At 39.8% G+C, this 72089-nt stretch overlaps 3 protein-coding genes and 1 long non-coding RNA gene across 8 annotated transcripts in view; 3 read left to right on the top strand and 1 right to left on the bottom strand.

Moving 5' to 3' along the window:
• Window positions 1-5101, top strand: part of sti (sticky) — a 22821-nt gene extending 17720 nt beyond the window's left edge. Inside the window, exon 7 of the mRNA XM_067787293.1 lies at window positions 3212-5101. Coding sequence (XP_067643394.1) covers window positions 3212-4884 — 1673 coding nt within the window. The 3' untranslated portion in view covers window positions 4885-5101. The remainder of the gene's footprint in view (window positions 1-3211) is intronic.
• A 13584-nt stretch (window positions 5102-18685) lies between these two features.
• On the top strand, window positions 18686-33967 carry tral (trailer hitch). Of its 3 annotated transcripts, none has more exons than XM_067787292.1 (7): window positions 18686-19262; window positions 26868-27326; window positions 29028-29518; window positions 29589-29741; window positions 31780-32009; window positions 32075-32409; window positions 32482-33967. In XM_067787292.1, the coding sequence occupies exons 1-7, from the start codon at window positions 19142-19144 to the stop codon at window positions 32487-32489; spliced, it is 1797 nt and encodes a 598-aa protein (XP_067643393.1). In that variant the 5' UTR covers window positions 18686-19141; the 3' UTR covers window positions 32490-33967. The 3 variants fall into 3 exon arrangements, with proteins under 3 accessions (XP_067643393.1, XP_067643392.1, XP_067643391.1); XM_067787290.1 differs by having other exon boundaries at window positions 18689-19262; window positions 29589-29768; XM_067787291.1 differs by lacking the exon at window positions 32482-33967 and having other exon boundaries at window positions 18688-19262; window positions 29589-29768; window positions 32075-32417.
• Window positions 33968-37968: 4001 nt separating this feature from the next.
• Fbp2 (Fat body protein 2) lies at window positions 37969-54350 on the bottom strand. Of its 3 annotated transcripts, none has more exons than XM_067787286.1 (5): window positions 54059-54350; window positions 40958-41232; window positions 40658-40885; window positions 38477-38650; window positions 37969-38366 (listed from the first exon to the last, which is right to left on the bottom strand). In XM_067787286.1, the coding sequence occupies exons 2-5, from the start codon at window positions 41051-41053 to the stop codon at window positions 38085-38087; spliced, it is 780 nt and encodes a 259-aa protein (XP_067643387.1). In that variant the 5' UTR covers window positions 41054-41232; window positions 54059-54350; the 3' UTR covers window positions 37969-38084. The 3 variants fall into 3 exon arrangements, with proteins under 3 accessions (XP_067643387.1, XP_067643388.1, XP_067643386.1); XM_067787287.1 differs by lacking the exon at window positions 54059-54350 and having other exon boundaries at window positions 40958-41079; window positions 41147-41662; XM_067787285.1 differs by lacking the exon at window positions 54059-54350 and having other exon boundaries at window positions 40958-41658.
• A 3334-nt stretch (window positions 54351-57684) lies between these two features.
• On the top strand, window positions 57685-59183 carry LOC137254433 (uncharacterized). The gene is made up of 2 exons (XR_010953990.1): window positions 57685-58911; window positions 58966-59183. It is a non-coding gene; the product is annotated as an uncharacterized lncRNA (long non-coding RNA).
• The last annotated feature ends 12906 nt before the right edge of the window (window positions 59184-72089 follow it).

Here is a 72089-nt window from a genome sequence, read left to right as displayed (position 1 = left end):
CAACAATCTTTCAAAGTCGTTTGATGTAACTTCTGGCGTGCCCCAGGGTAGCCATTTGGGTCCATTACTCTTTAACCTGTTCATTAACGACTTACCAAAGGTTATATTACATTCTAGAGTTTTTATGTATGCAGATGATGTAAAACTTTGTTACACATATCTGCCTTCGAACTTGTTCTGTTTTAATCAGCTTCAGGCCGATCTGGACTCATTTCAAAGCTGGTGTACTGCAAATTTACTTTTTTTGAATTACTCTAAATGTAAGCAAATGACTTTTCACCGTGTGAAGCCGGTCCTATCATCTTATACACTTAACGGCGACCCCTTGGAGCGGATATCTATTGTTACTGATCTAGGAGTTATTTTTGATCCGAAATTAAGTTTTACCACACATATTTCAACCGCTATAAACAAAGCAACTGGTGTATTAGGTTTTATCAAACGTTGGGCTAAAGAGTTTGATGACCCTTATTTCACAAAGATCCTTTATACCTCGCTGGTACGTCCTATTCTCGAGTACTGTTCATGTGTCTGGTCTCCGATCTATCAAATCCATGTTGATCGGATTGAGTCGGTCCAGAGACGGTTTTTAATTTTTGCATTACGAGGTCTCAACTGGGAATCAAGTACTCATCTTCCACCATACAGGAATAGACTTCTTCTAATTAATTTGCCATCTCTAGAGAATCGTAGAGTATTACTTGGCGTTATGTTCATTCACAAGCTCATCATTGGTGTGATTGACTCCCCTGACCTAATCAGTCAACTAAATTTTGCGGTTCCTGCTAGGGCGTCCAGGCATTTTGTGCCTTTTCATTTACCTCTATGCCGGCAAAATTTTGCTAGAAACAGTCCCCTGCGCCATTGGTGCTCGCGGTACAATGATTTGTATAACTGCATTGGCTTTGAATGTTCGTTTGCTGCTTTACATACTGCTATACTCTTATGTTTAGCCTGATATTTTAATTTTATTTTTTCTTATACAATGCGATGTCAAATGTTTATAACATACAAATTTTCTATGTACCTTTTTTGAATTTTTTAATTTTAAGTATGGCTCTGTATTTTACATATATATCTGTCTATTACAATAATTAGTCGACCGCTTTGTGTTTGCGTCGACTTTAAATAAATAAATAAATAAATAAATAAATAAATAAAAATAAATAAATTTCGAAAAGGCGTCCACCTATAGACCTAATGCCCACTCCCTCTTAAAATGCTCAGTAACACTTTTCGTTTGATACCCATATCGTACAAACATTCTAGAGTCACCCCTGGCCCACCCTAATGGCGATATCTCGAAAAGGCGTCCACCTATAGAACTAATGCCCACTCCCTCTTAAAATGCTCAGTAACACCTTTCATTTGATTCCCATATCGTACAAACACATTCTAGAGACACCCCTGGTCCACATTTATGGCGATATCTCGAAACGTCGTCCACCTATGGATCTAAGGATCACTCCTTTTCAAAATACTCATTAACAGCTTTCATTTGATACCCATATCGTACAAGCATATTCTAGAGTCACCTCTGGTCCACCTTTATGGCGATTTCTCGAAAAGGCGTTCACCTATAGAACTAAAGCCCATTCCCTTTTAAAATACTCATTACCACCTTTCATTTGATACCCATATCGTACAAACACATTCTAGAGTCACCCCTGGTCCACCTTAATGGCGATATCTCGAAAAGGCGTCCACCGATAGACCTAAGGCCCACTCCCTCTTAAAATGCTCAGTAACACCTTTCATTTGATACCCATATCGTACAAACAAATTCTAGAGTCAGCCCTGGTCCACCTTTATGGCGATATCCCTAAATGGCGTCCATCCATAGAACTATGGCCTACTCTTTCTTAAAATACTCTTTATACCTTCCATTTGATACACATGTCATACAATCACATTCCAGGGTTACCGTAGGTTCATTTTCCTTATTTTGTCTCCATAGCTCTCAACTGAGTATGTAATGTTCGGTTACACCCGAACTTAGCCTTCCTTACTTGTTTTTTATTTGTTTTGCCAGTTGATTGCTACTGCTGAGTCGAACTATCACCTCATGTCGGCTGCCAGTTCGAAATCGTCCTATCTCAAAATACTTTTCAAAAATTTCCCATTTCAGGATTTGTCACAGAAACGCCCAATATTAGAATTAGGTTGAAGAACGCCTAATCTTAGAATGATTTTCATTAACTCCCTCTTATGTCAAATTCCATTGAACTTATGCTCAGATAGGAAGTTTTTGAAACAAATTTTGAGATATTGTATTTTTGAATAAAATTCTGATGAACGACATCCTTCAAACAAGCTCTGAAAGAATGACCAAACAAACATAACTCTATATCAACTCACGAAATATTTCGTAGAAAATGAATTACTTTCCCCAAAACCAGTTGGCATTTACAATTTTATTAGCACTACTTTTTTATTATCAGTACTTTTCTACTTAAATTTTCTCTGAGGGGGATTGAATTATTCCCATTTTTCCTTACTTCGTCCAGATTTTTAAACTTGGGAGTGTCAAAGCTCTGTCATCATTGGAGAACAAACCTGTAGTAATTGAATCATGATTATTCCCCATCGATGTTTGGAGACAAACCGGTTTCTTCGTTGTCCATATCCACTGTCATTTTTCGCTTTGACATTTCTAGTTCTATCCTTCTTACTCTGTTGTTTTTTCTCTTCAGCGCTGTTTCTCTTTTTCCATATTTTCCTTGTCCCTATTATTCTTTCCATCAGTCTACTTATTCCTTTCCCCCCCCCCCCCCTTTTCTTAGCTTCTATTTACTCTATCCCTTCCCTGGCAAATCCCTCAAGCCAGGTGAACTGCTAGGGTTCACCAGAGAAGTCGGCTTGGATGAGGTGCTGTGAAGCAGTTGATGGCACAATAGACCAATGGTCGCAGTGCGATCCTCAATTAATTATCTATCTATCCTCTCCCTCTAATTTTCGTAATTTTCCCCTATTTCTGTATCTTCTGTTTCTCAACCTTAGATAGATAGATAGATTATCAATCTTTCTTTGTCTGTTTCTCTTTCCCTGTACCGATTTCTTTCTCCGCTTTTCTCTCTATCTCTTCCCTTTACCTTCCTCTTTCTATTTCACACTCATAACATATTCTAATATCCTAATTTCCTCTTCCTGTTAATATACGCTTAATTATAATTACGTGTGTACTATAAAAATATTTTCTTATAATTTCCAGGTGTATCGAACTCAACAGACGGTGTGATGTCACCACTGAAAAGTCTGGCGAGAAATGATGATAATTCGAAAGATTTTGGCGCCACACCAAAATCACCCAGCAAAAAAGCAATAAAAGATGCTACATCTAATAATGCCACAACAGTATTGAAAACAGATGATAGAACCGCCATGGCAGCACACCATCGATTTGAATTGGCGTTGCAACAAACCAACTCAGGCTCCCAAGCTTGCGTCGGTTGCCAAAAGCCCTTAATAGCCGGTTCGCCATATTGGAAATGTAAAGAGTGTAAAGTGACTGTGCATCGGAAATGTCGTAGTGGCTTACAAACGCGCTGTGTCATTTTGTCGCCAACGCAAACAGCCAAATCCACACCGAAAAATGCCGCAGAAATTGATACAGATTCAATGTCGAAATATTCGTATGAAGGTAAAATAGATGATAACACCGATAACGATACAAATGCCATATGCGATGGATTACAAAAAGAGTATATTGGTAATTTAGTATACAGCGTTGAGCGACAAGAGCATACCATGAACACAAATTCGGAAGCACTTGAAGTGAACTGCGCTTATGAAATTGAAGATCAAAAAATTATACTATTAGGTTGTAATACGGGTCTATATGCGCTACACGTGCAACAGCCACAGCGTTTAATGCATATTGCAGGCATTGATTCGGTTATCAGCATTGCTGTTTCGCTACCACTCGCAAAAGCTGTGCTGGTGGGTGCCCGGGGCGAATCCTTGTTTCAATGTGATTTCCGTCAATTGATGTCACGTAGCCAAACATCTACATCATATGTTAATACCACATTAGAAGCTTCAGTATTAGATTTACCGCTTTGTAATCGTGCTACCAATGAGAAATGGCAAATTGTTAATATATCAAATGAAGCAGACAACGCATTAGATTCAGTTGCTATAGCAGTCACATCAACGCGTATTGTACTCATGCGTTATGATTTGAAATTGCAGAAATTTGCGCCAGTACGTGCTTTAGATACTGCAACACCCGTCTCTGCCATACTCTTTACACGTCACACGGCAATCGTTAGTTCGGATAAATTTTTTGAAATTGATTTGAATACCTATGCTGCTGAAGAGTTTGTTGATATGTCTGATCAAACGTTATCGCATATAAGTAATTGTCAACCAGTGGTTGCTATACGTGTATCATCTCGAGAGGTTTTGCTTTGCTATATGGAATGTGGTATTTTTGTTGACGAATATGGTTGTCGTTCACGTCCTTACGATTTGAATTGGGAATATACACCTACTGGATTTCTATATCGTGCACCATTTCTCTATATTGCACATTTTCAATCCGTACAAATTTTACGTTTGCATCGTTCCTATACCAAGGAGTTGGCTGGCGCTGGCATGAGTGATCATAAAGATGTGGATGCCGATATTGATGATAGTTGTTCTGAAACGACGAAACGTATTTACTTAACATACTATATGCCTACTTTATTGGCAGATAGCGGTAAATTGAATGTTTATTTGGTAACTGTACAACGTGATACAGGATTACAACAAATATATCACTTGGATGCAATGCAAGCTTTTAAGCAAAAGTTGAATGAATCTTTGGAGACAATTTCATCGATAGCAACATCGAATACGGCTGGATCTTTCGCCACAACTAATGCGGATAGCATAGATTAAAGTATATGTAGTTAAATACATAACTATGTAAGATTTTTTTATACAACACATATCTTTATCGTAATTTCCATCAAAAATTCTCACAGATACCAATAAGATATTTGAATACACATTTTTTTTATTCGCTAATAATAGTTTTTAATATTTGACTTATTACAGATTTAATTACATAATTATATAAATAAATATGTACATGTTTTTTACTGAAGAAAAAATATCATTAGCTCTTTCAATTAGTGAATTTTATAATGACTCATTTTGTATACCCTTGCAGATTAGTTTTAATTTATTGCCTACTGGCACAGCATAAAAGAACGTGCTCCTGTTGTTGTTGTAGCGATAAGGTTTCTGTCCGAAGGCTTTGGGGAATGTTATCGATGTGATGGTCATTTGCCGGATACAGATCCGGTACGCTCCGGTAACACAGCACCATTAAGGTGCTAGCCCGACCATCTCGCGAACGATTTATATGGCCACATTGAACCTTCAGGCCATCCCTCCCTCCCCACCCACAAGTTCCATGAGGAGCTTGGGGTAGCCAGAGCCTCGTCTGTTAGTGAAACAGGATTCGCCGCGGATAGGTGAGGTTGACAATTGGGTTTGGGGAAGCTATATATTGCGCTGGCAACCTGAAAGGGTTGCACTACACAGCCCTTTGAATCTGGTATTTTAGTCGCCTCTTAAGACAGGCATACCTACCGCGGGTATATTCTGACCCCTTATCCCCCTGAGGGTCGCTGACGATACCTCTTGTAGGATGTCGAGTTTGTTCTTGCAGGTTTTTGACTCAAAGCGCTCTGTGGAACTAGAATCTACTAGTTGGTTATCTGCTATAAGTATAACTACAGATGTACGTGTATAGCTGTCATATGTGCGTGCGTTTGTGAGCGACACTTCTACAATAATAATTGCATATCTCGGATAAGATATCTGCATGTGTTTGTGCGTTGCTTCTCTGCTGCGTGTACGTACATATGTGTAGTCATAATGATTGAATTATTGATGTGACTTGAATCACTGCTTAGCATCGGCTTAGAGATGATAGAATCCCTTAGTGCTGCTAATATTCGTTACAATATAATAGATAGTGTCCGCTGAGTTAGCTGTAAAACTAAAAAGGTTTTTTAAACTCACAAACCACCATGGTGGTCGTCATATTTTGACAAGCTTAGGAAGTCCTGTAGGGCGGCCTTTAATAAAACAAAGCATGATGGACATGAATCCTCATGGGCTGCTTATAAAGCGAAAATAAATATATATAAAAAAGCAATCCGAAATGGAAAGCGATCCTCCTGGAGGGATTTCTGCGGCAGTATTGAATCCACGTCCGCGGCCTCCCGGTTAAGGGAGGTGCTATCGAAATATCCAACTCAGCTAAGTTACGTCCAAAAGCCGGATGGGCACTGGACGGACTCCAGCGCTGAAACCATAAACTTGCTAATGGATACACACTTCCCAGCAAGTGCGGGCGTGCCTTCAAGTATTGTCAGCGGTGGCTCACCTAATGATCAGCTGATAAGCGAAATCACAGATGATAAAAGGATATATTGGGCTTTACAGACCTTCAAGCCCTATAAATCGCCGGGGCCGGATGGAATTTTTCCGGGTCAGCTAAAGTATACTGCCGAACTTATAAGGCCCTGAATAAAAGGGAAGTTTATACTTAGATTCAATTACGTACCAGTATCGTGGAGGGAAGTCAACGTGGTCTTTATCCCCAAGGCAGGGAAACCCTCCCACTCTAAACAAAATGATTATAGGACTATAAGCTTATCTTCTTTTCTGCTTAAAGCACTCGAAAGACTCCTAGAGGACTACATCAGGAGTAGGATTGAGCCTTCGCTTCTTTCGCAAACTCAGCATGCCTATACTAAGGGCAGGTCAACTGACACGGCCTTGCACTCACTGGTATCCCTTATCGAAAGGTCACTAGACCTCAAGGAATACACATTGGTGGCATTTCTAGATATAGCGGGTGCCTTCAACAACGTTCTCTCGGAGGTCATCACCTCGGCGCTGACCGATCTGGGAGTGGACGCGTGCCTGGTGGAGTTTATATACAATCTGCTTACGAGTAGGCAGATTAAAACTGAGCTAGGTGGATGCGTGACCCGCAGACCGGTCGGCAGAGGCACTCCGCAGGGAGGTGTTCTCTCCGCTACTTTGGGTGGTTACCGTCAACCAACTACTACGCCTCATGGAATCAGGTCACCAAGTTATCGCGTATGCAGATGGCATCTGCGTCACCATGCGGGGGAATTTCCGCAAACTCTTTGCAACCTAATGGAAGGGGCACTATCCAAAATTTCGCACTGGGCCACAGCCACAGGTTTGGAAGTCAACCCGGATAAAACCGAGCTTGTCCTCTTCACGAGGAGGTACAAAGTACCAAATATAACAACGCCAAGAATTGGGGTACGTTTTTAGTGTTTAGCGATCAAGTCAAGTATTTGGGAGTCATTCTGGATAGGAAGCTATTGTGGAGTGACCATATAGTGGAGCAATGCAAGAAGGCAGCAGCAGCGCTGTTCACCTGCAAGAGGGCAATTGGCACCTCCTGGGGATTCTCCCCTAAGTTATCTACTGGATTTATACAGCCATTGTGCGCCCGATTCTTCTTTATAGTGCCTTGGTCTGGTGGCCTGCACTAGCTAAAACTAAAGGAAATAGCGGTAATCGCCGCTCTACGCATAAGGGAAACAGGTCTCTGGTCGAATGGATCTAGTGGACACGCAACAATCCTGGGCACGAACGCCCCAGTCCCAATACCGGTGCGCACTGACTACTGCACGCCAAAGAACGTCTTCGTTAAAAACTATAGTATATATATACCATACTCTGGACTGGACTGGAATACCAGACAACATATGGTACTGTCACCGACAGTTTGCGTGTGAGAGCATTGAGGGGCATTCGCTGGTTGACTGTGAAGCAGAACGGTAGTCAGTTCGTGGTACAATCAATTTCCTTAACATTTGAATTATAATTTAACCTAAACCTTTTGTTAATTAAATAAACAAATACATGTATTACTTTTATAAACGTGGTGAGACTATTCATTTTAATCCATTTGGACATTCCTGACATCTCAGAAGTGATATGAACATATTTTACATCCATTCCTACATACGAATTGAATTTTCAATCAACGACACAAGCGAGGGGAAAAATACCACCAGTAAGCGAATCAACGAATAAGTTTAAAAAGTAAAAGAGCAAACGAAATTGCTTCAAACGTCTCTTAACATATTTAAGAGATCATTTGCAACAGTTACAATCGAAAAATTATAACGGCGAGTGACTTTGTATACGTACACAACAAAAGGTAAACGCAAAAGAATCAACAATCGAAGTAACGAATGTATGAACACAAGCAGAAGGTTAGTTTGTGTGTTTGCAACGACTTCGATACAAATAAAACGACGAGAACGCAACAACAAAAACAAGACAAAAGCAAGAGTAGATTTTTTTTGTTTTGTGTTTTTGGCAACGGCTTAAGAGCAACGTAAAAGGGGCAGTGGTGTTTATAGCTGCAATATTAAAGAACGTTCTGGAATTCTATTGAGGAGAATTATTGTGAGCCATACGGGCTGAACAACGGCGAGACGTTCAAGAAAAACCAACGTAATTACAAGTGAATTTCTGCAGAACTGGAAAAAAAAAGAAGCAAGACAATATTTTTTTTTGCATATTTGTGGATGACAATTGCATGCAGAAAAGTTAATTGCACTATAATATGGGAAAAATGATCAAATTAAACACTTTAAAGGTTGATCAAATCAACAAATTGCTACAAAACCAAGGTGCGACGGTAATGGGCAATAAAGCAACAAAAATTATTAAATTGACAGAAATGTACGGCGTTGATGAAGTTGATGCTGAAGAGTTGGAGGTAAGCAGCGAAGTTACAGCTATGCAGAAGCAAATGGAAGAAATGCGTGGCATTATTGCGGGGCTAGCTAAGTCTGTAAACGATTTGGTGACAGTACAGACAAGGCAAACGTTAACACCGTCGAACGCCACAACGATTCCAGCAGAAGCAAGTTGCCACGACAACCATTCAACTGCCACAACAGAGGTTCACGCTGAAATACCAAGGAGTTCATCGGAACATGATTTTAATGGTACACCAATAGCAGTTCGTCCATTGTTAGTCCCAATGACGCAATGTGAATGGAAAAGAAGTGCAGTACACGACATCATCGCAATATTACCGGATTTTGATCCATTAAAAGGGAGTTTAACATCGAAACAGTTTGTTGATAAAGTTATACAGCTACGAGAAGCATACGGATGGTCTGAGCAAGAAATTTTGTTAGCCGCTCAATCAAAGTTGAAAGGGGTGGCCAAAGAATGACTCGATGCACAAACCGTATTTCAACAATGGTCAGCTTTTGTATCAGCATTTCAAACAGATTTTCCTTTCACAATGTGTACGGCAGAAGTGCACACGGAATTATCACGAAGAAAGAGGCGAACAAATGAAACTTATAGTCAATACTATTACGCTATGTTAAATATTGGTAGGCGAGGTAAGGTTGATGAAGAATCAATCAATACATATATTATTGGGGGGTTAAATGACAGTAATTTAACACGAACCCTTATGGCAATGAAATTATCAACATGTAACGATTTATTGCGATCTCTTGATAGTTTAGCAAATGTATATTGTGCGTTCAAAGGTACAGATAGTGGTAATAGAAATGTAAACGAGGTAACACGAAATGTTACTACAGAAAAAAAATATACAAAATGTTTTAATTGCAACGAGTATGGACACATTGCAGCAAAATGTCCAAAGCCTGCAAGAAAGGAAAGATGCGCAAAATGTAACAAGGTGTGACACGATTCTAAGTCTTGCCGCTATGAAAAATCAACGGTTGCAAAGGTAGTTAGTGAAAATTTATATCCACCTTTAATGTCAAGTGTCTTGCTGAATGGTGACCAGTATTCGGCGTTTATCGATACTGGCAGCGACACATCAATCATATCCGAATCCAAAGTACCAACCAATGTGGAAAAGAAAGTATGTGCTAGAAAGTTAGAGGGATTTGGGGGTGCAAGCGTTGAAAGTAAAGAAGAGATTGAAGTAGAATTAGTTATAGAAGGCAGCACACTGAATACGAAGTTGCATGTAGTACCCGACGAGTTTATGCCATACGATCTGTTCATTGGACGAGATGTTTTGTGTCGAAAAGATTGTTCACTGGTTATACAGTCGGGAAATATGCAAATACAGAAAAATACGGCAAAGGGTTTTAATGTTAATGTATCATTAAGCAAAGATGAAATGCATGAAGTACTTCATTTACTAGAAAAATACGATGATTGTTTTGCAGAAGATTTAGGAAAGCTTGGACGTTGTAAAACAACAACTATGGAAATCGTTGTCAGCACCGAGAAACCAATTACAGGTAGGCAGTACCAGGTACCTTTTATCCAAAGACCTGTACTTTCCACGATAATTGACGAATTGCTTAAGCACAATATAATTCGTCAGAGTTCATCACCTTACGCAGCTCCAGTTGTAATAGTGAAGAAGTCAAACGGGGAAGATAGAATGTGCGTTGACTTTAGGGCACTTAATGCGGTCACCATAAAAAAACAATTCCCAATGCCAATAGTAGAAGAGCAGTTGTCAAAGCTTGGGGGGAATACGTTTTTTACCACCCTTGATATGACTGCAGCATATTATCAAATTCCATTACATGAGGAGAGCAAGAAGTTCACAGCGTTTTTGACGCCTGAGGGATTATATGAGTATAATGTAATGCCATTTGGACTGCGAAATGCACCAATGGTCTTTCAGGAGATGATTATTCAACTTGTACGTGGTTTGAGAAACCGAGATAAAATTATAAGCTACGTTGATGAGGTTATAATTGCAACAAAGAATGTTAGTGAAGGTATTGATGTCCTAGCCGAGTTTTTGGATGCAGTACGAAATGCTGGTCTCACGCTAAAACCAAGTAAATGTACTTTTATGTCAAGAAATGTTAAATTCTTAGGCCATGTCGTAAGCCAAGATGGTATTAAGCCTGGTGAAGAGAAAACAAAATCAATTAAAGCTTTTCCTCAACCCACTAATGTAAGTGAAGTCCGTCGATTCCTTGGCTTAACAGGGTTTTTCAGAAAGTTTATACCAGATTATGCTAGTACCGCTATGCCGCTAACAACGTTACTAAAGAAAGCACAAACATTCGTGTGGACAGACGAACATGCCATAGCTTTTGAAAAATTAAAACATGCACTTTGCACTCAGCCGGTGTTAGTTTTGTTTGACGTAACAAAGAGCCACGAAGTACACACCGACGCTAGTTCCATAGGGCTATCTGGAGTGTTGTTGCAGCTAGAAGGCGAGGATTGGAAGCCGGTACACTATTACAGCAGACGATGTAATGCAGCTGAGTCTACGTATCCATCACATGAATTAGAAGTCTTGGCGATCGTAGAGACGCTTGAACGATTACGAGTTTATTTAGTCGGTACTCCATTTATTGTACGAACGGACTGCAATGCAATTGCAACAACTAAGTCCACTACAGCATTGAAGCCGCGCATTGCCAGATGGTGGCTAAAACTACAAGAATTTGATTTTACATGTACATATCGACCTGGGTCTAAAATGCAGCACGCAGACTCACTTAGTCGAGCGCCTGTTGAAATATCGAAAGGTACAAACACTGTTGCAGAAAAGGTATTGAAACTTAACCGAGGCAATACGATGGATGATTGGATTTACTCAATGCAACTCCAAGATGAAAATTTAAAACGAATAAGCGATATAATTACAGGGAAAGAAACGGCAGATGAAGCTACAATTAAGCAAATGAAAACCGATTATACGATGCATAACAGTCGATTATTTAGAAAAGCTAAGGGCGAAATGAAATTAGCAGTACCAAAGGCAGTAAGATGGCGAGTTGTTAAGTCATGTCATGATGACTCTGGACATTTTTCTTTAGAAAAAACATTACAGCGACTATGCAAACATTTTTGGTTTCCACGTATGAGGAGGTATGTCAAAGCATACATAGCAGCTTGTGAAGAGTGTTGCTTAAATAAAATGACGGGAGGTAAACCGCAAAGCCAATTGCACGTAAGCGATGTGTTGCCGATCCCATTTAGGCACATTTTTATTGATCATGTGGGTCCATTCCAACGCAGCAAATCAGGGTTTTCGTACATATTAGTAGTTGTATGCGGATTCAGTAAGTACGTAATCCTAAAGGCAGTCAGAACTACGAAAACTGAACCAGTCGTAAAAGCACTAGAAGAAATCATGGCCATTTTTGGTCAACCACTTAAAATAACATCAGATCGAGGTACGGCGTTCACTTCGAGGCAATTTGAAGAATTCATTTCCAATCATGGTATTCAACACAACAAAACTGCAGTACGAACACCGAGAGCTAACGGACAGGCCGAACGCGTAAATAAAACAGTTATCAACGCTTTGAAATGTATGAGCGAAACGGCCAAAACATGGGATAAAATGCTACCAAACATTCAATGGACGATTAATTCCCAACGTAATGAGGTAACAAAATACACGCCTAATGAACTTGTGTTTTATTTCAATCCCAGAGATGTAACATACAACCGAATGATACAAGCTATAAACGATGATGATAAGGGTAATCCAGATATCGAGGTGAAACGTGATGAAGCAGCAAACAATATAATGGCAGAGAGACATAAGTGGAAAGAGCGTTATGACAAAAGACACCAAACTCCAAAGAAATATGATGTTGGCGACTTAGTGGTCATTGATCATGTTCCAAATGCAACAGGTCTCTCCCATAAGTTGGATCCCGCATTTAAAGGACCATATATTGTTACGAAAGTACTTAACTACGACAGATATATTATCGAAGATCTACCAGACTCAACACATACACAAAGACGTTATTGCAACATATGTAGTGTGGATCACATAAAACCGTGGTGTGCATTGATTCCTGAACTTGATGGTATGGACGACGACGATGATTCGTCCATGCAGGACGAAATGTCAGGAAAGGCCGAGCTGTCACCGACAGTTTGCGTGTGAGAGCATTGAGGGGCATTCGCTGGTTGACTGTGAAGCAGAACGGTAGTCAGTTCGTGGTACAATCAATTTCCTTAACATTTGAATTATAATTTAACCTAAACCTTTTGTTAATTAAATAAACAAATACATGTATTACTTTTATAAACGTGGTGAGACTATTCATTTTAATCCATTTGGACATTCCTGACAGTACAGGGTGCCATCAACATTCACGGATGGTTCTAAGCATGACGGGAAGGTGGGAGCAGGCCTCTTTTTGCCGGATCTGGGTCTAGAGGTCTCTTTTCGCCTACCAGATCACTGTAGTGCTTAACAAGCGGAAATGCAGGCAATACACAGGGCTGTGAACCATCTCGGGTCTATGCCGAAGGATGGTAAACGGGTGTTTATTTTCTCAGACAGCCAGGCCGCATTAAAGGCCTTGAACTTATTCGTCGACAACGCAAAGTCGGTCACTGAATGCCGCAGATCTCTTATCGAGATGGCTCAGCACTTCAGTATCAGCCTTATATGGGTACCTGGGCGCAGGGATATTGAAGGCAATTGCAAAGCAGACGAGCTGGCCAGAAGAGGCACCACCGACCATATCCTTCCGGGAAATGATAAGAATTGCAAATGGACTATGGTCAGCCATATCATCGTGTGAGACATCCAGGCAAACCTGGCCCTCATATAACAAGGGGCTCACAGGAGCGTTTCTGATTTTAAACAAGTCAGTTCTATCGTCCCTGATAAGGGTTCTAACAGGGCATTGCTTAATAGGCACGCATGGTGCTAGAATAGGGGCAACGACCTTCGACTATTGTCGCAGCTACAGATGTACAGAAGAGGAAGAGAGTATCCAGCACCTTCTCTGTCATTGTCCAGCTCTTAGTAGGCGTAGGTTGGCCATCCTTGGTAAACCTTTTCTACATGACCTCGTTGAGGTCTCTAGCTATGAAGTAAAGGCTCTAGCAAAATTTATAATTTCCACGAGGTGGTTAGACCCACTTTAGGCGGGGTAGGGGTCCTCTTTGAGACCGTATAGGGTATTACAATGGGCCCATTGGTGGCCGAAGTAGTGATCTGTTACCATAGTGTCAAACTTAGCCCTTTCAACCTAACCTAACCTAACCTAGCTGTAAAACACTAGAATAATCCAGTAACTTTATGCTCAGTTGCCCAGTCCCTGCGGGGACGAAGTAATGACGTTAATTGGATAGGGCGAAGTGCTGCTGCAACAACAAGAACGAGGCGTTAATATGTTCGCCGGACATATTGGAGTCTACGGAGAAAAATAACAAGGCCGATGTGTTCGTTATTGGTAGCTTAATAGTTGCCACACATCGGTTCGCTTAAATAAAACAACCGGTCAAAATAGAAGCGACCAGGTGAGCTGCCCTCCAATTGAGCAGCTTTATCCTGCTTACGCCTAATCCTAGCGATGATTCAGGTAGGTAAAAGTCTGCCTCGGCAAATTTTGTTGATAACTACTAATTATAGGCGGAAAAAAATTATATTGAAAATCTAGTTATTAAGCTACCGATTAGAAGGTAAGTACGAAAATGAGGATATTGTACCGAATTTTGGGAAATTGTGCTTATTTGAAACCTGCTAACGTTCGAATCGCTAAACTATTGAATAAATCACTCCAATATTCTGTATTGCAAAATGGATTTTATTAGGCTACTTTGGGAGTAGTACAACTATACTTCACTTCCAACTGATAGCGTGTTTAAATCAAACTGCTTAGCACTGATGACCTGATACGAAACATTCATTCTCTCTCAATTCGTTTCCAGGAATGGGTCTTCAAGTTCATTCGATTGTAAACAATGGTTCTTTCGATTGTAAACAAAAGTTCATTCGTTTCCAAGAATGGGTCTTGAACATCAGATGGCTATAGAGTTGTCTGAAATACGCCAAAAAAACTCAAAGAAATCCGTTCGGTTTCATTATTTTCAAATAAATCAGCAAGTAAGCTGATAAAAACTTATTAAAATTTATAAAAAAAGGCAAAGTTTTGTAGAAATATTTTGTGGGAGATAAGTCAAAAATATGAAATAATATATTTCGATTGCGTTGCTTTGCTTTTTTGCTCTGGCACCGCCATAAGATAACAAAGAACGGCTAGCCCCTTTTTCACTTTGATGAGACCAAAACGTTTATGTACATATATCCACATACAATATAAAACGGAAAAAATTTATAAGAAATTACGAAATTAGATCACTTGGTGAAGTATCTGCGTTGTTGTCCGCAAAAGGCTGTTAACTAAACATGTTGCGTTAACCTATACATATGCCTACAATTTAAGCTGGAGTCATTGGTGCCGTATGTCGTATCGCTGTAGTCGTATACCTAACGTAATCAGCTGTTTATCGTTACGACGGTAACCAAAAACGAATTGGTTGGCTACGATACGGTTACGACCTAAAGCTGGAGACATTGGTGCTTTATCGGTAACCGTATCGGTAACCTTCCCTACAAGAATACTGACTATCATATGACTATCATCTGATTGTCAGCAATGTCAACCTAACGATCAGCGCCTCATACAAACTTTCTATCACAAACTTAAGGGGACTTGCGCAAATGTGATGTAAACAACTGTGTACGTGTGAGTTTTTGTCTCCTTCTTATACACCAACATGGCCTACTGATTAAGTATATAGCCGTACTTCTCACTCTCATTCATTTTCCTGTATCAGTGGTGACACTCTAACTATCAAAAAGTGTCATAAATGATAGTTTACTGTAGATATCAGGTTTGACTGTTATACTATCATAAATGACCATTATTATATTCCGCCAAAAATTAAACAATGCTTCTTGCTTTTTATTTACTTTATTTCATTACGTTTTTAATTTTGTACGTGATAAAAGCATACGTGTTTTTTATTTGTTTAAAAAAAATAGTTTTATAAGAATTCGAGTTCAGAAAGTTCAATTTAAATTCAGAAAATAACAAAACAACAGAAGAGCGCTTTCCTCATGCGAAAACACATTTAAAAATGAATCACCACTAACCACTATTATTTTTCGCGTATCAATTTTTTGATTGCGCCCCACACATTACGACTGCTTTTGGTATTTTTTAATATTATTTTCGATTTTTTTTCTTTTAGAATGGAGCTTTGAAATGCTCTCTTTTTTCATTTTTTAAAATTATTTTTTATATGGTTTTCGTCGGTTGAAAATGGCGGAATTTAAAAAATAACAAAACAACCGTGATAATCATTTGATTGTCATATGACAGTCAGTAGTGACAACATGATAAACTGTTCTCGCATACATAAAATTCTGTTGAGAATTATGTATCTGTCTCACATGAATAATGGTATCTGCTGTATGTTCTTTTGTTCTGTACCAGGTGTCCGAAGCTTTCCCAGTTTGAGTCCTTTTTCATGATTATAGGCTGTCGTTGGGTACATGCGGACATGCGTGAGCGAACAAAGGAACATACATAAATTTGAGTATCAATGTTTACGTCATCGCAGGATCAGCATTGTCAATTACAAGTGTGAGTGTATTAGTAAAACTATCAGCGTTTCTTGTAGGGCTTATAACAGCTGATTCGACCAACCTTATGAGAATCAATGCAATCGATTATTGGTGCCGCTAAGGTCGTAACCGTATCGTAGCCAACCAATTGGGTTTTGGTTTACCGTCGTAACAATAAACAGCTGATTACGTTAGGGATACGGATACAGCGATACGACAGACGGCACCAATGACCCCGGCTTTAGTGGCACCAATAATCGATTGCATTGATTCTCATAAGATTGGTCGAATCAGCTGTTATAAGGTTACCGATACGGTTACCGATAAAGCACCAATGTCTCCAGCTTTATCTCAGCTGTCAAAAATGGAATGTCGCAACGCTCCATAAAAACATGGCCTTTATGCATCCATTTATATCAATACGAAGACTAAGAAGCTGACTTTTTCACCAATCGAAAGTTGCTACCAAAATCCGTTTCGTGTGCAGCCCTTCTATGAAAGGTGTTGTCACTGATAAATTTTCCGCGGGTGAAAAAGAGTTATTTTTTTCTTCGGATTTGTAAAACTGACAAAAATTCGGGTTTTTTGATATCCCATTTGACATCTTGAGTAAATTTTCGGTAAAAATCAACTTAAACCTATACCATGTAAAATACTCCAAAGTTATTCTGAAATGCCCAAATTTGATTTTGAGCATGATGGCATCTATGACCAATATTATAAAAAATGCACATTTTCACGCGTTCTCAGAGAGCGAGAAGTTTCATATCAGGTCATCAGTGCTGCTTAGTTATTACTCAGCTCGCGCTGCTTTTATACTCTCTGTTGTCGCCGCCGAGTATTTCTTCAAAGGACCAGTGCGCGGACTTTTAGAAAGAGAATGTTGGTAGACGAAAAATTAAAATAGTGGTAGAAGTTGGTAGATCTTTTTTCCAAGAAAACAATAGCTACAGTTTATATTTGTACAAAATAATTCATAATTTATTGTATTATTATTAATATTAAATATCAAGAGAGGTGTCAAAAGACGCGTATTAATCTCCTTTTCCTTCCTCCGAAGGCGGAAAAGAAAAATTATATCTCTGTCCGGAAATATTTGCAGTTAAAATTGGCGATTTTCATGTGGTTGTTGTAAATACATGTAAAATTACCTATATAATATTTGCTTCTTTCCTGTATTTCGAGCTTGAAATGCCGACGAAAATTTACCGAAACGTGTAATTACAACAACAATTTTCCAATGCACCAAAAATAACCGACTTCGGCATATCGTTTACTAAAAAATTTTTTTGTTTTCGTCCAAAATGATTCACAAAAAACTGATGAAAATACCGCAGGAAAATATTTGCGTGCTCATTTACTACATTTATTTCATAAACAAATTTATTTGTTATTTGAATTTGTGCACAAATTTTTCAAAATTGGTTAGTTTGGTTAGTGTCACCTTTTAATGTTATTTGGGTGTGCTCCGCAATTGAATACGTTTACGTACTGATCGCAGGATTTGGTTTCAATGCGAAATTATTGAAATGTTGGTAGATTTTTGGGGTTTGGTGGTAGAAAATGAAAATGGGTCAAAAAGTTGGTAGATCTACCAATAAAGTGGTAACGTCCGTGCACTGGTCTAGACTTTTCACCTTCTAGAACTCTTGTAGCTCGTGCTTACCAGCTAAATACATGTATATTTGTAGTTTATAGCCATATGCGAGTATATGTATGAGTAACTACTTCGGCTGATGACTACATGTGTGTGTGTGTGAGATATCTCTTCGTTGCATTGTACATATGTGTTGCTAGCTTTAATGTGGACATGTATATAAGAGTGGCGGCTTCATGTTTTTGTTGTTGTGTCATTATTTACTAACAGCCTAGTGATGTCAATATTCGCCACAATATTCTCCTTACAAGTGAACAAGGTCTTATATTGATGTTCTATTCTCCCCGGTACCAGGCGATCACGCCTCGTCCATAACGAAAAAAGCTCGAAATATATTCAGAGTATTCAAATTGTTTTTATTTTATCACTTTGTAGAACCCAAAAACTTGCTAAAATGTTTTGAAAGAAATCGAGTGAAGTATCAAAGCCATGAGTACCGACGAGCGAACATACGGAAAGCGACTCCAATTTTAATGGCCAAGCCATTTTCGAAGCGTTCTATGTAAGTGTGCCTTAAGTGCTTCATTCCTTTCCTCCAGTGTGACCACATTTTCTAATTAAAGCAACCCTGCCCTAAGACGAGTGGAACGAAACGGCGACGAAACATTTTTCTTTCCACTTCACCCGAAGCAGACGAACGATATAGGTGGAAATTTTTTTACTGATCTCGAACTCTGTTAAAATTTGCTATCCTATTCGCATCGAATTAATAAGTGGTTTAAAAAGTTTTTCATAATCATAGTGCGTGTGAACAAAAGTATTGGAAAATATAAAAGTGAAAATTATAGTGAGATTTTGTGGTTGGCTTCGTATTGCTTTGCGCACAGCGGAACACGATAGCGCTGGCCGTAGCAGCGCCGCCATTGAACGAAAAAAAAGCAAAGTCAGTACGTCGCGATTAACTACATATTTTTTTTTTTATTTCTCGCTTAGCACCTGGCTAAAGAAAACGTTTTCGAAAGCGGAAAAGCGAATAAACTAGGTTGCGCTCGAACTTTTTCGGGAATCTAGCGATATTTTAGTAGTTTTGGATTGCTTTTTGGTAAAAATTTGGCGAAAAGATGAGTGGCGGAATGCCCGAGTTGGGCTCTAAGATCAGCTTGATCTCTAAAGCTGATATACGATACGAGGGTCGTTTATACACCGTGGATCCGCAGGAGTGCACAATTGCATTGTCGAACGGTAAGTAATACATGTATATATATGTATATATTGTTCTACCGTTATGTGGACTTAAAATCACACCATTGCTAAATTGGGGGGAAAATTTTGTCTTTGCTGCTCCTGTTCAGTTGCAGCCGCCATTGACGTCGTTAATGTGGACGTTGAAGTTGACGTCAACGTCGTGCCAGCGAAAAAGACAACGGTAGTAAACGAGCAGAGAGATATATGTAGTGCAAAACGGAATTTGGGGAAAAGGTGAAACCGAAAAACGGCGCTGTGTCAAAAGAAAAAATGAAGCGTGAATCTGATTATTTTGTGTAAATGTACCCAGCTGCATGCAGTGGTTTTCTGCAATTCGTTGGTTGAACTCTATTAAAATTTCGTTTATTTTTGGTTTCTGCATTGCCTCTGCTTCGCTTTGGAATTTTACATGTCATGTTGGCAACACATGCTAGCTGCATTTTTGCTTTTCTTTCTATTGATCTTTGTTTTTGTATAATGCTGTGTGTGTAATTTCTGTATGTACATATATGTAACCACATTGGGGACAATAAACTAGAAAAATATAATGCAATCTGTTGGCCGTTATATGCAGAATATGGGTTAACGGATTTTGAAGCTACCGTTTGGGCATGCATTGAATTCAACATCAATTACATTTATATCCATGACTCGTTTAGGTAATAATTTACAACAGGGGCCACCGCGCTTGTAAAAATTACCTTCTGGTGGACAAAAGGTGTGGGAACAAATTAAAATACATACGTTCAAAATCCCCTTGTACACAATTTTTCTACATGTGTAAAACAACCACATGAAAATTGACAACTTCAAATGCAAATATCTGTGAAGAAAATTAAAAATTTGGCAAAAGCCATAACAATATTATAATAGATTGTACCATCTCAATTTAGTTTTGATGTTAGAATTATCTTCTCCAGCATTAGGTTTGGTATCGCTTGGCTGGCAGAGGTCCTTCCCAATCCTTACGGAACTGGTGTTGTAGCTGAATGTCATTTGGCGGAGCCTTATTAATTTTGCATTGAATCTAAGCGAAGACATAGCATACAAGAAACTATTTCCCAAGGATGTGGGTCATAGTAGATATACCAAATCTGAAGCAGCTCAGATGCAATCAGTTCGTTGAACATGGGGTTCAGTCTTTCGCACAGTAATCTAGATAGAACGTTATACGCGATATTAAGAAGGATGATTCCGTTGTAATTGACGAGGTTTCGCCAGATTTCAGTTCCAATCTGGAGACATGCTCTTTGCCAACTCTTCGCCTCCGTTCGTTTGGACAACCAGTTGATATTTCATAATAACCTGGCACCTTGTGATTTTTTGAGGGAATATTGCCACTATCACTTCGTCATAGTCGGGTGCCGGAACATGTTTCCCTAATCGGCGATTGGGATATTGGATTCGTTGTTGTTGTAGCGATAAGGAAGGCCTCGGGGAGTGTTATCGATGTTGATGGTACTTTGCCGGATGCAGATCCGCCACGTTCCGGTTACAATCACCATTAAGACACCAACGCGACCATCAGAGAACGATTTGATAAGACCACATTAAACCTCCAAGGCCATACCGCCTTCCCAGCCCCTAGATCCATGAGGAACTTGGGGTCGCCAGAGCTTCGGGTTTTAAAGTAACAGGTTACCCCAAATGGACTGGAGAATCTGTATTTCGATCTGGCAACACCTTGAAAGGGTTGCACGCTACACAACCCTTTGAATCAATTTGTTATTTTAATCGCCTCTTACGACAGGCAACCCTGCCGCGGGTATATTCTAAACGCCTTACCCGCTGGGGGATATAGGATTCATCTTCTCCCTCGATAGCTAGTTATAAGAAGTGAACCCTCCACAACTTAAGCAGACTCTTTACGTCAGTTTCCAAGTCGTCATTATCGGTCCTGCAGAAATCTGTCCCGGTTTGTAAATTTTCCGTCATCCGCCGGATTTTTTGGTTGAATTTTCGAGCATTATTTCTATCAGGCAGCATCTAAATCTCCTTGCAGTAACGCCGTTCTGCCTCGCGTTTTTTCCTTCTAAATAGTCGTTTCTTATCCTTCTTCGCCGTACGATAACACTCCAATATGCTGCGCGTTGCCGCAGCGTTCTTTTTTTTTTTAGATACATATCGTATCATTTGTACCGGATATATGCATACCGGGCAAACGACCATCAGCATCGGTAGCACTCCTCAAAATCTTCGGGGATTGTCTTTATCGCTACAACAACGTGAACGGTTTGGTTTCAGGTTCTTCGATCAGGAGATAGGCAAGTTGCTTGGTGTATCCTTTATTGCTGGAACCTGGCACTGCAGATGACCATATTTCGAGCCGAGGCGTCAATCAGCTTCAACTGTTGGGAGATGTTAGTTCGTGAAGCTTAAATTTTCCGACTGTTGAACCAAAGACCCTTTTGTTGTCCACCCTGGCAATGCTGGGCGACTCAGCATGATTTCATTATCATGGCGGGGCCAGTCATCATATGTCTTTATAAGTTTTTCATAGAAGGTCTCCTTGACCTTTTCGTCCGCACCGTTTACAGGTGCGCAAGCCAATACCTTGGCTTCGGATTTCGCGTTTGTTCATATGGCCACTGAAAGAGACGTCGCGAGGCTCTGTCACTTTTCTGCCTTGCATCGTCCATCATGCTTTCTGTATGGCGGTGATGTCGGCCATCTCTGATACGTCATGCTTTATTATGAAATACAAAATTTTGCTTCTCAAAAAAAAAAAAAAAAAAAAAAAGGTATTGTATCAATGTGCGCCAGTAATAGAGTAGAGTGGGGTTGGCATCTCTGATTACACTGGGTTTTTATGAAATACAAAATTGTGTTACTTTCACAAAAAAAAAAAAAAAACGAAAAATGACGGATGGATGTTGTGCGCCACACCTACTGAAAAATCAGTGTTGGGATCATCAAAAAATACAATATCATCGTCTGCTGTTGAGGATTAGGCCGATAGCATAATCATCATAGTTGGCGCATAAGCGCCTAGACAGACGACTTGCCAATTTATAAGCGGTTACTCCAGGTATCCTGTTTCACTATAACTGACGCCATTTGGAAGCACCAAGAGAGTTCAAGTATTAAATAGGCTCGTTGGAACTGTGTTCGGTAATAAGACCGTGAAAATTAGGGTTGTTGTGTTAACACTGCTTCGCCCTATTCAATGGGTTGCGACCACTCACAAATTATCCTCAAAGTTTTCTAACAGGAGTCCAAGGAAACTAACAGCCCAAAATTTTTTACCTGATGCCGATGCTGCATCATGGGCGGTCGTAAATAATTGGCCGATGCTGATTATTAAAAAAAAAAAAATAAACAAAGACTGAAAGATTGTTGTTAAAAGTTAAATTTCATGTTCATTCAAAGTCAGCCATTTGTGTCCATTACTTTTTACCCAGGCCGATCTCGACTCTTCAAAGCTGATGTACTGCAAATTTACTTTTTTTGAATTGCTCTAAATGCAAGCCATGAGCATTCACCGGGTGAAGCCGGTCCTGACATCTCATATAGTTACTTAACGACAACCTTTGGAGCGGATATCTGTTGTAACTGATCTAGGTGTTATTTTCGATCCGAAATTAAGTTTTAACATACATATCTCAACCACTATAAACAAAGCAACTGTTGTACTAGGATTTATTAAACGTTGGGCTAAAGAGTCTGATGACACATATTTCACCAAGATCTATTATATCTCGTTTCCTACCTTCTCGTCTCCAACCTATCAAAGTCATATAAATAGGATTGAGTCGATCCAGAGACAGTTTTTAATTTTTGCATTACGAGGTCTCAACTAGGAATCAAATACGCATGTTCCACCATACAGGAATAGGCTTCTTCTAATTAATTTGCCATCTCTAGAGAATTGTAGAGTATAAAGGGCGAATTAATGGTGACTTATAAACCATAAAGCCATAACCAGGTAAATCAGCTGATCGAGCCTACCTTATGGAAATCAGTATAATCTATTAATATCTATTAATGGTGCCATACCATAACGCTAACTTGATTACATTGATTTCTATAAGGTTGTTGTTGTTGTTGTAGCGATTAGGTTACTCCCCGAAGGCTTTGGGGAGTGTTATCGATGTGATGGTCATTTGTCGGATACAGATCCGATACGCTCCGGTAACACAGCACCATTAAAGTGCTGGCCCGACCATCTCGGGAACGATTTATATGGCCACATTGAACCTTCAGGCCATCCCTCCCCCCCCCCCCCCCCCCCCCCCCCACCCACCCCCAAGTTCCATGAGGAGCTTGGGGTCGCCAGAGCATCGTCTGTTAGTGAAACGGGATTCGCCGCTCGAAGGTGAGGTTGAAAATTGGGTTGGAGAAGCTATATATTGCGCTACACAACCCCTTGAATCCCATTTCTATAAGGTAGGTTCGATCAGCTGTTTTATCTGGTTATGGCTTTATGGTTATAAGTCACCATTAATTCGCCCTTAACTCGGCGTTATGTTAATTCACAAGCTCATCATCCCTGACCTAATCAGTCAACTAAGCTTTGCTGTTCCTGTTAGGGCTTCCACACATTTTGTGGCTTTTCATTTACCTCTATGCCCAAAAAATGTTGCCAGAAATAATCCCCTGCGTCGTTGGTGCTCACGTTACAATGAATTGTATAACTGTATTAGCGTTGAATATTCGTTTGTCTCTTTACATACTTCCATACTCTTATGTTTATTCTGATATTTTATTTCATTTTTTCTTACGCATTGAGATATAACATATTAATTTCTATGTATCTCTTTTAAATTCTTTTATCTTAAGGATGGCTTTGTAATTACATGCATATCTGTTCTATTACAATAATTAGTCGGCCGCTTTGCGTTTGCGTCGACTCCATGTTGTAAATAAGGTCGCGGAAGATTTAGTCGGTGATAATACCAGGTTTCGCGAGGCGAAAAAACTGGAGAGATCAGGGAGGTAGCCGTTTATTTTATTGCATAGCGCATCGATCTTTCGGCCTGGGCCTGTGGCCATTATTGTGCAGTCATCGGCGTAGGAAACGATTGTAACTCCTTCCGGTGGTGAAGGTAGCTTAGATATGTAGAAATTAAACAAAAGTGGGGATAGGACACCACCCTGTGGCACCCCTTGTTTAATTCTCCTTGGTTTTGATGTTTAGTTTCTAAATTGCACCGATGCCTGCCGACCACCCAGATAATTTGCGGTCCACCTTTTAAGACATGGGGGAAGGGTAGACCCTTCCAGGTCCTGCAGTAACGAGCCTTGGTTGACCGTATCAAAAGCTTTTGATAGGTCTAGCGCTACGAGTACTGTTCTATGGTGGGGGTATTGATTTAAACCGCAATTTATCTGGGTGCTAATGGCATTTAGCGCGGTGGTAGTGCTATGGAGTTTTCTGAAGCCATGCTGATGAGGGGCTAGCTGCAAATTTGCTTGGAAATAAGGGAGCAAAATTGCTTCAAGCGTCTTTGCCACTGGCGATAGGAGAGATATCGGACGATACGACTTACCTATGTTAGCTGGTTTCCCAGGCTTTAGTAGCGGGACCACCTTGGCCATTTTCCATTTCTCAGGTATGACAAAGGTGGAAAGAGACAGATTGAAGACATGCGCTAAATATTTGAAACCCTCTTTCCCTAGGCTTTTAAGCATCGGCATGGCTATGCCGTCTGGGCCCACTGCTTTGGATGGTTTAGTACGACCAATGGCGCCCTCAACCTCTTTAGCGGTGATGGTGATTGGTGACGCGCTGAATTTGTGTTTATGTGCGTGTCTATTGGCTCTCCGTCTATCTTTGTCGACCGTAGGATGCATTATATATTGTCGGCAGAAAGCGCTCGCGCATTTTTTCTTGTCCGACAGCACTTTGTCGCCAAAGGCGATGGAAACTTTGTCTTTGCGCTTAGTCGGATTCGATAGGGACTTTACGGTGGACCAAAGTTTACCCACACCGGTAGAGAGGTTACAACCTCTTAGGTGCTCCTCCCATTTCACCCGCTTGTGTTCATCCACAAGCAATCTGATGCGTTGGTTTATATCTCTTATTTGGGGGTCGCCTGGATCAAGCTGTCTTATAAGGTCACGTTCTCTCGCTAAGTTTGCGGCCTCCGCCGGGAAGTGGGCCGGATTTCGGGAATTCTCCCGGCGGGAATGAAATGTGCCGAGGCGGATTTAATGACCTTACGGAAGGCACGCTCCCCTTGGCGGGCATCAGTCGGGATAGGGAGGGCAGCAAAGCAGCTGTCTGTAAAGGATTTATATTCTTCCCACTTTCCTTTTTTGAAGTTTATGAAAGTGCGTTTTTCAGTGACGATGAAGTCGGCGGTACGCTCAAGCGAAATAAGTATGCGCAGGTGGTCGGATGCCAATGTTACCATCGGCTGCCAGTTGACGCAGTTTACGAGTTCTGCGCTCACGATTGAGTTATCTGGCGAGCTGTGACAGCTTCCTATCATACGTATGGGGGCGTCTCCGTTTATTGTGCAGAACGTCGTTTCTTCTATTTGATCCGCCAACATCTCACCCCTACTGTCCGCCCGCAAGTTTGAGTGCCATAGATCATGATTGGCATTGAAATCGCCTAAGATAATGCGATTGTTGCCAGTGAGTAAGGCCCTGATATTAGGGCGGTATCCACTGGGGCAACAGGTGGCAGGAGGGATGTAGATGTTGATGATTTCTAGGTTTGCATCGCCTGACCGGACAGATAGGCCTTGACGTTCTAAGACATTGTCCTTGCGGTCGATGCCAGGATCAAATATATAATATTGCACAGAGTGGTGTATGATAAACGCGAGATCGCTTCCATTTCCGCTCTCGCGGTCTTTCCTGTGGACATTATACCCAGAGCAGGTCTGCAATGCAGATCTTGCTGTGAGTTTAGTCTCTTGAATCGCAGCAATGCGGATGTTGTGCCGCTTCATGAAATCGACTATCTCCGTAATCTTCCCAGTTAGTCCATTACAGTTTAACTGCAGAATTCTGAAGTGCATAAGGGAAGACGTCGCCACTCTGGGGGTAAGTGACTGGTGACTACGCCTGGGTTGTGGAAGGCCAGGACGCAATTGCTGTTGTGGCCCTGGGACTGGGCGTCCTTGGGCAAGCATTGGGGTACCCGGATGATTTGGGTTTGCGACCTGACAACATGGCGCGATGAAACCCGTCGGGGGGTTGCCGTCGCGGAGACCAGAACATCTAGGAAAGTGGCAACACCCAAGGCAGGAGCTGAATTGGGCGGATGTCGCAAACCTATATATTCTGTGCTGGCAGACGGTGCAAACGGAGGTAGGGACTAAGAGTCTGTTTCCCTGACCTGCACGATCGAGGAGTGTCTTTATCGTTAATGCAACAACAACAACAATTAAAGAACCATAATGTTGTACTGGAAAAACTTATAAGCTTATCTAAACCGCAATTAAAATTTCGTCGCCTTTTCCTTTGATAAGGTTTGATAAAAATCTATTTTTGCATTAGAAAAAGCCTTGAGTCAAAACCCAGTCTTTGTACTATCTTCTTGTACTGCACTTTTAGATGCAGCTAACAAATCGTACTATGCATTTTCCTAATTTTTATTAAGCATAACTTATTTTTATACTACTAATAAAACTTTTCCTTCTCTTACAGTTCGTTCATTTGGCACAGAAGATCGTGAAACTCAGTTCCAGATTGCACCACAAAGCCAAATCTATGATTATATTCTATTTCGTGGATCTGATATTAAAGATATTCGAGTTGTAAACAGCAGCCTTCCACATCCCAATGATCCGGCTATAATGCAAGTTCAATTACAAAATGGTGGTCAGCATATGATGCCACATTTTCCCATGCCTAATATGAATCCTCCTCATGCGCCACCAATGAGTGCAGTTGGTGCCTATGGTAATCCTTTCGGCATGGGAGGACTAGGCATTGGTGGTGCTGCTGGAAGTGCACCATCGTTAGCACCAGGCGCACCTGGACCATATATATTGGGGGCCGGTAATCAGCAGCAACAGCCGCCACAACAACCACAACAGCCACCACAACAACAACATCAGCAACCACAACAGCAACCGAAATCGCAGCAACAACAGAAACAACCAAGTGAGTTACTTCTCAACAACAACAACAATCTCACCCATCTCCAGCAACAAGATCAAAAACAGGAACAACCACAACAGCCACAACAACAATCTGTTCACAATAAAACAATAGCATCCACTATACCGCCGAATCAAACCCAGTTGCAACAGCAGCAGCACCACCAACAACAGCACCAACCACCACCTCCTCATAATGATTTAAATTCAAATAATCCATTCAATTTGACGCCAGCATCGAATAATTTAAATTTAGGACCAATTGGTGGTGTCGCTAATCTTATTGGTAGTAATGGTAATAATGGCAGCGGTGTTATCGGGGCTGGTCGCATGACTAGCGGTGGTGGTGGTGGTGTTGGTTTAATTGGCGGTTTACTTGGTAATAGTGGTGGTGGAGGCGCTTCTGGTGGTAGCAATATTGCAATTTTAGGTGCAGCTAACAAAGTGAAGAAAATAATGAATCAACACCACAAAGATCAAGGTGTGATGGTAACGCCACTCTTGACTTGATGATGCATTTTGTATGCGCTTTACTTTCGGTTGTTTTCGTTCATTTGTGACATTTGATACTATTTAAATTTTAATTTCAGTGTGTTTTTTCTTCTCTGAGTTCCTTCCACTACACTCTTCACATTTACGTAGTATGTAAATTTTAATCCGAAAATATATTCACCGCTAAATCTACATAGGTATAATCTTTTTCAAGAACCGTATCCTACTTTTGGCTAAGCAACTACACATGAGCTAGTAATACCAGTTATTTACAAGATGCATATTTGTAATCAGACATACAAATGGAACTACAGTTTCAAATCTTCAGTTTGCCAAAAAAATATATTAAATAAAAATAAATAAAAAATGTAGGCCGAGCTTCTCTTCCAATTTGCGCCATGCTCCTATTTAATTTTTCCAACAAATTGGCGGGACGGGACCTACTAGTTTTATGCCGGCTCCGAACGGCATCTGCGAGGCAGATGAGTTTTCATTGAGAACTTTTCATTGCAGAAATACACTCGGAGTACTTGCCAAATACTGCCGAGGGGCGACCCCGCTTAGAAAATTTTTGTTCTAATTGAAAAAACCTTATTTCTAAAATTTTGATGTTACTTTGCCCGGGTCGTGAACGCAGGTCATTCGGTGTGGTAGGCGGTGTTCACTATTACTCCTACTGTAGTTTGGGATCTTTCAATCTCCAATTATGTGTATAGAAATTTGTATTTATGTGGTTCGCTAATTAATACATACCCAGCTGTATTAATGCACAGGATTTTATACCTTCTCCGGTTGGTTAATTTTACCAGAAAAAAAGCAGATTGATATCGAGTCATATTTTTTCGATACGTCAGGTTGCGGTTACGAAAAGAGAATCGGTATATAGTAATGAGAGTGAAGCAAGCGTATAGAAAGTGTAACGCCTGCTAGGGTTTTAGTTAATGTAGGATATAGTTAGAATCGTCTTATCATATACACATCAATTGATATTTTTGGACTTCATCACATACTCAAATAATTGGGTTGACTCTAACTTTATACATACGTACATGCATTGATCTACACATTATTTTGATTGATTTTGCTTTATTTTAATTTATTTATTTTTCAGCATACGCGTAATTGTGTAATTAAATGCCCATACATATATATTTCTGGTTAATGCTATGCACATTTATTTAATAATACATTTTGTAAAATATTTTCGTCGCAGACATACTTACCGGTGCATCACGCTCAACGACGCCAATGAGCCATGTTTCACTAAAGAGTCCGTCACCTGATTTGCTTACACAACGCAACATAGAACTTGCCCAAATGAAAAAGCAACAGAAATTTCAGAAAAAGCAACATGAAACTGATAACGCACGTGAAGTTGGTGGCCAAAAGAGACAAAATCATCAACCACAACAACAGCAACAACCACGTGTGAGCAACAATAACAGTAATGATTTTTATCAACGTGATCGACGTGATTCTGGGCGCCATGGTGGAGACGGCAATTATCATAATCAACATCATGATATGCGTAGCGGCGGCAACAATTACCATCAACGTAACAATCATCAACGTGGTGGTGGTGGAGGTGGTGTTGGCGGCGGCGGTGGTCAATGGACTATGCACCGTGGTGGCCCCAATAATGGTAACAATATGATGATGATGCGCAACAACCGTGGTGGTGGACGTGGTCGTATGCCTAATCAAGTAATTATATATTAAACTAAAAAGTATTTGTAAATAATAATATACAATACCTGTTTCTTTTGTTTTGTAGGGTTATCGTTCAATGGGAGGTATGGGTGGTATTGGTGGTAATCAAAATAAACCACGCAATCCAAAAACGACAATTAAATTTTTGCAAGATTTCGACTTTGAACAGGCTAATGTTAAATTTGAGGAACTGCGTTCACAACTGTCCAAACTTAAGGTGGGCGATGAACCCAAAACCGAGCAGGTATTAATTTTTTTTATTTTGCTCAAGGGTTTTTTTTTTTTTGTAAGTTAGTGTAGCATATTAGCATTGTTTAATGTATATAACTATATACAACATACATATCGTCAATGAAAATGCCTTACTGCATATCAGTCGTTCTGCAAAAGGGTGTGAAATAGAGCGGAATTAAAAAATAATAATTCTCATAACAATTCGTCAATACCTGTTTCGCTGAATCTCATTTGCTGAGCTCAAAAGACATGAAGCTGAAAGCTGAGAAGTATTCCGAAGCTCGAGTGCAATGTTGTATAAGTTCAACTGCTTCCGTCATAGCGTGAACATCGCCGATGTCTTAAAGTAAAGATCGCATCGCAGTGATTTAGCTGTTTGTGGTAACATTTAAAATGTTTACCTGTCACAATGACTGCCTGGATCGTTATTTTAGTCGTTTTATCTGAAATGGTTGAGACCTTGAAATAAAAGCTAATTTTGAATACAGTCCGGACTAGCTCCTTTCCTCTGGTATGGAGTGGAAAGTATGAAATGACCTAAAAGGTTACACGTGGTTAACCCAAATCGCTCCCGAGGTGGTAGGTTCCGGAGTGTACTGGATAAATATTTGGCGATGGTTAACACTCTTCAAACGGTACGGTAGCCCCAAATCTGGTTCCATCTCTTTACCGATATCTCGTAAAATAGCTGAATTTCGATATAAAAAGCTACCGCCTGTCCAGTTATTATCCTTCCTTTCATACCCATCTTGTACAAAGAGTTGGTGATTGGCTTTCTGCATGAAACTTAAGTAGGGGAGTTCTAACCGCCCAACAATTTGCTTTCGACTTGCTTGTGATATGCAATTGATTGTCAACATTTTTTCCAACAACCGCGCGCTGCCCGAATTTCGCCGAAGAATGCTATGCTTTGTCATTGAGGTAAACGTAAGGCCAATATTTTAATATGCTAGGATAGTCTGGAGCCCAACTTATCAGACTGAGAAGCAGTTTCTTTTTTTTTTATGTTGTTAAATAGCCTATCATGGGCTCCGAGACTTCTTCCCCCAGCGGGTCGGGGGGTTAGAATATACCTGCGGTAAGTATGCCTGTCGTAAGAGGCGACTAAAATACCAGATTCAAGGGGCTGTTTAGCGCAACCCTTCAGGTTGCCAGCGCAATATATAGCTTCTCCAAACCGAATTGTCAACCTCACCTATCCGCGGCGAATCCTGATTCACTAACAGACGAGGCTCTGGCGACCTCAAGCTCCTCTTCCCCCAGCGGGTCAGGGGGTTAGAATATACCTGTGGTAGGCATGCCTGTCGTAAGAGGCGACTAAAATACCAGATTCAAGGGGCTGTGTAGCGCAACCCTTCAGGTTGCCAGCGCAATATATAGCTTCTCCAAACCGAATTGTCAACCTCACCTATCCGCGGCGAATCCTGTTGCACTAACAGACGAGGCTCTGGCGACCCAAAGCTCCTCATGGAACTTGGGATGGGGAGGGAGGGATGGCCTGAAGGTTTAATGTGGTCACATAAAACGTTCCCGATATGGTAGGGCTAGCACCTTAATGTGGATCTGTATCAGGCAAAGGACCATCACATCGATAACACTCCCCAAAGCCTTCGGAGAGCAATCTTATCGCTACAACAACAACAAGACTTCTTTTCTGTTTAAAGTTCCCATACCGTCCAGACATTTTCAACCACTTCATATAAGCGCTTGCAGATCGAATTTTGAAATGCTCTTCACCGCAAAAGTATCATAAAATAATAAATATGTTAATTTCCTGCATTAAATAAGTAATACAGACTGCAATGTCTCTGGAAGATATTTTTCAGTTTGGTCATTTCTTATCTGTGGTATGATTTTAACCATTTGTGAATATAATTTATTTGTTTGTTTTGTTGTTATCTATACCCATGCTTCGTAATATTATTTAATATTTATTTGTCTATACATATTTCAATTTTTTTAATCCTATATAGAACAAAATAAAATTAATCTACCAATTTTGTATGTATCTTAATTCACAGATGAATGGAGAGGCGGACAAAAAAGATGATTCCGGTAATGAGACTGGCGCTGGAGAGCATGAACCAGAAGAAGAAGAAATCACTGTTGGATATGATAAGACAAAATCATTCTTTGATAATATCTCATGCGAGGCAGCACAAGATCGTAGTAAGAACAAGAGAAATGATTGGCGTCAGGAGCGCAAATTAAATAGTGAAACATTTGGTGTGTCCTCTACAAGACGTGGAGGGTTAGTACTTCATAATATTCAAGGGAAATATGAGGACGTACCAAATAATGGTTTATTATTTACAGTTATCGCGGACGTGGCAACTACTACAATCGTAATATGGGATCTTATGGCGGCTACAATCGTAACTATCGTGGAGGAAGTAATTATCGTACACGTTCTAGGAATCGAAATATGAGCTCAACAAACAATACTAATGGAGGCACAACAAATACTAATAATGGAAATCCAGGTACATCTAATAATATGAACAATAGTGCCAATACAGCTGTAGCACTCAAAAATCAAACGCAACAACCACAAACATCTACTTCGGCGGGTATTTCAACGCCAAATGCTACGAAATCAACGGGTGTGGATAATAGTAATACGCCGCAGCCAATTGCAGCTGGTGGATCTGGTAAGTGAAGCGAAGGATGTTGCAAAAATATTTTATATGAACACGGTATTTCCATTTCTTTATTTTTTGTAGGCCAATAATGATAAAAATTTTTGAAAAACAAATAATAAGGCGGTGATAAATACAGAAATATCATCAGAAACCAAAAGAAAACAACAATATATATCAAGTATAGTACATAAATGCGAACATCAAAAATAAGATTAACTACGCATCTTTAATGAAAAAGTGAAAAAGAATATAAAAAGGAAGAAATATTTTTAATATGCTGACTGACGTCCTTTGCTCCCTAAGTTAATATTTTCATAAGAAGTGAAAAACAAAAAAGCACTACTCGAAGCAACAATAAAATTTTATAAAATATTTCTTCCACCAACTCAGATGCATACCTACCTAAATACAGGGTGTCTGCTCTACAAAACAATGAAAACGTTTTGAATGTATCCTGAGTGTAAATGAAATTTCAAATGGACGCCAGCAATGCGAATAATACGTTTAAGGAAAATTAAAAAAATACAAAGAGAAAAAAAAAAGAAAAACCGAAACAGGAATACCACGGAGCGAAGCCTACAATGATGTGAATACAATTAGTTTTATTAAAATTCAATGAAACAAGCCTAAACGAACGAATTGAGAGGAGAAAAAATAAATACGGAAATATAAAAGAAAGTATGTTATAAAAACTGAATTGAAATTGAGCTTAAAAAAAGCAAAGTAAGGGGAAAAAATAAAAAATATGTATGAAAAATCTGCCAGATAAAAAGAATCGCTTAATATATATGAGATGGATGTACGAAAGCAAGAGGAAAAGATGAAAACATACATAAGTATGTCAAAAGGCAGAACTATATTGTAGAAATATGGTGGTGGTATGTTTTACGAACACGAAGCATACAAAATTAAGAAAGCATTTACAAACATTTAAAAATAAACAAAAACAAATATAATAAGAAATAGTACATATAAAACGACTTTTATGCTGAGACCTTGATTAAAGAAAACTAAATTTAAAACATAAATAATAAATAAAAGAAATTTTAGAATCTTACAAATGATGAGAGTGAGCCAAATAAAATCAGCATAAATTAAAAATCCATGCACACATGATAAAAAAAAACATGATCAGGTTAATACACAACTAAAGCTAAATAAATGTCGATAAATAATATATACACACCCATACATTAAAAATTACGCATATTATATATATATATTTCATGCATACATACATAAAGCTGGCCTCTATGAGATATTGAAAATTAAACAGAGCAATAGAATGTGGAAGCATGTTGCAATGTTAAGAAAAGCGCACATAAAGTATGTAAATGGGGTGTGGAATATAAAATATATGATGACGGACGGCGCGACATTATTACACAATTGCTGTGTTAAATTAAGGCGGAACAGAGTTTAAGGAATATGGCTGAAAGCAAAGCAAAAAGAAAAAAAAAAAAACAGAAAACGCGTTTATTTATATACATATGCAAGAAATGTAAAATTCTAAGAATTTTATATAAGTAGAATCAATACAACACTTACTTTTTTCAACTAAACTTAATACATACATGCTTTATTATTTTAATTTTAAGAGTTAAAATATTTTAAAAACTTTATAATTAAATTGGAAAAGTGAAACTTTAAAGCTGATAAGTTTAACAACGATTTGAAGGCGATAAACAAATTTGTACGAAAATAAATTAGAATATGTCAGGCCACTTAAGCTTGAAATTTGCTCTCATTTGGCAATGGTTAAACTGGATGACGGGTTGATAATTGCATTCTAGATGACCTTGGAAAAGTGAGGCGTTACTTTGTATTGCAAAAAAATGTTTATAATTCAATTGTTTTCTAAACGCATGATGTAGGTATTCACTGTGCAATAAGGAAACCGCAGAATTTTGAATTGAATCGTATCTTAATTTAAGCTATCATTCATAATCGCAACACTAGAGCTCCGTTACTTTTTTCAATTTGTTCACGACGGTTTCACTTTCTTTTAAACGATTGCAGTTATTATTAAAGCAATTTATTTAAACTCATATTTTATTTATTTATATGAACCTTGTAAACCTTAAAAAAAAGCCGGACACCCTTGAAAAGTTTATGAGAATTACAGAGGTTGCAGGAAGTTAAGAGATTTACGAGTTGAAATGAATTACCATGTCTGATGTTTTTTTGTTTTTTTGCGATGCACCCGAGATGCGTTTGCGTATTACATGATAGGGTTTTAGTACAAGAAACGCTTTGATATTTGCCAAAATCTAAACATCAAATTTAGAAGCGCAATTCGTCGTTAAACACTTAACAAATACATAGTTGGATACGCTCCTGAATTGCTTTACTGAGAATTGAGAAAATTAATTTGGTTATTCACATTTAGATGGCATCCGCCGGACAATGCATCAAAATTGATCTAAAGTCCAGCTAAACAATAGTTGTTTTTAGTAGCAATATAAAAGTAACAATAAAAAAGGCTTTGTAACAAAACATAAAAACAATGAGTATAGTTGGATGCTATTTTTTAACATTTTAATAAATTTGTTTTCCAGGGTTCGTGTGTGTGTATATTCAACGAAAGTATGTCTTTTATAAATACTCGATCTGGCTGATTGTAGCTATCCATCCATTTATTACAGTACCACCATCACACAAACATACAGATACCTTATATGTATATTAGTTGTAAATGCGCTCACTCTCACAACAAACATGCATACATACAAAATACATACCTATATAGATTCATATAAATGTATTGAAACAGTGATATGTTGAAAATGCAAAAATAAAGTTGACAGCAGACCCCGATGCGCAGGGGATTGTTGTAAAATTACTAAATGCGTACATCCATACAAATACAAACAACATAAACAAATATGTATGTATGTATCTCTTTTTGCAACCTAGCGTAAATTTTGCAAAAGAATAAACATTTAGCAAAACATACAGATCAGCCTAAACCACTGCAAGTTAATAACTTATCAGAGCAGAAAAATATCTAAGCAAAGATTTGATAATAAAAAAGAAAAAAAATATACAAACTAATAAAAAAAAAGAATATATATTATTAAAAATTTAAGTCAATAATAAAAAAGAATACAATCAATTATGTTTTATTTGAAAGCCATTTTGATTTAGTTAGAAAATAAATTAGCAAAAGTTCTGCCTTAAAACCACACTTAAAGCCAGAACTTTTTAACTTAGAATTATTTAATAACTTTGGCAAGGGGAGCTAACTCTAGTTAAAAAGAGAACTTGCCGTCCTGCATTGAAAACCCAATAACAGTGGTCCGGGCCGGGATAAGACGTTGTACTTGAGTCAGCAACTTGTTTAGGTGTGAATTGGAACTATTTTCCGTCATCCCTTGTCAAATTTGGTTTCGAGACAACCCGTTTCTGCGTTGTGCCATTTTGTTGTTGTTCTTGTAGCAGTGCTTTGCCCCACCCAATAGGTGCGACCGATCACAAATTTTCATCAATATCCTCTAACGGGAGTCCAAGGAAACTTGCTCTTTCAACAGGGGTGGACCATAATGAAAGGGGTGTTAGAGGCGTTGGTTCCCCATTACAAATAAAGAGATGGTTGGTGTCATGTGGGGCAGGGCATATATTTTGTATGTCGGGGTTGATTCTGGATAGGTAAGAGTTTAGCCTGTTACAGTATCCAGAACGAAGTTGAGCTAGAGTGACTCGCGTTTCCCTGGGGAGTATGCGTTCCTCTTCCGCAAGTTTTGGGTACTGTTCTTTGAGTACTGGATTCACCGGGTAATTCCCGGCATAAAGGTCCGACGCCTGTTTGTGGAGTTCACTGAGGACCTGCTTGTGTTTTTTTGCTTCATACGGCTTAGTTCTCAGGTGCCGTATTTCCTCATAATGCTCACGGAGATGGCTCCTTAAGCCCCTAGGCGGTGTTCGCTCAACAATCAGATGTCTGTTGGGTTTCCCGGGTTTCTGGGTATTCAACAGGAACTGTTTGGTTAGCATCTCATTTCTCTCGCTGATGGGGAGTATTCTCGCCTCATTATGTAAATGGTGTCCTGGGGACATAAGGAGAGCAGTATTTTGACAGGCCTGTAGCTTCTTCCAGTGAGTAGTTTTTAGGCTTGGCGACCATATAGGGGACTCGTAGCATGCAATCGGCTGGCCAATTGCTTTGTATGTTGTAATGAGCGTTTCTTTGTCTTTTCCCCAAGTACTGCCAGCAAGGGATTTGAGGATTTTATTACGGCTCTGGATCTTCGGTATAATTGCGGCTGCATGCTCATCAAAATGTAGATCCTGATCAAACATCACACCCACACCCAAGATGACAGGGTGTAGGACAGTCGGTAGCGTAGTGCCATCGACGCGGATGCTCAAAATGGTCGACATTTGAGACGTCCATGTTGTAAATAAGGTCGCGGAGGATTTAGTCGTTGATAATGCCAGGTTTCGCGAAGCGAAAAAACCGGAGAGATCAGAGAGGTAGCCATTTATTCTGTTGCAAAGCTCATCGATCTGTGGGCCTGGGCCTGTGGCCATTATTGTGCAGTCATCGGCGTAGGAAACGATAGTATCTCCTTCTGGTGGCGAAGGTAGCTTAGATATGTAGAAATTAAAGAAAAGTGGGGATAGGACACCACTCTGTGGTACCCCTTGTTTAATTCTTCTTGGTTTTGATGTTTCGTTTCTAAATTGCACCGATGCCTGGCGACCACCTAGATAATTTGCGGTCCACCTTTTAAGACATGGGGGAAGGGTAGACCCTTCCAGGTCTTGCAGTAGCGTGCCATGGTTGACCGTATCAAAAGCTTTTGATAGGTCTAGTGCAACGAGTACTGTTCTATGGTGGGGGTTTTGATTTAAACCGCAATTTATCTGGGTGATAATGGCATTTAGCGCGGTGGTGGTGCTATGGAGTTTTCTGAAGCCATGCTGATGACGGGCTAGCTGCAAATTTGAAGTAGGGGAGCGTTGTGCCATCATCATCAGTGTCGATTTTCGTTCAGAGAAGAAGTTTGTCTCGAAACCAAATTTGACAAGGAATGACGGAAAATCGTTCCAATACACATCATTTATCCACCGTCGGAAAATCAACAAAACAAAATAACTTGTTTAGAGTTTACAGCTACAAATTTGATAAAGTCTGGGACTTTGTTCTGAATCTATGCTTAAATCTTCTAGGTGAAAAACATATGTTCTTTAAATTTATATCAGTATACCTTAGGCATTGTCCTTGCATTATGAGAAACAAAATCCGCTGCTTTAAGCTATCATTAATTAAAACACAATTACTATTTGATGAGACATTTTCTAAATTTCTTTATTTACTTCAAATAATTTTGTTTCTTCTTTTCTTTGTAAGGTTTTTAATCACATTTTGAAATATCCTTTATTCGCGAAAGCAACACATTTACATATGCCAATAATTGGGACTTTGTTCTGAATCTATGCTTAAATCTTCTAGGTGAAAAACATATGTTCTTTAAATTTATATCAGTATACCTTAGGCATTGTCCTTGCATTATGAGAAACAAAATCCGCTGCTTTAAGCTATCATTAATTAAAACACAATTACTATTTGATGAGACATTTTCTAAATTTCTTTATTTACTTCAAATAATTTTGTTTCTTCTTTTCTTTGTAAGGTTTTTAATCACATTTTGAAATATCCTTTATTCGCGAAAGCAACATATTTACATATGCCAATAATTGGTTGGCATCACTTCCTTCAATTGTCCAACATTGGCCAAATAAACTGCACCAGTTTTATTAATTTCCATCGCCTTAACCATATTCATAGCAACCTCTTCGGGTGTTTGTTGTTTAGCTTTGTTCATCGTCTCAATCATTTCATCAACATACGACTGTTGACCCCACATCGACTTTTCACGTAAATTCAGTATCGTTTCACTGGTAGTAAGACCAGGACAAACGACAATGAAAGCAACGCCTGTGTGTTGATGATGTTGTTGATCCTGTGGGAAATGAAAATGTATCGTAAGAATTTTGTGCATATATGTATGTATATGTGAAAACATGTTTTTTTGTTCGAAAACCGACTAAACAATTACATGTGGATACTTACGCCCATCGATCGTGTAAATCCAACAACGCCATGTTTGGCAGCAGCATATACTGGAAAGGCAGGTGCAGGCTCTAAACCATATACGGAAGCGATATTCATAACAATACCACCATGACCCATTTGTTGTTTGTCCATATAAGGCATACACAGCATCACCATGGTCATCATGCCCATCTGAAATTGAGATAGAGAAAATTTTGAGTAGAATATAGTGATATGGGCGGAAATTTCAGGCGAGCCATCATAATTTGCTCGGAGTGGAAGCTCAATGTGGTAGGGGGAGATTGAAGAAAGCCTTCACGTAAAGGCAAGTGGCTGTGTACAAATTAATGGAAGGGGTATGGACTGCGTTTTACTGTGCTGATTCGGTAATAAGCAGATCGTATAAGCTGCAGCATAGATACTGGAGGAAAACTTCATAAACTACAATCCCCTCAACTTTAAAATTGATAGCCAGTCTACCGTTAAGGCGCCTGCATCATGAGCTGTGTTAGAGTGCAAATAAGCACGCAATAATTGGAAGAGTCGGTCAGATGAACATAAATGGTACCGCAAAGGCGGATAAGCTGGCAAAAGAGGGCACAACATATAAACCATATTCGGTAGACGTCCTAATTCTATCGAGTGAGATAAAAAGGAGTCAAAAATTGCCCTTGATGAGCCAAGCAGAAACTAAATGGGGTTAAACTGAAACGACAGCGCTTGGTAACAAAATAAACGGCTATCTCCCTGATCTCTCCAGTTTTTTCACCTCGCCAAACCTGACATCATCGCCGACTAAATCATCGGCGACCTTATTTACAACATGGACGTCCCAAATGTCGACCATTTTGAACATCGACGTCCCAAATGTCGACCATTTTGAACATCCACGTCGATGGCACTACGCTACCGACTGTCCTACACCCCAAAATCTTGGGTGTGACGTTTGATCAGGATCTACATTTTGGTGAGCATGCAGCCGCAATTGTACCGAAAATCCAGAGCCGTAATAAAATCCTCAAATCCCTTGCTGGCAGTACTTGAGGAAAAGATAAAGAAACGCTCATTGCATGCTACGCGTCCCCAAGCCTAAAGACTACTCACTGGACCAAGCTACAGGCCTGCCAAAATACTGCCCTCAGAACCGCCACGCGCTGTCTTATGTCCCCAGAACACCATCTACATAATGAGGCGAGAATACCAGGGAGAGAAATGAAATGCTAACCAAACAGTTCCTGTTGAATACCCAGAAATCGGGACATGTCAACAGACACCTGATTGATGAGCCAACACCGCCCAGGGGCTTAAGGAGTCATCTCCGTAAGCCTTATGAGGAAATACGGCACCTGAGAACTCAGCCGTATGAATCCAAAAACACAAGCAGGTCCTCAGTGAACTCCACAAACAGGCGTTGGACATCTATGTCAGGAATTGTCCGGTGAATCCTGTACTCAAAGAACAATACCCCAAACTTGCAGAGGAGGAACGCACACTCCCTAGGGAAACGCGAGTCACTCAAGCTCATCTCCGATCTGGATACTGTAACAGGTTAAACCTACATATTCGGAATCAACCCCGACATACAAAATGTATGCCCTGCTTGCAATGTGTCCCCACATGACACCAACCATCTCTTCAATTGTAATGTGGTAACAACGCCTCTAACACCCCTCTCATTATGGTCCACCGCTTTGAAACAGCAAACTTCCCTGGACTCCCGTTAGGGGATATTGATGATAATTTGTGATCGGTCACACCTATTGGATGGGGTGAAGCACTGCTACAACAACAACAGCCCTTGGTAGGCGAAAAAATCACGAGTCGCTCCGGTACATAGAACCGGCTGCCGTCGGAAGTAAGCACTGGAGCACATCAACAACTAAGAGTGGAGCTGAAGTGTCAAGAGTTATGTGTCGTGTCAGTAGACTACAAAGCGGGTATTGTAGGCTCATGTTGTTGTTGTTGTTGTAGCGATAAGGAATATGTAGGCTCATGAGGGGGGTTCTTACAGAGCACTGACTTTTGGTATCACATGTACATAATTTGTTGTAGCAGTGCTTTAGAGATTGATACTCCGTATTGGTATCCGTTGTTATGAAGCAGGCATCACTGGCGTAACTTGCGCATTAAGTATACACAAATCCGTAAGGTTAAAAAAAAGAGATTTTGCAACATTTTTCAAATTATCACATTTCTTACCAAATTAACTCCCACTGTGGTTTCCATATCCTTATCGGCCAAAACTCCAGCACCATTAATCAAAACATCGATATTACTAACAACACCCGTCGCTTGTTTCACAGCATGTTCCATACTGGAGTGATCCATCAGATTAACTTGGATGTATGTAACTTTGACGGAGGTATTTTCAGATTGCAATTTCTGTAACATCTCCATATTCTCCATGCGACTCATCACAATAAGGTGCTTTAAAAGGAAACAAAAAAATTATTGCAAAAGTCAAATAAAGTCAAAATTTGAATAAAACATTAAACTTACGCTAATTTTCTTCTTCATCAGCATTTTGGCTACTTGATAGCCAATACCGCTGAAGGCACCGACATAAACAACATTTTTACCATTCAAATCGAACATTTTGTACTTAATTAAAATTGTATTTGCTTTACAAAAACAATAATTAGAATGTGTTTGTCGGTTGAATACTTAGATCTGTATGCACTAAGCTACCTTACAGCGGACAGTGATTTCCCATAGGACGACCATTGGCTTTTATAGTCATCCGCATGTTGTTGATCCATCCATCTCCATATGCACTGTAATCGCAAATTGAATAAAAAACAAGTAAGGAAGGCTAAATTCGGGTGTAACTGAACATTACATACTCAGCTAAGGGCTTTGGAGACAAAATAAGGGAAAATCACCGTGTAGGAAAATGAACCCTGGGTATCAAATGCAAGGTATTAATGAGTATTTTAAAAGGGAGTAGCCTTAAGTTGTATATGTGAAGGCGTTTTCGAGATATCGACCAAAATGTGGACCAGGGTGAACCAGAAATTCATTTGTCGGGTAGCGCTAATTTATTTATATATGTAATACCACGAACAGTATTCCTGCCAAGATTCCAAGGGCTTTTCATTTCGCCCTACAGAACTTTTTCATTTTCTTCTACTTAATAAAGGTAGTCACACCCATTTTACAAAGTTTTTTCTAAAGTTATATTTTTCTTTAATAAACCATTCCAATTACAATGTTTCATCCCTTTTTCATATTTGGTATAGAATTATGACATTTTTTTATTTTTCATAATTTTCGATATCGAAAAAGTGGGCGTGGTCATAGTCAGATTTCGGCCATTTTGTTTACCAAGATAAAGTGAGTTCAGATAAGTATGTGAACTAAGCTTAGTAAAGATATATCGATCTTTGCTCAAGTTATCGTGTTAACGGCCGATCGGAAGGACAGACGCTCGACTGTGTATAAAAACTGGGCGTGGCTTCAACCGATTTTGCCCATTTTCACAGAGAACAGTTATCATCATAGAAACTATGCCCTTACCAAATTTCAGAATTATTGGTAAAGTTTTGTTCGACTTATAGCATTAAAAGTATTCTAGACAAATTAAATGAAAAAGGGCGGAGCAACGCCCATTTTGAAATTTTCTTTTATTTTTGTATTTTGTTGCACCATATCATTACTGGAGTTGAATGTTGACATAAGTTACTTATATACTGTAAAGATATTAAATTTTTTGTTAAAATTTGACTTAAAAAACTTTTTTTTTAAAAAGTGGGCGTGTTCGTCATCCGATTTTGCTAATTTTTATTTAGCACACATATAGGAATAGGAGTAACGTTCCTGCCAAATTTCATCATGATATCTTCAACGACTGCCAAATTACAGGTTGCAAAACTTTTAAATTACCTTCTTTTAAAAGAGGGCGGTGCCACGCCCATTGTCAAAATTTTTACTAATTTTCCATCCTGCATTATAAGGCCAACCCACCTACCAAGTTTCATCGCTTTATCCGTCTTTGGTAATGAATTATCGCACTTTTACGGTTTTTCGAAATTTTCGATATCGAAAAAGTGGGCGTGGTTTTAGTACGATTTCGTTCATTTTAAATAGCGATCTGAGTGCCCAGGAACCTACATATCAAATTTCATCAAGATACCTCAAAATTTACTCAAGTTATCGTGCTTACTGACGGACGGACGGACATGGCTAAATACATTTCTTTTTTCGCCCAGATCATTTTGATATATAGAAGTCTATATCTCGATTAGTTTATGCCGTTACGGATTACCGTTATGCGAACAAAATTTTAATGTACTCTGTGAGCTCTGCTCAGCTGAGTATAAAAAATGGAAATGTTCAAAAGGCCATTTCAGATTGATAAGACAGGTGAAATACATTGTCGTTGCCCTTGTCGTTGTCTTCTATCTCGTTACTTGATTATTTAGGTATAAGCATTTGTGAATATTTTCGGTTGTGCCCAAAAAACGCGCCTGCCATTTTTTGCCGATAACTTATGCCTATAAGACACACCAAAAGAAGCAAAGTCTGCAAGAAAGGTCACCCACACTGACAGAATGTTAGATATCACCTATGTGTTACAAGCAGCCAGATTTGTTAATAAAATCAAGAGTAATCGAAATCCCTGTCCGATAATCTCCCTTGATTTTTAAAATCGGCCTTCCAAAACGTTTTAGACATTTTATAGCTTGAGCCAGCGATTCGCAGTCTCCTTGGAGACCCGCACTTTAGCAGGCATCTTGCCTGTGATGTGAAGCCTTAGCCGAACTAATTAGCGTCCGACTATGTGGTTGAGCTGTTTAGGGCCTGCGTCTACGCCGTTCCATTTATAGAATGGCGGCGGGATGGTGACCTCTTGACCTTGGTTTTGCACAGAACAATCTCCCTACAGACCCCCACAATAGTGGGCACCATAAAGCATTGTCCAGCGCTTGGGACTACTTAGTCGTACCAACCAACGGCGAAAGAGAGTTTTTGAAATGCACCCGTGAGACCGACGGTCAAAGACAGTTCTTTGCCGAGAACTTTGCAGCGAGCATTCCGCTATTAAGTAACCGAATCAAGGGGGAAGAAGTCCCCGGCGAGAAGAGGCAGCGACTCAAGTTGATCCCGTGAAAGTGACGAACTGTTGAAGTAGTGGATGTTTTCGAGCTGCAGTTATTGTAGCAGTGTTACATATCAGAAATGATTGAAGAATTCCGGAAAGCTGAGATAAAAGCAGAGCCTATAGTACTGCTGATGACGCTTGACGTCGAAAATGATTTCAACTCAACCAGATGGGACGGCATGCTCGAGAACGCTTTTTCAAAGTATCCGAATAATTGTTTGAAGCACTTTTCTTGCTGTTTTCGCAGCCGAAAAAGCTGCATCATAATTGCTGGCGACAAAAACGGAGATGGTCATTTTCACGAAGAGTCGTATTACACATAGCTCTACCAAAAGTTTGGGGTAAGGTTAGGCAGCAAGCTTTTTATACTCAGCTGAGCAGGGCTCACAGTGTATATTAATTTTGTTCGCATAACGGTACCCTGTAACGGCATAAACTAATCGAGATAGATATACAGGCCTGTTCTGAATTCCGATTCCGATCAATTTTTATGGAATCAAAATGGATTGGTGTTCTCAATTTCGATTCCGACCAAAAATTATCGGTTTGAAAAGTATTGCCTCTGAGCAGTCGGAATGAAAATTAATTGGCAGATTATACACAAATGTTGCGATATTTGTCTTTCAAATAATTTTTTTTAATTCTTCATTTTATTTGGAAGAGTTGTATGTATTTTTTTATTTAAATTTGAGGTAAATTGGCATAATAAATCTTTCTTTAAAAACTTCTATCAAGAAATCTATTAGGCAAACAAATCGATGCTGATCGAAATGAAGTCGACCTGTTCTGAATTCCGATCCAGCGCATTTTTACGATTCGCACGCACAATAGCACATATTCTTGCGTCTGCGCATCCAAAAACGATATCTGCAGGCATTTTTTAATTAAAATAAAATTTTATGATACTTAAAACAAAACACATAAACAAAAACAGCTGATTAAACTGGTTACCGAATCGGAATGAAAACGATTCGAAATCGACTGCGAATCGATTTTTTACAATCGGAATTGAGAACACCAAATAGAAACCGAGTCGAAATCAATGTCGTTTTACTTCTCATTCCGAGTCGGAATTCAGAACAGGCCTGATAGACTTCTATATATCAAAATGATCTTGGCGAAAAAATAAATCCATTTAGCCATGTCTATCCGTCCGTCGGTCCGTCGGTAAACACGATAACTTGAGTAAATTTTGAGGTATCTTTATGAAATTTGGTGTGTAAGTTCCTGGGAACTCATCTCAGATCGCTATTTAAAATGAAGGAAATTGGACCACTTTTTCGATATCGAAAATTTCGAAAAACAGAAAAGTGTGATAATTCATTATGAAAGACGGATAAAGCGATGAAACTTGGTAGGTGGGTTGACCTTATGACGCAGAATAGAAAACTAGCAAAATTTTGGAGCATGGGCGTGGCAACGCCCACTTTTAAAAGAAGGTAATTTTAATTTGGCAGTCGTTGAAGATATCATGGTGAAGTTTGGTAGGAACGTTACTCCTATTACTATGTGTGTTCTAAATAAGAATTAGCCAAATAGGATAACGACCACGCCCACTCTTTAAAAAAAAAATTTTTTTAAAGTCAAATTTTAACAAAAAATTTAATGGCCCGTAATCATAGTCGAAATAAAAAAATTTTCTATTTAAACGCGATGAATTTAAAAGGACGTCAAACAAAAAAAATTATTAACCCGTTGTGATTGAAAATTTGGTATTTTTATTGAAGACATATTAAAGCGATTCAATATTAATCTATATTTGTATCGGTTTCTCGCGTTTATAACAAAAAAAAAAATGAAAAGATCAAAAACAGTTACGCGTTGTGCAGTTTGCGGAGATGCTAAGGATGTATCAGTTGTTCGGTGCTTTAAGGCGCCTACCAGTGATGAAAGGCGTCGACGGTGGGAGATTAGTTGTGGCGTCGCATTAAAAAACTCTTCGCATGTATGCGAGCAACATTTTAAAGAAAGGGACTTTATTGAATGTCCAACGCACACTAATTTTTTTAAGAAGGCACGTTTGTTTCCTGGTGCGGTACCTGCACAATTGCAGCCACAAGTGTTTGAAGGCCAGAAACTGCTTCTCAATGAGGAACCGTTGCATGCTAACGCACAGCCTGTGCATGTAGACGCGCAAACGCAGACAGAGTAAGCAAAGAACATTTGACCTTAATAAGTTTCAAGCTTATATTAATCGTGTATTTATTTTTATTCAGGGATGATTCAAGTGAATGTAGCTTTAGAGCTGAAATCTATTTACTTGGTCAAAAAATAAAAAAACTTGGAAGCGAGTCTTGCTGACCTCAGCGCGCAGCTAACAGATGCAAAAACTTTGAGGGCATCAGTGGAGAAATTGTTTAACGAGGGTCAAATGAAGAAACTCCTTTATCCGCATAAAAAAGTTATTTGGGAGTGGGAAGATATTTCTGCCGCTATATGTATACATTCTGCTGGGCCCAGAGCATATAGGCATCTATGTATATGCAAACAATTTCCCATTCCCTCATATAAGCACACTTCAATAATGGGCGCGTAAAATAAGTATTGAGGAGGGTATTTTAAAGTTTTCTTTAGAATGACTTAAGTATCGAAACGATATTCCGGAAGATGATCGCTTCCCAAGGCAGTCGGTTCTATGTACCGGAGCGACTCGGGATTTTTCCCGACCAAGGACTGTCATTTCAGTGTGACCCCATTTAATTTGTTTCGTCCCTCCCACAAATTGTCATCCTCACAGCAGCTCCTTGCAGCAGGACTGCTACATATTCTCTTACTCCGGGAAGGTATCGAACCCAATCCGGGTCCGTCTCCTGACCCCGGTCCTGAGAAATGGTTTTGCTGCATCTGCCAGAAAAGAATCTTTTTAGGACGGTCATACTCTGTTCAGTGTGTCTCGTGCAAGGGATGGTTGCATCGGACAGGTTGTTCTGGGCTTGATCCCAAAATCCGACGTCCACGTAACTTTTATAAATCTTTTGTGGCTCCTTGCTGCTCACGCCCAAGGGCGTCCCGTAGTCTACGCCTAAGCGTATCCCCACTACCTTCCAGCAGCTTCGCTGCTCAGCAAGCCACAACTAGTACCCGCTGCTGCTCGCGCCCCACGGCGCCAACAACTCAAACAGCTGATACCACTCATAACTACTACCTTCGTAGTAGAGCTGGTAGCAATGCTGAGCATCAGCCCCTGCCCCCGTCTTCTTCTCCCCCCTCTTTTCTGGCAACAATCGTGCAGGTCAGGGAAACAGACTCTTAGTCCCTGCCTCCGTTTGCACCGTCTGCCAGCACAGAATATATAGGTTTGCGACATCCGCTCAATGCAGCTCCTGCCTTGGGTGGTGCCACTTTCCTAGATGTTCTGGTCTCCGCGACGGCAACCCCTCGACGGGTTTCATCGCGCCATGTTGCCAGGTCGGAAACCCAAATCATCCGGGTACCCCAATGCTTGCCCAAGGGCGCCCAGTCCCAAGGCCACAACAGCAATTGCGTCCTGGCCTTCCACAACCTAGGCGTAGTCACCCCTCACTTACCCCTAGAGTGGCGGCGTCACCCCTCATGCACTTCAGAATTCTGCAGTTCAACTGTAATGGACTAACTGGGAAGATTACGGAGATAGTCGATTTCATGAAGCGGCACAACATCCGCATTGCTGCGATTCAAGAGACTAAACTCACAGCAAGATCTGCATTGCAGACCTGCTCTGGTTATAATGTCCACAGGAAGGACCGCGAGAGCGGAAATGGAGGCGGCCTCGCGTTTATTATACACCACTCTGTGCAATATCATATATTTGATCCTGGCATCGACCGCAGTGACAATGTCTTAGAACGTCAAGGCCTATCTGTCCGGTCAGGCGATGCAAATCTAGAAATCATCAACATCTACATCCCTCCTGTCACCTGTTGCCCCAGTGGATACCGCCCTAATATCGAGGCCTTACTCACTGGCAACAATCGCATTATCTTGGGCGATTTCAATGCCCATCACGACCTATGGCATTCAAACTTGCGGGCGGACAGTAGGGGTGAGATGTTGGCGGATCAAATAGACGAAACGACGTTCTGCACAATAAATGGAGACGCCCCCACACGTATGGTAGGAAGCTGTCATAGCTCGCCAGATATCTCAATCGTGAGCGCAGAACTCGTAAACTGCGTCAACTGGCAGCCGATGGTAACATTGACATCCGACCACCTGCCCATACTTATTTCGTTCGAGCGTACCGCCGACTTCATCGTCACCGAAAAACGCACTTTCATAAACTTCAAAAAAGGAAAGTGGGAAGAATATAAATCTGCAACAGACAGCAGCTTTGCTGCCCTCCCTATCCCGACTGATGCCCGCCAAAGGGAGCGTGCCTTCCGTAAGGTCATTGAATCCGCCTCGGCACATTTCATTCCCGCGGGGAGAATTCCCGAAATCCGGCCCCACTTCCCGGCGGAGGCCGCGAGCTTAGCGAGGGAACGCGACCTTATAAGACAGCTTGATCCAGGCGACCCCCAAATAGGGGATATAAACCAACGCATCAGATTGCTTGTGGACGAACACAAGCGGGCGAAATGGGAAGAGCACCTAAGAGGTTGTAACCTCTCTACCGGTGTAGGTAAACTTTGGTCCACCGTAAAGTCCCTATCGAATCCGACTAAGCACAAAGACAAAGTTTCCATCGCCTTTGGCGATAAGGTGCTGTCGGATGCGAAAAAATGCGCGAGCGCTTTCTGCCGACAAAGTATAATGCATCCTACGGTCGACAAAGATAGACGGAGAGCCAATAGACACGCACATAAACACAAACTCAGCGCGTCACCAATTACCATCACCGCTAGAGAGGTTAAGGACGCCATTGGTCGCGCTAAACCATCCAAAGCAGTGGGCCCAGACGGGATAGCCATGCCGATGCTTAAAAACCTAGGGAAAGAGGGTTTCAAATATTTAGCGCATGTCTTCAACCTGTCTCTTTCCACCTTTGTCATACCCGAGAAATGGAAAATGGCCAAGGTGGTCCCGCTACTAAAGCCTGGGAAACCAGCTAACGTAGGTGAGTCATATCGTCCGATATCTCTCCTATCGCCAGTGGCAAAGACGCTTGAAACCATTTTGCTCCCTTATTTCCAAGCACATTTGCAGCTAGCCCCTCATCAGCATGGCTTCAGAAAACTCCATAGCACTACCTCCGCGCTAAATGTCATTAGCACCCAGATAAATTGCGGTTTGAATCAATATCCCCACCATAGAACAGTACTCGTAGCGTTAGACCTATCAAAAGCTTTTGATACGGTCAACCATGGCTCGTTACTGCAAGACCTGGAAGGGTCTACCCTTCCCCCAATGTCTTAAAAGGTGGACCGCAAATTATCTGGGTGGTCGGCAGGCATCGGTGCAATTCAGAAACGAAACATCAAAACAAAGGAGAATTAAACAAGGGGTGCCACAGGGTGGTGTCCTATCCCCTCTTTTGTTTAATTTCTACATATCTAAGCTACCTTCACCACCGGAAGGAGTCACAATCGTTTCCTACGCCGATGACTGCACAATAATGGCCACAGGCCCTGGCCCAAAGATCGATGAGCTATGCAATAAAATAAACGGCTATCTCCCTGATCTCTCCAGTTTTTTCGCCTCGCGAAACCTGGCATTGTCACCGACTAAATCTTCCGCGACCTTATTTACAACATGGACGCCCCAAATGTCGACCATATTGAACATCCACGTCGATGGCACTACGCTACCGACTGTCCTACACCCCAAAATCTTGGGTGTGACGTTTGATCAGGATCTACATTTTGGTGCGCACGCAACCGCAATTGTTCCAAGAATTCAGAGCCGTAATAAAATCCTCAAATCCCTTGCTGGCAGTACCTGGGGAAAAGAAAGAAACGCTCTTGAACACATACAAAGCAATTAGCCAGCCGATTACGTGCTACGCGTCACCCATATGGTCGCCAAGCCTAAAAACCACCCACTGGAAGAAACTACAGGCCTGCCAAAATACTGCTCTCAGAATCGCCACGGGCTGTCTTCTTATGTCCCCAGAACACCACCTGCATAATGAGGCGAGAATACTCCCCATCAGGGAGAGAAATGAGATGCTGACCAAACAGTTTCTGTTGAATACCCAGAAACCTGGGCATCCCAACAGACATCTGATTGACGAACCAGCACCGCCTAGGGGCCTAAGGAGTCATCTCCGTAAGCATTTTGAGGAAATACGGCACCTGAGAACCCAGCCGTATGAAGCGGAAAAACACAAGCAGGTCCTTGGTGAACTCCATAGACAGGCGTCGGACCTTTATGTCGGGAATTGCCCGGTGAATCCAGTACTTGAAGAAAAATATCCAGAACTCGCAGAAGAGGAACGCATACTCCCCAGGGAAACGCGTGTCACTCTTGCTCAACTTCGTTCTGGATACTGTAACAGGTTAAACTCTTACCTATCCAGAATCAACCCCGACATACAAAATGTATGCCCTGCTTGCAATGTGTCCCCACATGACACCAACCATCTCTTTAATTGTAATGTGGAACCAACGCCTCTAACACCCCTTTCCTTATGGTCCACCCCTGTTGAAACGGCAAGTTTCCTTGGACTCCCGTTAGAGGATATTGATGACAATTTGTGATCGGTCGCGGCTATTAGGTGGGGCGAGCATTGCTACAACAACAACAACAACATGATCGGGTTTCTATACTTTGTTTTGATGAAATGAAGGTTTCAAAATTATACGAGTACGATCCGACAAAAAAGATGGTTGAAAAGCCGAGTAATTACGTTCAAGTTGTAATGGCTACGGGGTTAAAGGGTTCATGGAAGATACCTATATATTACGCTTTTGACTGCAAAATCACGAAGAACGTGATACACTCCATAATAGTTTGCCTACACAAAGTAGGGTATCCTGTTGTAGGAATAGTTTTGGACATGGGAACTACTAATACAGCTTGTTGGAAACAACTTGGAGTAACACCAGGTATTTGGCCTTTTTTTTAATTTTTTAATAAAATTAAATGTTTAGAAATGGTTTTCGCCAAATACAATGGTGAAGAAATATCCCACCAAAAAAATTTATTGCCAAATTTGCTAGAGCTATGCAAAGACATACACTTGGAAGATGTTAAAAAGCTTTTTTAGGTGCCGAATATTTTTTAGAATTAAGCATTTAAAAAAAAAAAATTGAGGATGCAAAAACATAAAAAAATTGCATTTAAAAATAAAAAAAATGGCAAAGACTATTGTATAAAAAAAGAACGTTGTTTTAATAATTTTCATAAATCTAAAATCCTTAAAAAGGTACATATTTTCTAAACTAGGTCTTGGTGGCAAAAGTGGCTACGTTAGATTTCTAGGGGGCGCCTAGAAATTATTGTTTAGCCAAGAGTCTCTTGCCTGACCCAAATACTAAGGCCTCAAAAAGGTAGATTCTAAAGTTGCACTCGTGTCAAAAATCGATCCATTAGATTTCTAGGTTGCAGCTTTTTTAGTTTAAATTAGTGTTTGGCCAAGAATCTTCCCGGTTTGGTCATTTTGCGGCTTCAGCATATGCGATATAATTTTTTAACAAGACAATTGTATGTGTCCAAATGCTGTGCTTGGGCCGCAAAGGATTAATACGCTTGCTTACAAATTTTTGAAGGAAAAACTCCTACAAAAACAAAATATTTCAGTTGTCAATTCTACCTTGTTGAATTTGCCTTGGAAGGAATTATTTTCCACAGGCGTCGACTTTTATTACATGTCAAAAAATTTCGGGAGAGGTGTCAAATGACGCGTTTTAATTTCGGAAGCAATAATTCGAAGGCGGCAAAGTAATACTTGTACTTTGTCAAGATATTTTTGCAAAAAAAGACCATTTTCATGTGGTTGATGTAATTTTGGTGATATCTATATATATAAAAAGAAGTGTACATTTTGATTGTCCTCAATAACTCGAGAACGTATAGAAAGATTGCCATGAAATTTTTAGGAAAGATAGAGGAAGGAGAGACGATGGTTAGTTTAGTTTGAAATCCCAAATCGGTTTAGCCATTCTTGAGTTATGATTTTTTTTAGAAAAAATTTAAAACTTGAAAAAAAAAAATAAAAAGAAGTGTACATTTTGATTGTCACTCCATAACTCGAGAACGGCTCGACAGATTGCCATGAAATTTTTAGGAAAGATACAGGAAGGAGAGATGATGGTTAGTTAATTTTGAAATCCCAAATACCCAAGGTTTGTCACCACCCAATCGTCCAATGCATAATTTATTTGATCGAGAATTGCAACGTGAACAACAGTATGATCCCAATGAATTGCAAACATTTGTGAATTTGAATGTTCCTAAATTAAATGACCATCAAAAACATGTCTATGATACCATCATCCAAGCGGTACTAAATGAAGTCGGTGGATTATATTTTTTGGATGCGCCTGGTGGGACGGGAAAAACATTTGTGATATCACTCATTCTGGCAGCCATTCGATCGCAACGAAAAATTGCATTGGCACTTGCTTCGTCGGGAATCGCTGCTACTCTATTGGATGGTGGACGAATAGTGCACTCTGCATTAAAATTGCTGTTGAATGTGAGGTATGCTTATATTTATTGATTGATCACTTTAAAATTTAATCGATATTAATTAAAATGTAATTATTTTCAAATTAACAGGTGATTGAATATCCCACGTGCAATATTTGAAGAAATTCTGCGATGGCAAAAGTTTTGCAACAAGCAGCAATTATTCTATAGGATGAATGTACAATGATGCATAAAAAATCGCTGGAAACATTACACCGTAAAATGCAAGATCTACGTCAGAATCAAGAAATTTTTGGTGGTGCATTAATATTATTGTCAGGGGATTTTCGACAAATATTGCCAGTGGTTCCACGATCAACACCGGCGGATGAGATCAACGCATGTTTAAAGTCTTCTCTTCTGTGGCGACATGTGCAAAAATTGACATTGAAGATAAATATGCGCGTTCAATTCCACAACGACCAATCTGCAGATCGGTTCTCGAAGCAATTGTTAGATATTGGCAATGGAAAAGTTCGAGTCGATAATACAAATGGATTGATTACATTGCCGAACAATTTCTGTACCATTATCCAATCAACAGAAGAGTTGATTGAAAGTGTGTTTCCAAATATTGTTCAAAATTACAGGAATCACAATTGGTTGAGAGAATGCGCAATACTGGCGCCAAAAAATTTACACGTCAATGCAATCAATTGTCAGAAAAAAATGCCAGGTGCAGTGACATCATATAAATCTGTTGATATCGCAATTAATGCAGATGATGCAGTGAATTATCCAATTGAATTTTTGAATTCATTGGAACCACCTTATGCCACCGCATTATTTGAATTTAAAGGTTGGCTCATCAATTATTTTACTGCGGAATTTAAATGCACCAAAACTGTGCAATGGCACAAGATTAGTAGTAAAAAAATTGATGCCGAATTTAATTGAAGCGACAATATTGACCGGAACAGCGAAAAATGAAATTGTATTCATACCACGTATTCCACTGATTCCAACAGACATGCCATTTGAATTTAAGCGTTTGCAATTCCCAGTGCGTTTATCATTTGTCATGTCCATCAATAAGGCACAAGGACAAACGCTTCAAATATGCGGATTAAATTTGGAGGAGCCGTGCTTTTCACGTGGCCTGCTCAAGAGTTGGAACTCCAAATTATTTGTTTGTGCTCGCTTCCAATGGGCAAACAAAAAATATTGTATATCGAAATGTTAATAATTTTGAAATACAATGCATTCATTTCATAAAAAAATGTATAATCTTTCATATCTTTTTTTGGTTGGTTGCTACGAAGTGCAACGGGGTCCGCTAGTTGTATACAAAAAAGAATTAACTAAAAAGGCGTTTTCCCAATTTTCACCAGTTTCGCAGCCGTTTGAGGGTAATTATTCAGTTTTTTGTGAATATCTATTAATAAAAACAATTTCTTATTGCAGACTTCTAATTATTGAATTACATTACATAATTTTTGAATTCAATTCTGCTGGCATTTCCTTTTGCGTCTTCTATTCCCCTTTGCATTTGCCAATTCCTCTGAAAAGAAAGCGTGAAATAAAACACGAAATACAACAAAAATTAGCAGCAACAATTTTAAGAACTGCTTGGTACGGGCGCTGGTGAACTACTAGTCTATGTCATAATCGACTTGAGTTCAATGATTTTCTAATGTAAAAGGGACTTACACTTTGCAGGTCCATGCACAATGGCTCAACATTCTATGTCACTTCTTTCCTATGGAAAACTATACTAAACTCCCTTTATTTATGCTGACTTTGCTAAGACAAACCTAAATTTGATTTAACATGATTATCATTGAATGTCCTGCATACTTATTAGTATCGAGGTTAGAGATATCCCTATTCGGTTTCGGGTATATTAAATTAAACGGCTTTAACGGTTAGGGCCACCTAACATTTAAGGTTTGCATTTTGGCCGTCACATCTGTCTAAATGAAAACAACTTTTCTTTACAACATTCTTACAAACTATTCAACATGAATAAGCCTTGTTGCTTCCTTTGCTTTAAGGATCCGAAATCCGCTTTAACTACTTATTCGTTTATGTTGCGAGATTTAAATAATTTTGTAAGAACGAAATTAAGTATATTTTCATGTTCATGTTCAATTAAAAGATTGTGCACTCAATTTTAAATTGATGGCTGATAAAAAACAGCGAATTTTTACAAAGCGTTTGCTAATAACATTTAAATAGAATTGAATGATAATTATCCGCCACCGGATTATGATCAAAACGCGTTTTCAGGTACTCCTTTGAATATTTGTGTGCTATTGTAAAATTTTTTGTCAAGTAAAAAATTACCATTTTTTATACGTGGAGTCAAGTAATCACGGTTGTAAGGAACAGGGCGAACTTTTCATATTTCTAAAAAAATTCTCCATAGCGCCAATCAATACCTTTTTTTCATACGGATACCCTGTCCATGCTTATTTTAGCTGAAAACTGTGTTTAATATGTCTATGACAAACCAAAATTTTAAATCCCATTTTTAATTTAGGCAAGATTTTAATTAAAGTGTATTTTAGTCAGCGACTATGACTACGGGCCAATATCTTTACAGTATATAAGTAAATTATGTCAACATTCAAAGCCAGAAATGATATTGTTACGAACATTAGCAACACTAAGGGGTACTGCCATCTCTAAGCCGATGCTAAGCAGTGACTGTATGCACATCAATAATTCAATCATTATGTCTACACATATGTACGTACACGCAGCGGAGAAGCAACGCACAAATACATGTAGATATCTTATCTGAGATATGCAATTATAATTGTGGAAGTGTCGCTCACAAACACACGCGCATATGAGAGCTATACATGTACATCTGTAGTTAGAATTATAGCAGATAACCAACTAGTAGATTATAGAACAGAAGCGCCTAGAAGATGCAACGAGGAAATCAAAGAGTATAAAAGGCAGCAACAGTAGAGGCGCTACAATCAGTTTTATTTAAGACGCTATCTAGCGAGCAATAGCAGTATTATCAGTTGCGAATTATAAGTGTTATTGTGACGTACTTTAATAAAGGCCATTTTGCATTATTAAATATTGGAGTTATTTATTCAACAATTTCGTGGTTCGAACGTTAGCAGAAGGGCAAATAAGAGGATTTGCAGTAAATTCGTTACAATATGGTGCAACAAAATGCAAAAATAAAAAAAAATTTCAAAATGGGCGTGGCTCCGCCCTTTTTCATTTAATTTCTCTAGAATACTTTTAATGCCATAAGTCGAATAAAAATGTACCAATCCTTGTTAAATTTGGTGAGGTCATAGCTTCTATGACGATAACTGTTTTCTATGAAAATGCGTGAAATCGGTTGAAGCCACGCCCAGTTTTTATACACAGTCGGCCTTCTGTCCTTCCACTTGGCCGTTAACACGATAACTTGAGGAAAAATCGATATATTTATTTTTATTTATTTATTATTTAAAGTCGACGACAAACTATGGTCGACTGCATAATATAAAAGATATATAAATATACAACTCAAAAGATAAAATTTAAGATATATCGAGATTTCAACAATGTTATATTACAAACAAAGATATATTAATGAAAATTACACTTTAATTTCAGAATATAATAATAATAAGAAATATGAGCAGAAATAAGATCTTATACCGAAATCATATACTGGCGGAATGCATCAGATTCCGCTCAGCATGATTTCGGAATGCAGTGGATTCCAATCTTCCTGATGGAATGCAACAAGATTCCAATCAGCATGTCATGGGAATGCGGAAGTGCTAAGAGTAGCATAATGAGGATACGCCATCCCAAGGCATAAAAAAGTAACATGACCTGTGTTGTTGGAATGCACTGGATTCCAATCAGCTCAATGCCTGACCCATAAGATTATACTGCCGGAATGCATACGATTCCGGTCAGTGACTCATGAAAAAGCATGTTTTTTACGTTGTTGGAATGCACCAGATTCCAATCAACACAGTACTGTCTTGTTCCTTCTTAATGATACATGTCGATAATTGTTCCTCCATCATTAAACGAGATAGTTCCTGTTTTTTATGGAAGAAATAAAATGCCGGCAAATTAAATTAAATTAGCTTGTATCTCTTAAATTAGATAGGCAAGTATTGCATTACGTATAGTGGCAAAAGTACATTCAAGACTGATACAGCTATACAAGTCATTGTAGTACTCCTTTGAATATTTGTGTGCTATTGTCAAGTAAAAAATTACCATTTTTTATAGGTGGAGTCAAGTAACCACGGCTGTAAGGAACAGGGTGAACTTTTCATATTTCTAAAAAATTTCTCCATAGCGCCAATCAATACCTTTTTTTGATACGGATACCCTGTCCATGCTTATTTTAGCTGAAAACTGTGTTTAATATGTCTATGACAGACCAAAATTTTAAATCCCATTTTTAATTTAGGCAAGATTTTAACTAAAGAGTATTTTAGTCATCGATTATGACTACGGGCCAATATCTTTACAGTATATAAGTAAATTATGTCAACATTCAAAGCCAGAAATGATATTGTTACGAATATTAGCAACACTAAGGGGTACTGCCATCTCTAAGCCGATGCTAAGCAGTGACTGTATGCACATCAATAATTCAATCATAATGTCTACACATATGTACGTACCCGCAGCGGAGAAGCAACGCACAAATACATGTAGATATCTTGTCTGAGATATGCAATTATAATTGTGGAAGTGTCGCTCACAAACACACGCGCATATGAGAGCTATACATGTACATCCGTAGTTATAATTATAGCAGATAACCAACTAGTAGATTCTAGAACAGAAGCGCCTAGACGATGCAACGAGGAAATCAAAGAGTATAAAAGGCAGCAACAATAGAGGCGCTACAATCAGTTTTATTTAAGACGCTATCTATCGAGCAATAGCAGTATTATCAGTTGCGAATTATAAGTGTTATTTTGACGTACTTTAATAAAGGCCATTTTGCATTATTAAATATTGAAGTTATTTATTCAACAATTTCGTGATTCGAACGTTAGCAGAAAGGCAAATAAGAGGATTTGCAGTAAATTCCTTACAATATGGTGCAAATAAATGCAAAAATAAAAGAAAATTTCAAAATGGGCGTGGCTCCGCCCTTTTTAATTTAATTTCTCTAGAATACTTTTAATGCCATAAGTCGAATAAAAATGTACCAATCCTTGTGAAATTTGGTAAGGTTATAGCTTCTATGACGATAACTGTTATCTATGAAAATGGGTGAAATCGGTTGAAGCCACGCCAGTTTTTATACACAGTCGGCCTTCTGTCCTTCCACTTGGCCGTTAACACGATAACTTGAGCAAAAGTCGATATATTTATTTTTATTTATTTTTATGTATTTATTATTTAAAGTCGACGACAAACTGGTCGACTGCATAATATAAAAGATATATAAATATACAACTCAAAAGATAAAATTTAAGATATATCGAGATTTCAACAATGTTATATTACAAACAAAGATATATTAATGAAAATTACACTTTAATTTCAGAATATAATAATAATAAGAAATATGAGCGGAATGCATCAGATTCCGCTCAGCATGATTTCGGAATGCAGTGGATTCCAATCTTCCTGTTGGAATGCAACAAGATTCCAATCAGCATGTCATGGGAATGCGGCAGTGCTAAGAGTAGCGTAATGAGGATACGCCATCACAAGGCATAAAAAAGTAACATGACCTGTGTTGTTGGAATGCACTGGATTCCAATCAGCTCGATGCCTGACCCATAAGATTATACTGCCGGAATGCATACGATTCCGGTCAGTGACTCATGAAAAAGCATGTTTTTTACGTTGTTGGAATGCACCAGATTCCAATCAACACAGTACTGTCTTGTTCCTTCTTAATGATACATGTTGATAAATGTTCCTCCATCCTTAAACGAGATAGTTCCTGTTTTTTATGGAAGAAATAAAATGCCGGCAAATTAAATTAAATTAGCTTGTATCTCTTAAACTAGATAGGCAAGTATTGCATTACGTATAGTGGCAAAAGTACATTCAAGACTGATACAGCTATACAAGTCATTGTAGTGCGCGCACCAGATAAGAAGAGGATTATTTTTAGCAAAGTTTCTTCGACAAAGGGGTAAATAGAAAGGAAACCGCTGGTGAATATTCACCCCTATTCTGCATTTCGATTACGTTCCCGTTCTACGCTCCGCTTCAATCGAAGTTTGGTATTCTGCATTACGACGGAATTGTAAAGAGAAGAGGAAGAGCAAATGGTTTTTCGAAATCAGCTGTTAGTACGGAATGTGTGAACATTGGAACAAAATAAATTAAAGAACATTTGTAAAAAACACTGAAAAACGTTTATATTTTATTATCCACGCCATTTTGTACAAAAAAAAAGCAATATAATATATTGCCGCAGTATTATATTTTTTTGAGTGAAGTGCTTTCATAATTGTAAGTGTGTTTTTGTCGTTCTTTTGGCCAATTCCCTGCCGTGGCCACCAAGTTTTGTTAAAACGGATTCCTGCACGAATATAGTTGACATTTTCTGAATTTTAAGGATGCTAATTTCATTGCACTGCCCTAAAATACTTTATGAAGATTTATTTATTCTTTCCGCAAGGATTGTTTACGTTTTCGCTTCACCTTCCTCTACTCCGGCAGCTTGCTTTGGCATATATCTGGACCCAACGAACATACACTAATTATAGCTGTCTATTATAATGGAATCAATAGCCGCGGCATTATTTATGGAGTTGGAAAGCAACGCATACGAAAATTGCCAGGCGAGAATGGAAAGGCAAATATTGCGAGATTTGTGTAATCCATTTGAGATGAGTGACGAATTGTAAGAAATTGAACTTAAAAGTGGTATAGTTTAATGACTTATTTTCTTATTTAGGTTCATAAAAAACTTTCGACTTAACAAGGATGCTTTCAAGTATGTGTTAGATACTTTTGCGGCGCAAATACGTCCAAGGACTTCGACATCGACATGTTGTTTTTGACCTGGAAACATATAAAAAACAATCATCATCATGCCTTCTACGTTTCTTAACAAGTTTTACTTACATTTTTGTTAAAATTCTGTTATAAATTAATAAAAAAATAAAAAGAAAATATTTTTCCGCCAACTAATTTGCAACTTAGAAAAACGGAACTACGATCGAAATGCAGAATACAAAAAATCGAACGTTTTGAAGTTGGATCGAAAGAGATTGGAACACAGAATACCAAAATTGCCAAATCGAAAAAATTCCAATCCAAGTCGAAATGTAGAATCGGGCTGATTGTCTGTGGCAAGTCATTAATGAAAAGGGCAAAGAGCAAAGGCCATAGGTGACTTCCCTGGGGTACGCCGGAGGAAACTCCGAAAGCTAAATTCTATACCAAATACGAAAAAAGGGATAAAAAATGGTGATTGGATTGTTTTTTTGATGCAAAATATAACTTTAGAAAAAACTTTGTAAAATGGGCCTTACACCTACCATATAAAGTAGAAGAAAACGAAAAAGATCTGCAGGGCGCAATCAAAAGCCATTGGAATCATGACAGGAATATTGTTTGTGGTATTACATATATAAATATATTTGCGGTACCCGACAGATAATGTTCTAGGTCACCCTGATCCACATTTTGGTCGATATCTCGAAAACGTCTTCACATATACAACTAAGGGCCACTTCCTTTTAAAACCCTCATTAATACCTTTAATTTGATACCCATATCGTACAAACACATTCTAGAGTCACTCCTGGTCCACCTTTATGGTGATATCTCGAAAAGGCGTCCACCTATAGAACTAAGGCCCACTCCCTTTTAAAATACTCATTACTTAACACCTTTCATTTGATTCCCGTATCGTACAAACACATTCTAGAGTCACCCCTGGTCCACCTTTATGGCGATATCCCGGAACGGCTACCACCTATAGAACTAAGGATCACTCCCTTTTAAAATATGTACTCATTACCACCTTTCATTTGATACCCATATTGTACAAACGCATTCTAGAGTCACCCCTGGTCCACCTTTATGGCGATATCTCGAAAAGGCGTCCACCTATAGAACTAAGGATCACTCCCTTTTAAAGTACTCATTACCACCTTCCATTTGATATCCATATCGTACAAACGCATTCTAGAGTCACCCCTGGTTGTTGTTGTTGTTGTTGTAGCAGTGCTTCGCCCCACCTAACAGACGCGACCGGTCACAAACTGTCATCAATATCCTCTAACGGGAGTCCAAGGAAACTTGCTGTTTCAACAGGGGTGGACCATAGGGAAAGGGGTGTTAGAGGCGTTGGTTCCACATTACAATTAAAGAGATGGTTGGTGTCATGTGGGGACACATTGCAAGCGGGGCATACATTTTGTATGTCGGGGTTGATTCTGGATAGGTAAGAGTTTAACCTGTTACAGTATCCAGAACGAAGTTGAGCCAGAGTGACACGCGTTTCCCTGGGGAGTATGCGTTCCTCTTCCGCAAGTTTTGGATACTTTACTTTGAGTACTGGGTTCACCGGGCAATTCCCGGCATAAAGGTCCGACGCCTGTTTGTGGAGTTCACCAAGGACCTGCTTGTGTTTTTTCGCTTCATACGGCTGTGTTCTCAGATGCCGTATTTCCTCAAAATGCTTACGGAGATGACTCCTTAAGCCCCTAGGCGGTGCTGGCTCGTCAATCAGATGTCTGTTGGGATGCCCAGGTTTCTGGGTATTCAACAGAAACTGCTTGGTCAGCATCTCGTTTCTTTCCCTGATGGGGAGTATTCTCGCCTCATTATGTAGATGGTGTTCTGGGGACATAAGAAGACAGCCCGTGGCAATTCTGAGAGCAGTATTTTGGCAGGCCTGTAGCTTCTTCCAGTGGGTAATTTTTAGGCTTGGCGACCATATGGGTGACGCATAGCACGTAATCGGCTGGCTAATTGCTTTGTATGTAGTCATGAGCGTTTCTTTATCTTTTCCCCAGGTACTGCCAGCAAGGGATTTGAGGATTTTGTTACGGCTCTGAATTCTCGGAACAATTGCGGCTGCGTGCTCACCAAAATGTAGATCCTGATCAAACGTCACACCCAAGATTTTGGGGTGTAGGACAGTCGGTAGCGTAGAGCCATCGACGTGGATGTTCAAAATGGTCGACATTTGGGACGTCCATGTTGTAAATAAGGTCGCGGAAGATTTAGTCGGTGATAATGCCAGGTTTCGCGAGGCGAAAAAACTGGAGAGATCAGGGAGGTAGCCGTTTATTTTATTGCATAGCTCATCGATCTGTGGGCCTGGGCCTGTGGCCATTACTGTGCAGTCATCGGCGTAGGAAACGATTGTGACTCCTTCCGGTGGTGAAGGTAGCTTAGATATGTAGAAATTAAACAAAAGTGGGGATAGGACACCACCCTGTGGCACCCCTTGTTTAATTCTCCTTGGCTTTGATGTTTCGTTTCTAAATAGCACCGATGCCTGCCGACCACCCAGATAATTTGCGGTCCACCTTTTAAGACATGGGGGAAGGGTAGACCCTTCCAGGTCTTGCAGTAACGAGCCGTGGTTGACCGTATCAAAAGCTTTTGATAGGTCTAGCGCTACGAGTACTGTTCTATGGTGGGGGTTTTGATTTAAACCGCAATTTATCTGGGTGCTAATGGCATTTAGCGCGGAGGTAGTGCTATGGAGTTTTCTGAAGCCATGCTGATGGGAGGCTAGTTGCAAATTTGCTTGGAAATAAGGGAGCAAAATGGCTTCGAGCGTCTTTGCTACTGGCGATAGGAGAGATATCGGACGATACGACTCTCCTATGTTAGCTGGTTTACCAGGCTTTAGTAGCGGGACCACCTTGGCCATTCTCCATTTCTCGGGTATGACAAAGGTGGAAAGAGACAGGTTGAAGACCTGCGCTAAATATTTGAAACCCTCTTTCCCTAGGCTTTTAAGCATCGGCATGGCTATGCCGTCTGGGCCCACTGCTTTGGATGGCTTAGCGCGACCAATGGCGTCCTCAACCTCTTTAGCGGTGATGGTGATTGGTGACGCGCTGAATTTGTGTTTATGTGCGTGTCTGTTGGCCCTCCGTCTAACTTTGTCGACCGTAGAATGCATTATATATTGTCGGCAGAAAGCGCTCGCGCATTTTTTCGCATCCGACAGCACTTTGTCGCCAAAGGCGATGGAACCTTTGTCTTTGTGCTTAGTCGGATTCGATAGGGACTTTACGGTGGACCAAAGTTTACCCACACCGGTAGAGAGGTTACAACCTCTTAGGTGCTCCTCCCATTTCGCCCGCTTGTGTTCATCCACAAGCAATCTGATGCGTTGGTTTATATCCCTTATTTGGGGGTCGCCTGGATCAAGCTGCCTTATAAGGTCACGTTCTCTCGCTAAGTTTGCGGCCTCCGCCGGCAAGTGGGGCCGGATTTCGGGAATTCTCCCGGCGGGAATGAAACGTGCCGAGGCGGATTCAATGACCTTGCGGAAGGCGCGCTCCCCTTGGCGGGCATCAGTCGGGATAGGGAGGGCAGCAAAGAGGTTGTCTGTAAAGGATTTATATTCTCCCCACTTTCCTTTTTTAAAGTTTATGAAAGTGCGTTTTTCGGTGACGATGAAGTCGGCGGTACGCTCGAGCGAAACAAGTATAGGCAGGTGGTCGGATGCCAGTGATACCATCGGCTGCCAGTTGACGCAGTTTACGAGTTCTGCGCTCACGATTGAGATATCTGGCGAACTGTGACAGCTTCCTACCATACGTGTGGGGGCGTCTCCGTTTATAGTGCAGAACGTCGTTTCTTCTATTTGATCCGCCAACATCTCGCCCCTACTGTCCGCCCGCAAATTTGAATGCCATAGATCATGATGGGCATTGAAGTCGCCTAAAATAATGCGATTGTTTCCAGTGAGTAAGGCTCTAATATTAGGGTGGTATCCACCGGGGCAACAGGTGGCAGGGGGGATGTAGATGTTGATGATTTCTAGGTTTGCATCGCCTGACCGGACAGATAGGCCTTGACGTTCTAAGACGTTGTCCCTGCGGTCGATGCCAGGATCAAATATGTGATATTGCACAGAGTGGTGTATTATAAACGCGAGGCCGCCTCCATTTCCGCTCTCGCGATCTTTTCTGTGGACATTATACCCAGAGCAGGTCTGCAATGCAGATCGTGCTGTGAGTTTAGTCTCTTGAATCGCAGCAATGCGGATGTTGTGCCGCTTCATGAAATTGACTATCTCCGTAATCTTCCCAGTTAGTCCATTACAATTTAACTGCAGAATTCTGAAGTGCATGAGGGGAGACGTCGCCACTCTGGGGGTAAGTGACGGGTGACTACGCCTGGGTTGAGGAAGGCCAGGACGCAATTGCTGTTGTGGCCCTGGGACTGGGCGTCCTTGGGCAAGCATTGGGGTACCCGGATGATTTGGGTTTGCGACCTGGCAACATGGCGCGATGAAACCCGTCGAGGGGTTGCCGTCGCGGAGACCAGAACATCTAGGAAAGTGGCACCACCCGAGGCAGGAGCTGCATTGGGCGGATGTCGCAAACATATATATTCTGTGCTGGCAAACGGTGCAAACGGAGGTAGGGACTAAGAGTCTGTTTCCCTGACCTACACGATTGCTGCCGGAAAAGAGGGGGGGAGAAGACGGGGGCAGGGGCTGTTGCTCAGCATTGCTTCCGACTCTACTACGAAGATTGTAGTTATGAGTGGTAGCAGCTGTTTGAGTTGTTGGCGCCGTAAGGCGCGAGCAGCAGCGGGTACTTGTTGTGGCTTGCTGAGCAGCGGGGCTGCTGGAAGGTAATGGGGGGGCGCTTAGACGTAGACTACGGGACGCCCTTGGGCGTGAACAGCAAGGAGCCACAAAAGATTTATAAAAGTTACGTGGACGTCGGGTTTTGGGATCAAGCCCAGAACAACCTGTCCGATGCAACCATCCCTTACACGAGACACACTGAACAGAGTATGACCGTCCTAAAAAGATTCTTTTCCGGCAGATGCAGCAAAACCATTTCTCAGGACCGAGGTCAGGAGACGGACCCGGATTGGATTCGATACCTTCCCGGAGCAAGAGAATATGGAGCAGTCCTGCTGCAAGGAGCTGCTGGGAGGATGACAATTTGTGGGAGGGACGAAACAAATTAAATGGGGTTACACTGAAATGACAGTCCTTGGTCGGGAAAAATCCCGAGTCGCTCCGGTACATAGAACCGACTGCCTTGGGAAGCGAGTCACCCCTGGTCCACCTTTATGGTGTCCACCTATAGAACTATGGCCCACTCCCTTCTAAAATACTCATTAACACCTTCCATTTTATACCCATGTCATACAAACACATTCCAGGGTTACCCTAGGCCCATTTTCCTACATGGTGATTTTCCCTTAAATTGTCTCCAAAGCTCTCAGCTGAGTATGTAATGTTCGGTTACACCCAAAGTTAGCCTTACTAATTTGTTTTTGTAGAAGAGTTTTCGGGGAGACTGTTTGCGAACTGCGCACACTTCGACAAAACTGGCAAACAAAGGCTGTCCAAAGTTATGTCTAAGATAATTGCTGGCATCCGCTTCGAACACTATATATACTCTTGTATGCTGCAGAAATCTGGGCGGACACAAGAAAATACCGGAAGACTAATATCGATCTTTACCCTGGATCAGTATCCTCCCGAGATTCGTAGAAAACAAGTCCGAATAATTTATTGCTACCCCTTGCTAAAGATAGTCAGCTGGGCATGAAATTTGTGGTTGATTCATTCTGGATATCCGAGCATGCTCGGAATGTTCTCTGAAAAGTGCCTTAACAAATAACTAATAAGGGAGTGAATACCTCATTTGCTTGTAACTACCTGAGTGGAGGCCTGTTGGGAATGCTATAAATAAAAGTAGGCATTGTAGCGTTCATGGGCTTTAGAGGTTATATATTTTGAGTCTGATATCCCTGCCTATTGAGCCAGGGGGCCAAGTTAAGACTAAAGATATTACAAATTGAGCTTCGAAGACTCTGCGACACCCCTTAAACTCTCAACAATTTCAAAGCGATGCCGAAAAAGTCCCTAATCGATACCAAAATGGTACTGAAATGGTGCCGAATCGATCCCGACATGGTCCGAAAGCAAAATAGTCCCGAACGGCGGCCAGCGTGGAGTGGTGGGTACATAGTTACCAACTTGTAGATAAATCCACAATTTGAATCAGGTTCCCTCAATAAAGGCTCAAGCGCTACGAGGGTTAATCGGTTCATCGATAGCTACTGTCCATTTGTGTATATCTCCTGAACCAAGCCAAATGACAAAGTTTTTGTTTTTGCAATATATAGGTATCTACTTGTGGAATATTGTATAACTTAACACCAAGCTCCTTCATTAAGCCTTGTAGACAAAAATGGGAGTTATCGGTACACAAACGTCCATCACTTAAATTGCTCTGTATCTCTTGAACCAAGCCAATGTTTTTATTTTTACAGTATGTAGGTACCCACTTGTACATTTAATCTGCAATTTTATACAAAGTTCCATCATTAACCCTTCAAGGAAAAAATGGGAGTTACCGGTACATAAATGACCCAGCACTTAAATTGGCCGATATCTCTGGAAACAGGCGAGATTTTTTAAAGAAATTTCTTGCCTTATATGGCTTCCTAACTGCAGATTAAGATACAATTTGATTTAACGTTCTATAGTTAGCAGTTTATGCGCTACGTGAGATATCCGGTGTATCGACGACTACTGTCGACAAACCCGATTATTGTGTATATCTCTTAAACCAGTAAAATTTCAAATACCTTTGTCTTGCAATACATGGGTCCCTATATGCAGATTAATCCACAATTTGATTCAACGTTCTATCATTAACAGTTGAAGCGCTACGAGGGTTAATCGGTTTTTCGATTACCAGAGTCCATTTGTGTATAACTCTTGAACCAAGCCAAATAACAAAGTTTTTGTTGTTACAATCTCTTAACCGCAGTATTATGCAAAAAAAAGTCCAGAAAATCTTGCTTGGTTCAAGAGATATAGGGCAATTAAGTTGCGGGCTAGTTTGTGCACCGATAACTCCCATTTTTGCCTTGAAGGGCTGATGATGGAACTTTATATCAAGCTATGAGTTAATCCACAAGTGGGTACCTATATATGGCAAAAAGAAAAACTTTGTTATTTGGCTTGGGTCCAGAGATATACACAATTCGATAGTAGTTATCGAAAAAGCGATAAAACCTCGTAGCGTCTGAACCGTTAACGATGAAACCTTTAATGAAATTGTCGATTAATCTGCAAGTAGGGAATTCTGTATTGCAATGAAAAAGTTTTTGAAATTTTGCTTTGTTCAAGAGATATACATATGTATACAATAATCGGTTTTGTCGACGGTAGTTGTCGATATACCGGATATCTCACGTAGCCGTTAATGATAGAACGTTGAATCAAACTGTATCTTAATTCACAGTTAGGCAGCTATTTAATGCAAAAAAAGTTTACAAAATCTTGCTTAGTTCCAGAGTCATATTGATAAGGTCCAATCAGCCGATTCAAGGGGCTTCATTCTTTCGTACAATACGTATGACGGGATCTTATATGCGACATTTAGAATGCTGATTCTACGGTAGTTGACGCAGTTTTCAGGATCGCCCTTCTTGTGGACTGGGCAAAGAACACTTAAATTCGAATCTTCAGGCATGCCATATTTTGCAAAGAAGCTGATACAGGCGCCTTACGAACTCAACCCCATGATGAAGTAAATATTCACGTGTTCTCATCCCGTTGACGTTTTCTCTTATTCTGACAAGTGCGACATGCATATTTTAGACGGTTGCCTATCATAGTATCGTTTGAATTCTACTATGATCGGAGTAGATTTTTACACATAATACAACACACTATATATGCCGAAGGACCTGGGTTCAAGCAACATCAAAAATTTAGAAAGAAGTTTTTCTAAGCGTCGTTGCCTCTCGGCAGTGATTGGGCAAACACTCAGAGTGTATTTCTACTACGAAAAGCTTCTCAGCGAAAGTTCACCAGCTAGCTTTTCGTGAGCTAATTATTGATCTCGAAATCTCCAATATTCATACTTTATACTAGTGTAACAGCAGATGCCTTTAACCACTTAGCCATGAATGCCCCGCTTCTCGCTTTGCAATTGGTCTTTAAGTGTTGCGTTTTAGTTGCTATTCCTTTATTCACCATTTAGGTACATACTAATTCTATATGCTTTTTATTCCTAATTGTGTGGAATATTTATAGGCGCGCTCTAAGAGCTTAATAACATTGGAATTTTATACTATTGCTTTTATTAGCAGTACTTACGCTGTTCACTATTATATCAACATTATCATCTGAATTCAATTAATAATAATAAACCCAACGGATTAATACCCTCCAAAGCCCGCCCAACCGACACGAGGGGCGCATCCGCATGTCGCAAGGATTTTCTTTTTGCCGAGTTGTTGATAGGCGGAGGTTTGTTAAGCGTTGAGATATAAAACTGCTCAGCTACAGAATAAATATCATCAGCTGAGTATTATACATAACAGTTGGAAATAATACATATACTACATAGTTAAATAAGTGAACATACATAAAGATTTTTTTTTACATTTTGTTACGAGTTAAGACAGGATAGGACAGTTTTCTTTATAGTAAAAAGTGAATCTGTTATATCAAACGAGTTCGAATGAGAGTTAAAATCATGAAACAAACACCGAAAAGGTTAATTTAATTCGAAATTAGTTCTGCACTGCCTCAAAAGAAGAGGTTTGTAATGTCTTGACGCTCGTGATGGGACATTGAAGTTCACTTCGTTCAAAAGAAAGATGCTAGAAATCAGTCCATTTAGTAGTTTAGCCATGAATAATACACCTAGCATTTCTTTACGACTTGCGAGAGTTGGAAGATTGATAAGCTTTAACCGACTAGTATAAGGTGGAAGATTATACCCAGAGACCCAATGCAAATTCCTTAAAGAAAAAATTGCTTCTGTATTGACTCTAGTCTATCTGCATGAACTTGATATCGTGGATTCCAGACTGTTGATCCGTATTCTAGTATCGGTCTAACTAATGTGGTAAAAGGGGCTTTAGTTACATAAGGGTCACTAAATTCTTTAGACCATCGTTTCACGAATGATAGAACACCTCTAGCTTTATTGACAGTAGCCATAATATGATGGACTAAGTTTAGCATCCATCGTAACTCCCAAGTCAACAAAATAATTTACTGATGCAAGACAAAAATTATTAATTACGTAAGAGGCTGCTGGCAAAGATCTTCGAAAGAGGCAAACAATTGCATAAAGCAATATGATCTGGCTAATTAAATACAGATGATAAAAAGATTTACGTAACTTTGTTTTCCCCGAAAAATTATAGAACGAATTTTGCAGAAAACTAATTTCTTTGAGGAAATTCTTACAAAAAAATTCTTACACTCGAATACTAGCAGATATACATACATACATAGCTGCTGAAAAAGTGAGGTTATGTAAATGAGTTTACATTTATTACACACTATGGATACATCCCAAATTTTTCAGTTGAGTTTCAGCATTTCTGACCATTCTTGATCTCAAATTGCTTCGGCGATGTCTATTTCAGTGCCTCTTTTCAGTATCACCTTTAAGCTGGAGTCATTGGTGACGTTTGTCGTATCGCTGTAGTCGTATCCCTAACGTAATCAGCTGTTTATCGTTACGACGGTAAACCAAAACCCAATTGGTTGGCTACGATACGGTTACGACCTTAGCGGCACCAATAAGCGATTGCATTGATTCTCATAAGGTTGGTCGAATCAGCTGTTAAAAGGTTACCGATACGGTTACCGATAAAGCACCAATGTCTCCAGCTTTAATCCGTACATGCAGCAGGCTATAAAAGGCCAATTAATGGTGACTTATCCATAACCAGATAAAACAGCTGATTGAACCAACCTTATGGAAATCAATCCTCTAGTAATGTAATCGATTAATGGTGCCGTACCATAACGCTAAAACCATAACCATACCATAGCCAACAAATTGGTTTTTGGTTTCTCGCCATATCCATAACCTAACAAGTAAGGAAGGTTAAGTTCGGGTGTAACCGAACATTACATACTCAGTTGAGAGCTATGGTGACAACATAAGGGAAAATAACCATGTAGGAAAATGAACCGGGGTAATCCTGGAATGTGTTTGTATGACATGTGTATCAAATGAAAGGTATTAAAGAGTATTTTATGAGGGAGTGGGCCATAGTTCTATAGGTGGACGCCATTTAGGGATATCGCCATAAAGGTGGATCAGGGTTGACTCTAGAATTTGTTTACACGATATGGGTATCAAATGAAAGGTGTTAATGAGTATTTTAAAAGGGAGTAATCCTCAGATCCATAGGTGGACGCCGTTTCGAGATATCGCCATAAAGGTGGACCAGGGGTGACCCTAGAATTTGTTTGTACAATATGGGTATCAAAAGAAAGGTGTTAATGAGTATTTTAAAGAGAGTGATCCTTAGTTCCATAGGTGGACGCCCTTTCGGGATATATTGCCATAAAGGTGGACCAGGGGTGACCCTAGAATTTGTTTGTACGATATGGGTATCAAATTAAAGGTATTAATGAGGGTTTTAAAAGGGAGTGGTGGTAGTTGTATTAGGTGGAAGCCGTTTCGAAATATCGCCCTAAAGGTGGACCAGGGGTGACTCTAGAATGCGTTTGTACAATATGGGTATCAAAAGAAAGGTGTTAATGAGTATTTTAAAAGGGAGTGGCCTTAGTTCTATAGGTGGACCCCTTTTCGAGGTATCGCAACTTAGACTTTGTTTGTTGTATGAGTATTTTTAAAAGGGAGTGGGTCTTCGTTCTATAGGTGGTCGCTTTTTCGAGATATGGCCATAAAGGTGGACCTGGGGTGACTCTAGAACATGTTTGTGCGATATGGGTATCAAATGAAAGGTGCTAATGAGTATTTCAAAAGGGCGTGGGGCTTAGTTCTATAGGTGGACGCCTATCGAGATATCGCCATAAAGGTGAACCAGGGGTAACTCTAGAATGTGTTTGTACGATATTGGTATCAAATTAAAGGTATTAATGAGAGCTTTAAAAGGGAGTGGTGGTAGTTGTATATGTGAAGGCGTTTTCCAGATATCGACCAAAATGTGGACCAGGGTGACCCAGAACATCATCTGTTGGATACCGCTAATTTATTTATATATGTAATACCTGCCAAAATTTCGAGGGTTTTTTATTTCGCACTGCAGAACTTTTTCATTTTCTTCTACTTAATATGGTAGGTGTCACAACCATTTTGCAAAGTTTTTTCTAAAGTTATATTTCGCGTCAATAAACCAACCAATTACCATGTTTCATCCCTTTTTTTCGTATTTGGTATAGAATTATGGCATTTTTTTCACATTTCGTAATTTTCGATATCGAAAAAGTGGGCGTGGTCAAAGTCGGATTTCGTTCATTTTTTATACCAAGATAAAGTGAGTTCAGATAAGAAGTACGTGAACTAAGTTCAGTAAAGATATGCCGATTTTTGCTCAAGTTATCGGGTTAAGGGCCATGCGGAAGGACAGACGGACGACTGTGTATAAAAACTGGGAGCGGCTTCAACCGATTTCACCCATTTTCACAGAAAACAGTTAACGTCATAAAATCTATGCCCCTACCAAATTTCAGAAGGATTGGTAAATTTTTGTTCGACTTATGGCATTAAAAGTATCCCAGACAAATTAAATGAAAAAGGGCGGAGCCACGCCCATTTTGAAATCTTCTTTTATTTTTGTATTTTGTTGCACCATATCATTACTGGAGTTGAATTTTGACATAATTTACTTATATACTGTAAAGATATTACATTTTTTGTTAAAATTTTACTTAAAAAAATTTTTTTTTTAAAAGTGGGCGTGGTCCTTCTCCATTTTTGCTAGTTTTTATTAAGCGTACATATAGTAATAGGAGTAACGTTCCTGCCAAATTTCATCATGATATCTTCAACGACTGCCAAATTACAGCTTGCAAAAGTTTTAAATTACCTTCTTTTAAAAGTGGGCGGTGCCATGCCCATTGTCCAAAATTTTACTAATTTTCTATTCTGCGTCATAAGTTCAACTCACCTACCAAGTTTCATCGCTTTATCTGTCTTTGGTAATGAATTATCGCACTTTTTCGGTTTTTCGAAATTTTCGATATCGAAAAAGTGGGCGTGGTTATAGTCCGATATCGTTCATTTTAAATAGCGATCTGAGATGAGTGCTCAGGAACCTACATACCAAATTTCATCAAGATACCTCAAAATTTACTCCAGTTATCGTGTTAACGGACGGACGGGCGGACATGGCTCAATCAAATTTTTTTTCGATCCTGATTATTTTGATATATGGAAGTCTATATCTATCTCGATTCCTTTATACCTGTACAACCAACCGTTATCCAATCAAACTTAATATACTCTGTGAGCTCTGGTCAACTGAGTATAAAAATATTTGAGTTGGTGAATTTAATAGCTTTCTGTAGATTTTATTCATTGTTTTGGATACGTTATGACTAAGAGACTTATTTTTTGTGGAATATGTTTGTAATTTTTTGCGTTTTCTTCATTTTTATGAAATTCTCACGATTTTTAGGTTAAGGCACCATTAATCGATCACATTGGAGATGGTTATGGTTACGACTATGGCGTTAGGGTTAAAGAAGTTTAATTGGTCCTTAAGTTTGTCTGGATTTAGACCATGGGATGCAAGTGTTTAGCTTGGAACAGTCACGGCGCCGTGTTGCAGTTCTGCAAGATAATTTTCAATTTACTTTATTTTCCTTCATGTAGTTATAATTGCAGTCACTGATATATGTTGCGCATCGTTTTTCTTTGGAATTAATTCAGGCATCATCGCCAAAGTAACTGTAGAAATTGCAAAATTATATAACTGTTGCAGTAATGCAACAAAGTGCTAGTACAGGTGAGAAATAGTATATTTCATAGAAAATTTTTTCGGGATTCTCTCACTTAGAATGTCGACGAGAAGATTGAATTCCGCTGAAATAAGTAACGTTTTGGAAGATCGGAACAG

Source organism: Eurosta solidaginis, chromosome 5, assembly GCF_040869045.1.
Source record: "Eurosta solidaginis isolate ZX-2024a chromosome 5, ASM4086904v1, whole genome shotgun sequence".
In the NCBI taxonomy this organism is placed as follows: domain Eukaryota; kingdom Metazoa; phylum Arthropoda; class Insecta; order Diptera; family Tephritidae; genus Eurosta; species Eurosta solidaginis.
Note: the sequence above shows the minus strand (reverse complement) of the source record. Positions and strands in the feature narration are given on the sequence as shown.

Coding starts and splice junctions, on each gene's coding strand:
- tral (XM_067787290.1), top strand. CDS start 19,142: ATGAGTGGCGGAATGCCCGAGTTGGGCTCTAAGATCAGCTTGATCTCT. Junction 19,263..26,867: donor CACAATTGCATTGTCGAACG/GTAAGTAATACA, acceptor CTTCTCTTACAG/TTCGTTCATTTGGCACAGAA. Junction 29,519..29,588: donor GTGGTCGTATGCCTAATCAA/GTAATTATATAT, acceptor TTTGTTTTGTAG/GGTTATCGTTCAATGGGAGG.
- Fbp2 (XM_067787286.1), bottom strand. CDS start 41,053: ATGTTCGATTTGAATGGTAAAAATGTTGTTTATGTCGGTGCCTTCAGC. Junction 40,886..40,957: donor TGATGAAGAAGAAAATTAGC/GTAAGTTTAATG, acceptor TTCCTTTTAAAG/CACCTTATTGTGATGAGTCG. Junction 38,651..40,657: donor CCACAGTGGGAGTTAATTTG/GTAAGAAATGTG, acceptor TCTCAATTTCAG/ATGGGCATGATGACCATGGT.